Genomic DNA, 60948 nt, shown 5'->3' on the forward strand with positions numbered 1-60948 from the left:
CCTCATCCCTTTCACTCTCCCTAACCATAAGGATGTACATTCTGTTGGCTCCATGCTTGGGGGTTGAGGTGCTTGGGCTGTCTGCATCATCTGATGCTTTGTCGTGCTGCACCGGGGTAGATGAGGTGACATGTGGAGGGTTTGCTTGGATCTCCCTGGGGGGACGGGGAGCTGCTCTACCTCAATTGCCTCATGCATTACTTTGAACCACCTCCAGCTCTATCAACTATGGCCTCTCCCTGGTCTGTTCCGGTAGGAGGGTTTTTCAAATCCTACCATCAGGGTCAATAACCAAAAAATGTCAATATGATATTGTTTGAGCATTTTTCAAGTTAGCGTGCATAACATTTTAAACGTAACTTACTGTGGAAATCTTATTTGGGTTCAGTATTGTATTCATTGAACCAAAAATATTGGAGAACAAAAGCTATGAGTTATTACGATTACACTGATTTCCATGACCCATCCAATGTTTACTACCTTGTACTTCTTTAAATTCTCCCACTTCTTTGAGGCCTGGCCACATGTCAGCTTTCCTTCCAGCCCCATCCTCTGAACAATTGTTCTGTAAATAATTACAAAGCATTTTTACATGAAGTAATCATACATTAACATAAATATGACAGCTCAAATATTATATTTTAGGGAACTTTTGGGGCAGGGAAGCGAACCCGGGTCCCTGGTATGCAAAGCAAACACCCATTTCCTTACACACCAGCTTGTTGACCAATATTTCATACATTTGCTATAGTGCTACTACTAATCCAGAACTTATTACTTAGTATGTTTCATTTTCATTTGTTGTGGTTAGTATGGACTTCCATCCTCTTCCCCCACTTACTCCCAGCCCATCTTTGCAGCATTCCGTTTCCCTGTAAACAACTCCTCATTTTCTGTTCAAAGAGTAATGAGAGTTTTGGTGTCCTCGTCTGACCATTTTGAACACAGTGTCACGAACGTTGTCGGGGAAATGACCGGACCAAAGTGCAGCGTGGTGAGCATACATTTCTTTTTTATTTTAAATGTAGCCAACAAAACCAAGAAACAACAAAAACGAATGTGAAGCTGACTAGGGCTATACAGGCCACTAACACAGACAACTACCCACAACTAAGGTGGAAAAACAGGCTGCCTAAGTATGATTCCCAATCAGAGACAACGATAGACAGCTGTCCCTGATTGAGAACCATACCCGGCCAAAACATAGAAACAGAAAACATAGAACTAAAGAAACTAGAATGCCCACCCTAGTCACACCCTGGCCTAACCAAAATAGAGAATAAACGCCTCTCTATGGCAAGGGCGTGACACACAGAACGTTGGGATGGTGTTCTTCGGCTTGCAAGCCTCCCCCTTATTCCTCCAAACATAACAATGGTCATTATTTCCAAACAGTTCTATTTTTGTTTCAGACCAGAGGACATTTCTCCAAAAAGTACGATCAAACGGGGATGATTTCTGTATTTTGAGAGCTAAAGGGAAGCTGATAGAAACGTATTAAGCACCACCTGGACCACCATTGAACATTCAGTAAATCCTGCCCACCACGAAATCATTAAACTTCCCCACATAAAACTTCTAATTATTTCAAGAATGCAAAAGTTTTCAGATGAACATATGGCTTAAGATTAACTCAAACAAAGAAAGCCAATGATTTTTGGGAGGTATATCATTGCACAACCTGCACATTGATTGAATCCATATGCCATTGAATTTACAGATTGTGTACACTTGTAGCTGTTGAGGGCCATTGGACAATTTGACATGTGTGGTGACCACTGTTATTGGAGACTCCTGTGTGGCATCTCGTGTTTTTTTATATTTTTATATTTTTACTTGTGGTTCTTTATGCTGGAAGTAACAGTGTTTAACTAAAGTAAATGTGCATTAGTTCTGGTAAGACCTGAACATTGTAATACTAGATGCAATGTTTCAGATTGTTCCTTTGCAGTATTACTTTAGTGCCTTGTTGCAAACAGGATGTATGTTTTGGAAAATTTGTATTCTGTACAAGCTTCCTTATTTTCACTCTGTCTATTAGGTTAGTATTATGGAGTAACTGCGACGTTGTTGATCCATCCTTACAAAGCATGTAGAGGTCTGTAATTTTTATCGTAGGTACACTTCAACTGTGAGAGACGGAATCTAAAACAAAAATCCAGAAAATCACATTGTATGATTTTTAAGTAATTACTTTGCATTTTATTGCATGACATAACTATTTGATACATCAGAAAAGCAGAACTTAATATTTGGTACAGAAACCTTTGTTTGCAATTACAGAGATCATACGTTTTCTGTAGTTCTTGACCAGGTTTGCACACACTGCAGCAGGGATTTTGGCCCACTCCTCCATACAGACCTTCTCCAGATCCTTCAGGTTTCGGGGCTGTCGCTGGGCAATACGGACTTTCAGCTCCCTCCAAAGATGATCTATTGGGTTCAGGTCTGGAGACTGGCTAGTCCACTCCAGGACCTTGAGATGCTTCTTACGGAGCCACTCCTTAGTTGCCCTGGCTGTGTGTTTCGGGTCGTTGTCATGCTGGAAGACCCAGCCACGACCCATCTTCAATGCTCTTACTGAGGGAAGGAGGTTGTTGGCCAAGATCTCGCGATACATGGCCCCATCCATCCTCCCCTCAATACGGTGCAGTCGTCCTGTCCCCTTTGCAGAAAAGCATCCCCAAAGAATGATGTTTCCAACTCCATGCTTCACGGTTGGGATGGTGTTCTCGGGGTTGTACTCATCCTTCTTCTTCCTCCAAACACGGCGAGTGGCGTTTAGACTAAAAAGCTCTATTTTTGTCTCATCAGACCACATGACCTTCTCCCATTCCTCCTCTAGATCATCCAGATGGTCATTGGCAAACTTCAGACGGGCCTGGACATGCGCTGGCTTGAGCAGGGGGACCTTGCGTGTGCTGCAGGATTTTAATCCATGACGGCATAGTGTGTTACTAATGGTTTTCTTTGAGACTGTCCCCGCTCTCTTCAGGTCATTGACCAGGTCCTGCCGTGTAGTTCTGGGCTGATCCCTCACCTTCCTCATGATCATAGATGCCCCACGAGGTGAGATCTTGCATGGAGCCCCAGACCGAGGGTGATTGACCGTCATCTTGAACTTCTTCCATTTTCTAATAATTGCGCCAACAGTTTTTGCCTTCTCACCAAGCTGCGTGCCTATTGTCCTGTAGCCCATCACAGCCTTGTGCAGGTCTACAATTTTATCCCTGATGTCCTTACACAGCTCTCTGGTCTTGGCCATTGTGGAGAGGTTGGAGTCTGATTGAGTGTGTGGACAGGTGTCTTTTATACAGGTAACGAGTTCAAACAGGTGCAGTTAATACAGGTAATGAGTGAGGAACAGGAGGGCTTCTTTTTTTTTCTTTTTTAAAAATATTTTATTTTACCCCCTTTTCACCCCAATTTTCGTGGTATCTAATTGCTAGTAATCACTATCTTGTTTCATCGCTACAACTCCCGTACGGGCTCGGGAGAGACGAAGGTCAAAAGCCATGCGTCCTCCGAAACACAACCCAACCAAGCCGGACTGCTTCTTAACACAGCGCGCCTCCAACCCGGAAGCTAGCCGCACCAATGTGTCGGAGGAAACACCGTGCACCTGGCTCCCTTGGTTAGCGCCCACTGCGCCCAGCCCGCCACAGGAGTCGCTGGTGCGCGATGAGACAAGGATATCCCTACCGGCCAAACCCTCCCTAACCTGGACGACGCTAGGCCAATTGTGCGTCGCCCCACGGACCTCCCGGTCGCGGCCGGCTGCGACAGAGCCTGGGTGTGAACCCAGAGTCTCTGGTGGCGCAGCTAGCGCTGCGATGCAGTGCCCTAGACCACTGCGCTACCCGGGAGGCCCAGGAGGGCTTCTTAAAGAAAAACTAACAGGTCTGTGAGAGCCGGAATTCTTACTGGTTGGTAGGTGATCAAATACTTATGTCATGCAATAAAATGCAAATTAATTACTTAAAAATCATACAATGTGATTTTCTGGATTTTTCTGGATTCCGTCTCTCACAGTTGAAGTGTACCTATGATAAAAAAATTACAGACCTCTACACGCTTTGTAAGTAGGAAAACCTGCAAAATCGGCAGTGTATCAAATACTTGTTCTCCCCACTGTAGGTGCCCTCCTTTGCAAGGCATTGGAAAAAATCCCTGGTCTTTGTGGTTGAATCTGTGTTTGAAATTCTCTGCTCGACTAAGGGACCTTACAGATAATTGTATGTGTGGGGTACAAAGATGAGGTAGTCATTCAAAAATCATGTTAAACATTATTATTGCACACAGAGTCCATGCAACTTATTATGTGACTTGGTAAGCAAATTTTTACTCCTGAACTTATTTAGGCTTGCCATAACAAAGGGGTTAAATACTTAGTGACTCAAGATATTTCAGCTTTTAATTTTTGTATAATTTGTTTAAAAAAAAATTATAATAATAATTCCACTTTGACATTATGGGTTATTGTGTGTAGGTCAGTGTCTTAAAATCTCAATTTAATCCATTTAATATCAAGCTGTAACAAAACAAAATGTGTAAGAAAGTCAAGAGTTGTGAATACTTTCTGAAAGAACTGTATATGGTGTGTATATAAAGTCTAGTGGGTCAGTGCAAGATGGGGTCAGTGCAGATAGTTTGGGTACCATTAATTGACTATTTTGTAGTCTGGCTATTTAGCAGTCTGACGGCTTGAGGGTAGAAGCTGTTGGTACAACAGTCGATGATCCAGTATCGTTTGCCGGACGGTAGCTAAGTGAACAGTACATTTTTCGGGCCTTTCGCTGACACCGCCTGATATAGAGGTCCTGGATGGCAGGGAGCTCGGCCCCAGTGATATACTGGGCTTTAACACTTTGCAGTCAAGGGCGGTGCATTTGCCATACCAAGTGGTGATGAAGCTAGTCAAGTTGCTCTCGATGGTGCAGCTGTAGAACTTTTAGAGGATACTTTTAGAGGGGACTAAGCAGAGGGGATTAAGCACACAAGTAGGTATAACAGCAGTTTGGATCCACCTCTGGAACTTCAAACTGGTTTTTGAAGGGCTGCTCTTTGTTCACTAAATTAAGTTGGAAGCATTGTTATCTGTCAATGACATACAGTACCGTATATACACATATGAGAACTGGGAAATGTCACTGAAGTGGGGGGAATGTCAGTAGTTGAATTCTAGTGATGGTAAGACATAATGTAGACATGTTGGGTCAATCGCAACCAACATTGAGCACCAACTCAACATGAGGTGATCTCTTGTTAAATCATCAATATGCGCTACGATCACCCGCACAGATGATTGATTGCAACCACTGTTGGCCACCATGTTAACACTCCCTAAAGCTGATGTCAATGTTAACTTTAAGTCCTGGTTGCAGACAACATTTTTAAAAACAATTTAGTCCCCTGGCGGGTGTTATCTTCAGTATCAATTAAACCTAATATTTGAGCAGACTAAGCACAGATGTAGATATTTGACAATCATTCCGTACAACTGAAATTAGGTAGTTCCTCGTTTACCAGAAATAATCTACTGTGGCAATTTACTCTCCACATTTTCTTGATGTAAAGCTTGTGTTGGTATACTTACTTTTCATTTCCAATGTATTTAATCCATTAATGAGCAACTACTGAGTATTTTCTAAACCTCCCGCTTTGGGCTGGTTGTGTCAATATGTAGTTTATACTGTACATGCCTAATCTATGAGCAGAATTATTGTCTTACCTCAATTAACCACAAAATCCCTTGTTTGAAAGCAACTGCTTTTCTGGAAACTGTGCTGCTCCATTTTCCCTCCATTTTCTTCCATGTGGAAATTTCCCCAATTTGAGTTCTAGCCAATGAGCTTCAGCCCCTTGCCACTTGAATGACAGCTAGCAAGATGCACACACAGCAGAGTGAGAGAGCGCAATGACATGGTGCACATACAGTATCTGTACATACAGTGCATTCGGAAAGTATTCAGACCCCTTGACTTTTTCCACATTTTGTTACGTTACAGCCTTATTCTAAAACAGATAAAAATTGTTTTCCCCCCTCATCAATCTACACACAATACAGCATAATGTCAAAGCAAAAAATGTCAAAAAATGAAATAATGAAATATTACATTCAGTACTTTGTTGAAGCACCTTTGGCAGTGATTACATCCTCTTTCCCTTGATCCTGACTAGTCTTCCAGTCCCTGCCGTTGAAAAACTTCCCCACAGCATGATGCTGCCACCACCATACTTCACCGTAGGGATGGTGCCAGGTTTCCTCCAAACGTGACGCTTGGCATTCAGGCCAATGTTTCAATCTTGGTTTCATCAGAGCAGAGAATCTTGTTTCTCATGGTCTGAGAGTCCTTTAGGTGCCTTTTGACAAACTCCAAGCGGGCTGTCATGTGCCTTTTACTGAGGAGTGGCTTCCGTCTGGATACTTTACCATAAAGGCCTGATTGGTGGGTTCCAAACTTCTTCCATTTAAGAATGATGGAGGCCACTGTGTTTTTGGGGACCTTTAATGCTGCAGACAATGTTTGGTACTCTTCCCCAGATCTGTGCCTCGACACAAAATGTGGAAAAAGGGAAGGGGTGTGTCACGTTCCTGACCTGTTTTCCTTTGTTTTGTATTCATTTTAGTTGGTCAGGGCGTGAGTTGGGTGGGTTTGTCTATGTTTGTATTTCTATGTGGGGTTTTGTGTTCGGCCTGGTATGATTCTCAATTAGAGACAGGTGTGTATTGTTTGTCTCTAATTGAGAGTCATACAAAGGCAGCCAGGGTTTCACTGGTGTTTTGTGGGTGTTTGTTCCTGTGTCCTCACAGGACAGTTGAAGGTTAGTCACGTTTGTTGTTTTGTAGTTTGTAGTGTCTTGTTTGCTGTTTTTTCATTAAAAGATGGCTTATTTCCCTCAATCCGCATCTTGGTCCTATCCATGCTCCTTCTCGTCTAAGGGGGAGAACAACATTGACTGCCTTTACAGGGTGTGAATACTTTCTGAATTTACTGTATGTGAGGCTACTTTCAGAAATACTGTCTAAAAGGTATACAAAAGTACCGGAGAATCTCTTTAATACAGTATGGTAATTTCTTATCAAAAAGGAAAAATAAAGTATTCCTGAACTGTCTACATCTAAAATTGTTTTCATTAATGTTTTCATTAAATTATATTCTATTCAAGGTATGTCAAATGACAAATTATATTCTAATGTATTATAGACGTCTATAATGTACTGTATTGTACTTTCCTATACTGTACTCTACTCTACTGTACAGTAAACTTGAGTAGAGTATAGTTCAGTACAGTACAGTAGAGTTCATATAGAGTACTGTACTGAACTATAATGTACTGTACTGAACTATACTGTACATTCCTGTACTGTACTGGACCATACTCTACTCGAGTTTCTTACAATTCACTCAGTCTATATACAATAAATATTTTGGATTAATTACCAGCCTTGCTCTTTTCATTGGGGCCGCGAGTAAAGAACCTAGACTCAGCCATCTGGTATCTAACTCATTTGACACAGTAACAACTGAAGATCAATTTCTTGTCAGTTTTTTGTTGCAAGCAAATTTGTTTTAACACGCATGTGCAGGTAATCTCCCGTTGGTCGCATTTTGAAAAATCCAGCGCTAACCTGCAGCTGCGTGTTGGTTGCAATTAACCGGTCAAGATTAGCATGACACCTTTTCCATTAGGGTTTATCAGACAGAGAAAATAATAGCATATTAACTTCTCACCCATGCATCAACTGCCACCTTTTTCACAGCTCATTCAGTGGAAAACAAATCACAAAGGTACTACAGCTACATCTTTCCAGTACGATCACACAACGTAAGGTACGATACAGGGTATGATTACGATATTACCACATTAAAAAGTCCATCTTTCTAAGAAATTGTTATAGATATTGGACATACAGTATAGCTCATACATTACAGAAAATGTTGGTGTAAAATCACTCCAATTACAGTTCTGTGGTGGAGGGATTACAACTTGATCTTAACGTCAGTGTACCTTTGCTCCCATCTATCAGAGAGCAGAACTGTGTCATCTTCCCTCAGATCAGGTACTGCACGGGGCTGGGAGAGAGCTCTCCTCTCGGAGGGCTTATGAATGTCATGCCAAAATGCCAATATATCCCTGCCAAAATGTTCTTTCCCTGCTGCTGAAAGGAGCAAGAGGAACCTTTTAACAGCCATAATATTGCCCCAGGGACATATTTTCATTTTCTGTTGAAGTGTATGTGCACGTGTGTCTGTGTGTGTATGGGCGTGCAAATGCATGCATTTGGGAAAGGGAGTGGGTGTGTTTAGCTACCATAGGTGTGTTTAGCTTCTGTAGGTGTGTGTGTGTGTGTGTGTTTAGTTACCCTAGGTGTGTGTGTTTAGCTTCCCTAGGTGTGTGTGAGTGTGCATCAGTGGAGGCTCCTCAGAGGAGGAAGGGGAGGACCATCCTCAATGAATTTCATAAAAATGGTGTAGCCGGAGGACAGCTAGTTTCAGTCCTCCTCTGGGTACATTGACTTCAATACAAAACCTAGGAGGCTCATGGTTCTCGCTCCCTTCCATAGACTTACACAGTAATTATGACAACTTCCGGAGGACGTCCGCCAACCTATCAGCTCTTGCAGCATGAACTGACATGTTGTCCACCCAATCAAAGGATCAGAGAATTAATCTAGTACTGAAAGCATAACACTGCATTGCATAAAATGTGGTGAACAGCTGACTCAAAAAGAAAAACAATAGTTGAACAGTTTTAAACAAATGTATTTATTTAAACATTATGGAGAAGCAAGAGTGAGAAAGAGAGAGAGATTTAGTTGTATTCTTTTCATTTTCACTTAGCTAGTGAATGCAGCCAGCTAGTTTAGCCTGTTCAAACACCCGGCTCAAACAGAGAGGGATGCTATGTTAGCTAGCTGGCTATCCAACACTGGAACTCTTTCAAGTCAAGATAAGCTTTTGATTGTATTAATTTATTGCCCACGGGGCCCACCAGTGTAACTGCTAAACTGCTTACTGACTGTACACTGCATGATTGCAGCGGGTTTACTAACACGTTAGTTCTAGTAGCTATGTTGACTATGACTTCAGCTAATATGGTGACACTGATGTAGGCTGTGTGTAGCAGTTAGTGGTTATGATATGAAGGTTTGGCTTGGAGAGGTTTTTTGCCTGGTCACAGACAGCTGATGTGTTATGCACTGAAGTCCACAAGCAAAGGGGAACGCAGAAGAAGGAGAAGGAATTTATACAACAAGCAAAATGACCATGTTGTTTGTATGTGGCTGCTATGAAAGTGAACTGTGTTAGCATGTGATCAGGGGTGTATTCATTCCGCCGATTCGGTTGAAAAACCTTTCTTAAACAAAAGCGGAACGGGGATAAACGGAACGGGGATAAACATACCTGAATTTATCCAATAGAAACTCCCGTTTGCATCAGACCTCAGGATAAGACCCAGATGCACACAGTTCGAAAAAACAAAAGTTTATTTCCAAAACAGGGGGCAGGAAAACAACAGGTCAAGGGCAGGAATAGGTCAGTAATCCAGGGCAGAGTCAAGAGGTACAGAATGGCAGCAGGCTCAGGGCAGGCAGAATGGTTAAAAGCCATGAGAACTAGAAAACGGGCACTAACAAGAAACAAGAGTACGGGAAACCGCTAGTAGGCTTGACGCGACAAGACGAACTGGCAACAGACAAACAGAAAACACAGGTATAAAAGCAAAGGGGATAATGGTGAAAGTGGGCAACACCTGGAGGGGGGTGGAGACAAGCACAAGACAGGTGAAACAGATCAGGGTGTTGTACTAATGATTACGCCATGGATCAGCTAGATGCAGGCAAGAGTGTGCAAGGCGGTATTGAATTTGTCACCGTCTGTCACCTTGATTATTCTACTATTCTATATTCTTGATATTCTTGATTATTTTACACTACAATGTAAACTTTCATTCATAGGCTAGGTTGTAGCAACCTCATGATGGGTATAGGGAAAATCTGAGTATCATGTAGTACCCTAAACCTATCAATGTTACATTGAGCTGGGTGAATGGAATATGAATGACAGTCATCCAACATGCTGTAGAAGAAATAAGGCCATGCTCATAAAAAAATAATCATCCTCCCTCATCTTAAACGGCATCGACCGCCACTGGTGTCTGCGTGGATTCAACCAGCCAAACTTGAGAAGTTTGTTTAACAGAGTGTATTGGATTCCCTGGGCTCAGCATTCGGTAAATTATTCAGTGGTGGGACTGTTAGTTTGGAGGATTATTAGCTGACTGTCCATCGTGTGTTGTGACACAGCTCCTTATACCTCACTGCAGAATAATCAGGAATAGCTGTTATTATTAAGCCTACATTCTCACTAACTTGATATTCTTGTTTTTCAGAGTTGTTAAAGCTGGTTAAAAATAGTACCCCCTTAGCCTCTTTCACATACTTAGGTTGTCTCCTAAAATCCCATCTTATCTACTCTTTTTAAGGGAAGCTGTGATTTATTATTGGGCCAGTCAAACAAAGAGATAAAGAGGTGTGCTTAATTCCACCAAATACTCTTCATGAGCCAATGTTGATTTGTTATTGGCCAAATGCAACACAGCTGCATTTCCAAACAGAAACTACTGTTTTAAGCAATGTTTAATTAACATGATGCACCTTTATTCTAAAGGATAAGTCTGTTGGCAGAGGTGGTCCAAAACAAATGGTGGTCCATTTGTGTCCATCCTGTGAATGCAAGGAGCTCTCTACTCCTGGGCTGTAGGAAATGTATTGTGTTGATGTTTTGGCAACTTTCATTATTCGCAGTCATATTATAGTCTCTTAGAGACTCTCTTTTTTGGGTCAATGGTTGGGAAATGTTGCCCTTGAACGTTTGACTGACTTTTGTGTTTTCTGATTTACATATTTTCCCCATGCAGCTTGAATATCACTGAGGGGATGTCTGCTGACTCTCAGATCTTTCTTGGTCTAGTGGATGTGAGTGAAAAGGACAATATGTGGAACTGGTTACAGTCAACTCAATACCGCAACTTTGTCAGCCAATTAGGTAAATAATATTATTACTATGTTGATATTGATTATCAAAACTATGATCATTTTATATAGGATCATTTTTATAATAATTTTTATTACAATATCAATGCTTGTCCAAACTAATCCCTTGGGAGAAATGAAATCCACGTAAATGATTGAGAGTAAAAAAACAAGTCAGGGAAAAGAAAATGTGAGTCATGCAACTCATTTTTGGGGAAAATTGTGAGAGTTTGTATATGCTACAAGGGAATGTTGCCGGTTGAGGGGTAATTCAAAGAAAACTCAGAGACTTCATAAACATTGGCATAGTTAATCATGTGTAAACGCTCTGGTTCAAATCAGACCACATCAGCGGCCAACAAACACCCCGTTGCCCTGCTCTGTATAAAATGAACATGATGTTCACTTGTTGATCGGAAAGGTAAATGACATGGGGTAATGGGTATTATCTGTGCTCCTTTTAAGAATCCCTGACACGTGGTTTACAGAGGGTGTTTGACCACTGTATTCCTCAGGTTATTTAGCACCAGTAATCTGACCTGTGACCTGTTCTGTGTGTTGGGCAGATGAGGGTCTCTGACAGAGGTGGTGGGTGGAAAGAGTGGACTATAATCCTCTTCTCCATTAGCGTCTCTGTCAAAATATACACAACCTGAACAAAAACACAACCGACTAGGAAACTGGGAGGACCTGATGGAAACCATCCATACTCAGGAAAGCTGGTGATCCTGATTGGGGGTAGACAGAGGAGGTTAGAGTTAGAGGCCTACCTGTCAGAGAAGAAACCTCTGGATTACAAATGTTTGGACTATCTCTAACAAGCGGCCTCGTAATTGTCTGTCAAATAAACACGGTAGGGAGTTTTAAGCACAGATAAAGTGATACTCGCAGGGAAGGTAAATGTGCTCAGTCCAATTAGCCAACGGATTTCAGGATTTAAGAAGAAAGAATGTCATGTTCATTGATATATACAACTCACCCACTAAAATGTAACATAAGCAAACAACGACATTGTGAGTGATTTTAAATTGATCCCAAGTGAGGTAACGTACATTTATGTAAGTGCATGCATAGTTTAACCACTCTCACAGTCTATTCAAAGACAGGCTACCCATTATGATAATAAGTTCGTAGCAAAATTGTCCACTGGGCGCAGAAATCAATTCAATGTCGGTTCAACGTAATTTCATTACAATGACGTGGAAGTTCAACCTCCCAATTAGGAAGATGTTAAGACAGGAAGGACAGGTACCAAACCATGTCATTTGATTCTTCTTCGAGCTGGTCAGGTCAAAAATGAGCCACTCCATTGTAAACTGTGCTGACCTCGGACCTGACTTAGCCTCCACTATCATGCTCAGTGTAACCAAAGGCAACAGTGTGTTTGTCTGAAGGGTGTGACCCATACAGACCCCACAGATGGTTAGGGCTCTGCTGTTCAGGGCTCAGGGTGACTGATCGCTGTGTGAAAGCATTCACCGTATTACTGTACTCTAGGGCTGTGACGATACCAGCATCACAATATTTTTTCCATGTCAAAAATGAAAACACGAAGCAGACCAAACTCTTTGGTCCTTTAAAAACCTTCTCTATGTAAAATATTGCGTGCTATAGCTTGGAAAAATAACCACATGTAACTCTGGATGACAACATAATGATGTTTGTTTCCAACATGAAGGCTTTTTTCCTCAAGAAGTTGAATCCATTTCGCAATACTGGTATCGTCCCGGCCCTACTGTGTTCCACGTCGTCATCAACCACTGGCCACTGTGCAACGTTTCTGGAAGCGCTTATCGATCCTCGCCACAACTGAATTTACAATGTACTGGAATGCAATGAATGGGCTGTTAGGCCATGCATGTATGTGTGGCAGTGACGTAGGCAGAAATCCGTTGATGGCACGGCCAGCAAAAATGTAGGTGGGCCCAAATTTGGGCACTGAAATCATCATGAAATGATCATAAAAGCATAGTCTACCCTATACCCTACTGTAATCGATCACACACAACAAACCCTCTAACGTGATTTCGCATTACAAACTAAATAGAATTGTAGGCCTACGTAAATCCATGACTCCTGCAGTTTAACATGCGACTAACTCACATAGACCTACACATAATAAACCAGTGGCGAATTTGCCACAGTTGGTGTTATCTGGCAAATGCCAAACGTCCTGCACGGTGTTGGGCTGTAAGCACAACCCCCACCTGTGGACGTCGGGCCCTCATACCACCCTCATGGAGTCTGTTTCTGACCGTTTGAGCAGACACATGCACATTTGTGGCCTGCTGGAGGTCATTTTGCAGGGCTCTGGCAGTGCTCCTCCTTGCACAAAGGCGGAGGTAGCGGTCCTGCTGCTGGGTTGTTGCCCTCCTACGGCCTCCTCCACGTCTCCTGATGTACTGGCCTGTCTCCTGGTAGCGCCTCCATGCTCTGGACACTACGCTGACAGACACAGCAAACCTTCTTGCCACAGCTCGCATTGATGTGCCATCCTGGATGAGCTGCACTACCTGAGCCACTTGTGTGGGTTGTAGACTCCGTCTCATGCTACCACTAGAGTGAAAGCACCGCCAGCATTCAAAAGTGACCAAAACATCAGCCAGGAAGCATAGGAACTGAGAAGTGGTCTGTGGTCACCACATGCAGAACCACTCCTTTATTGGGGGTGTCTTGCTAATTGCCTATAATTTCCACCTTTTGTCTATTCCATTTGCACAACAGCATGTGAAATGTATTGTCAATCAGTGTTGCTTCCTAAATGGACAGTTTGATTTCACAGAAGTGTGATTGACTTGGAGTTACATTGTGTTGTTTAAGTGTTCCCTTTATTTTTTTGAGCAGTGTATATACCATTGAGTTGAGTTTTTCATTGAGTTTTGCGCTTCCAAACATCTAGCCACAAAATGTATATTTGATAAAAATGTAGTTAAGGTTTGTATTATCTTGTTTTAGAATTTGAATTGATGCTGGTATTGATAGTCTTTGTCATAATGGACCAGTAAGATAACAAAACTTCCACATACAGTGTAAATCAATATTACTGATTCATAATGTCAAATATGACAATATTTCATATTAAGTCAAAATATAAGTATTTGTTGCCTGGAGCTTGCTGACTTCAGTTTTCTCACTTTTTATTGAACACATCAATACACAGTGTAAGTGACAGCCAGGGCTATAGTTATTTGACTCCTGCTTCCTATTCTAATGAGTTTGCAGGAAAAGGGGCTGATGTGCGTTTTCCATTCTATATTGATTTGTTTTCCTTGGCTTGATCTCCTCTACAAGGATTCAAATGAAATGCACCGGTACAGCGAAACGCAGAATGCATATTTTCCATTCGATCAGCATCTGGTCACTTCTTTTATAGTAGTTTCTTCCGCTGAGTCAACCAAATGCTATTCCATAGCCCATCAGGTCATGTAGGTGAATGTGTTAAATGATTTAGCACATTTACAGTAAACGTTTGACGTACTCTACTGTACTTCCCAGGTGGTAAAATGGGATGGCAGAGGATCAGCAAGCTCAGCTCAATGAAACAAGCCTTTTAAATCTACTGAACCCTGTTCCTCGCCGGAAGCCCATATATGGTTAACATCGACCTGGGCTGTCAGGAGGCATCACTCTTACCTCCAGGAGATCATTCCTCTTCCTCAATGGGCCCCGGCTATAAATCCAACACTAGTTGCAGAGCATCAAACACAGGCAGATAAGAGTGAACTGAGTGGGCGGGTACCCCGGACAGGCATAAAACAAACTATTTGTACTCTACTCTGCCACTGCCTTCATGTCCCAGTGAGAGTTGATTATGTGATTGTAAGCTAATTTGTGTTAGATTTAGATGGATTCCAATGTAAGAAAAATATGAATCAATCATTTAAAAAAATGGTGACATGTCACTTTAAGTGAGGGCATGGTGACTCTCGAGGAATAACTGTAATATCAGGACAAGTTAAAAGCATCCAGCTCTGACATAATGGCGTGTAGAAGAAGCACTCACCAACCTAGCTTCCAGGGGAAGGTTTGTAACTCTCACTTCCTATCACAGTATACTTGACATGGCCACCAAAGGACAGAACTCTTAACTCCCTTACATAAGCTACCAGGCTGCCCAAAGAGGTCAGTTCGTTCTTCTCAAGTCATCAAATGTTGAAAAAGCTTTAATATCAGTGTGGGGAAATGCAGTACAGCCCCCCCCCCATCCCATATAGTATATTTCAGGAGGTGTCTTACTGACAGTGACAAGACAGTAGCGCATCATGGTACTATATCTTTCCATTTTACAGAGAGACCGACAGTTGATTCTATTAATAATGTGCCGTCACATTGACCTCTACTTGGCAGGCACAGAGGTGGCGTCAGGCAATGGGGAAACAGCAATAGCAGGAGACATTAGACATTAAATATGGAAAGGACCTTCAGGAGTCAGAGCTGCTGTACTTAAAGTCCATTTAACTGGCTCAAACTTAACCCCTTTGAGACAGGCATGCTATTTGGAATATCAAACAGAGCAAAGTATCACACGTTTGTGATCGCTCACTGGCAAAATAATACAATGCAAAAAAGTTGGATTAAGATTTTAATAGAGATTGATTTATGGGTGTCACGACTTCTGCCGAAGTCGTTGCCTCTCCTTGTTCGGGCGGTGCTCGCCGGTCGATTAACTCACTGCTAAAGGGGGGCCCGGTGCCCTTGCAGTGGTCGGCTGAGGCGAACAGGGCTTTTGGACACCTGAAGACTCTGTTTACCTCGGTGCCTGTGTTGGCTCATCCGGATCCCTCTTTGCCATTCATAGTGGAGGTGGAAGCATCCGAAGCTGGGGTAGGAGCAGTGCTCTCTCAGCGTTCGGGTGTGCCACTGAAGCTTCTCCCCTGTGCTTTCTTTTCGAAGAAGCTCAGCCCGGCGGAGTGAAACTATGATGTGGGGGACCGGGAGCTGTTAGCTGTCGTAAAAGCCTTGAAGGCGTGGAGGCATTAGCTTGAGGGGGCTAAACACCCTTTTCTCATCTGAACTGACCACCGCAATCTGGAGTACATCTGGCAGGCGAAGAGACTGAATCCTCGCCAGGCAAGGTGGGCCATGTTTTTCACTCGTTTTGTGTTTACTCTTACTTACAGACCAGGCTCCCAGAACGTCAAGGCAGACGCATTGTCTCGGCTGTATGACACAGAGGAGCGGTCCATGGATCATACTCCCAGCTTTGTGTTTGGTGGCGCCAGTGGGAGCTGGACGCGGACATTGAGCGGGCGTCACGTGCAGAGCCCTCTCCTCCTGAGTGTCCAGCTAGTCGTCTGTACGTTCCGTCTGCTGTCCGCGACCGATTGATCTATTGGGCTCACACGTCATCCTGGGATAAGTCGGACGATGCGCTGTCTTGATAGGAGGTACTGGTGGCCCACTTTAGCTAAGGACGTGAGGATTTATGTTTCCTCCTGCTCGGTGTGCGCCCAGTGCAAGGCTCCGAGACACCTGCCCAATCCAACAAGCTTCAACCTTTACCCATTCTTCAACGGCCGTGGTCGCACCTGTCGTTGGATTTTTTGACTGATCTTCCACCTTCACAGGGTTACACCACGATCCTGGTCGTTGTGGATCGGTTTTCGAAGTCCTGTCGTCTCCTCCCTTTGCCCGGTCTCCCTATGGCCTTACAAACTGCAGAGGCCCTGTTTACACACGTTTTCCGGCACTATGGGGTGCCTGAGAATATAGTGTCTGATCGGGGTCCCCAGTTCACATCAAGGGTCTGGAAGGCGTTCATGGAACGTCTGGGGATCTCAGTTAGTCTTACCTCAGGTTTTCACCCCGAGAGTAATGGGCAGGTGGAAAGCGTTAAACCAGGATGTGGGCAGGTTTCTGCGGTCCTATTGCCAGCCGGGGGAGTGGGCGAAGTTCGTGCCCTGGGCAGAGATGGCCCAGAACTCGCTACGTCACTCCTCCACTAACCTTACTCCTTTTCAATGTGTATTAGGATATCAGCCGGTTCTGGATCCTTGGCATCAGAGTCAGACCGAGGCTCCTGCGGTGGACAATTGGTTTTGGCGCGCCGAGGAAACCTGGGAGGCAGCCCACGTCCACCTTCAGCGCGCCAGAAAATTTTCTGGCGCAGACCGGCGCCGCAGTGAGTCCCCGGTGTTCGCACCAGTTGACAGGGTCTGGCTCTCGACCCGAAACCTGCCCCTCCGCCTGCTCTGCCGGAAGCTGGGTCCGCGGTTTGTGGGGCCGTTTAAAGTCCTGAGGAGAGTGAACGAGGTATGTTATATGTTACAACTGCCCACTAATTACCGTATTAACCCCTCGTTCCATGTGTCTCTCCTCAGGCCGATGGTGGCTGGCCCGCTCCAGGAGGCTGAAGTGCGTGAAGTTCCTCGGCCTCCTCTAGACATCGAGGGGGTCCCGGCGTACTCTGTTCGATCCATTTTGGATTCGAGACGTCGGGCGAGGGGCCTTCAGTACCTCGTGGACTGGGAGGGGTACGGGCCGGAGGAGAGATGCTGGGTTCCGGTGGAGGACGTTTTAGATCCTTCCATGTTAAAAGAATTCCACCACCTCCATCCGGATCACCCTGCACCTCGCCCTCCGGGTCTTCCCCGAGGCCGGTGTCGACGCACTGCTGGGGCTGCGCGTCAGGGGGGTGGGGTACTGTCACGACTTCTGCCGAAGTCGTTGCCTCTCCTTGTTCGGGCGGTGCTCGGCGGTCGACGTCACTGGTCTTCTAGCCATCATCGATCCATTTTTCATTTTTCCATTGGTTTTGTCTTGTCTTCCCACACACCTGTTTTCAATCCCATCCATTAGCTCTTGTGTATTTAACCCTCTGTTTCCCCTCATGTCTTTGTCAGAGATTGTTTTATGTCAGTATTGTTTCTTGCTGTATAGGTGCGCGACGGGTCCTCGTACCCATGTTTATTTTTATGTATGTACATTTTCGTGTTTGGAGCATGTTAAGTGGACATATATTAAAAGACTCCATTTACACTCCGTTTGACTCTCCTGCGCCTGACTTCCCTGCCACCTATACACACGACTCTGACAATGGGGGCTTTTCTTTGAGTTTATGTATACTGTAACTTTCTCAAAAATTCCTGTGAGTTCACTCACTTTTAAGATGTGCTTATTAAAATCTTAGTCTTAATCTCTAAAGCCCTGTATATACCTGGTTCTAACATGCGTCAGTAGTCCTGATCTTGTCCACATTCTGATTGTGCCAACATTTGTCGACAGGTGTAGACAATCAAAAGACGCATTGTGATTAGATATTCCTGACTTCCTCCGGAGGTAGTCGAAGACGTATCTTGTACGAATATCCTTGAAATGTAAATGATCCTGACAACAAAAGCATATACATTTGGCCAATATCACAGTTGTCCTGCCCTCTCCAAAAAAACACACTGGCCAGTTGAGGTATAATTATGGACAACGATACCTCTACAATTACTCCAGAATTAAGATCATGGTCTTCATTACAAATGAAGTGCCAGTAGACACACAAATAACCTTCTCGCCCAAAAATGCTAACCTCCCCCTGTTATCGTAATGGTGAGAGGTTAGCATGTCTAGGGGTATGATATGTGTGTCTAACTTTCTCATTCATTATTCACGATTAATTCAGAACTATCTGTAATCAAAGTAGCCTCCACATTAATGTAGAAGTGTTTAGAAACATATTCTATTCTTATTTACAATAAAAGTGATACATTATTTACCATTCATTTATATTGGGCACAAAAGTATCTGAAACACAACCAAAACAAACAGCAAATGTAAAATATGAACATTATTAAAAAGACAACGTACGTAAACATCCAGGTGTAAAGATCAAACCTGTCCAGACCTGTTTGAAAAAATGTGTTACGCCATTCGCAGATGCTCTACTCTGTTTTACTGTGTACTTCAGGGCTTAAGTGTCATTTTTATTTATACTGTGTGTTAATTGTATTTTGCGCACACATACTCTGATAATTTGTGAGGTGACTTTTTGGGGGATGGGAGAGATTCTCCAAATATTTATGTGTACGGCTGTGGACAGGTCAAGGTTATCAGGACAGTAGCCTATTATGCCAAGTCGTTGGATGACAAAAGTAGGCTGTAATGATGAGAGTATTAAACTATTCACTATAAAAGTGTTCTGTTTTCTGTCGATTTGTACAGCTTGTGTAGGGAGGGAGGGACCAGGAAATCTGGTCACAATATGGACGCAGTGGGCAGCTAGAGATACATTTTATTACCATGTGTAGACGCAACAAATCTCGATCAGATAGTGAGCAGATAATCTTGATCAGATGAAGACAACCACACGTTAATGCAAGGTGTAACCATGGCTTAAAAGCCTGTCTTCTGTATTCGCTTGATATATAAGAAAGGCTTATGAAGCAGCATTTACTAAATTATCCCTGGAGTTTTAGATTGATACTTGAATCAGTGTAGAGATGGAGCCCATCTCAGACTCCCTGTGTTATCTGAAAAGCCTGTTGAAATCTGCCCCTATGCTCCATGCCATATTAGCTTGAATACTGGGGAGCAGCTTAGACTACTAGTAAAAATATGCACTCAACAGCCTTTAATTAATATAATTTTTCTAAGGTGGTCTTAAAATGTGTATTTATGTATTGGCTCTGTCTGCACTTGCATTTACTGGAATTTGTGTCTCTTTTTCTTTGGAGTCTCTCACGTTGCTGTAAGCGTGACATGAATTAATGCTATTGCTTCATGACAGACTGAAAGTGCCATTCATTTGAAGGCTATGCCATCCTAACCATGTCAAGGTTTGAATGGGAATTTAAAGAGGAAAAAAGGACATACTGTACTTACAATGACCTTCTCCGAATCTCTTTACATACTAATAGGCTTATCATTTTGGAACATGACTCCCCTAAATGAAGCTGAAAAAAACATGACAAGTTAAACCATTAAGCCGCAGAGTTGGCTGGAAGTCGTTGCTATTCGTGTGAAACCTGGGTTGTCACACTCTTGCTTGGCACGCAGACATGTGATGCTATATGGACCTCCATTCATCACGATGTGACCTTTTCATTTAGAATACCTGTCAGGCACAAGCCTGCACTTCCTCTAGTACATCAACTATGTCAGGACCTCCATGGAACTCTTCCCTCTCCTACCCAGCCAAACCAGGTCAACATCATCCATTCACACACCCTCCATGGGTCACAAGTTCAGTCTGAACCATGAACATATCTGGGATTCGTTACTCTCCAATGTCTTTCATTCTGCTAATAAGGGATTCATGTTAGAACACTCACCAATCAGCTTTGCTCTGGTAGGTATGAGCCTTATAACTTTCCATTGCATAGCATAAGGTTCTGTTCCCAAATTCATCCTGATGTCTTAATCCTACAGAGTTCAATTTAGGACTGATAGGATTGGACCTGGTTAAGAATGTGTCTTCTCATTAGAGTTTGTTGAGGTTCAGTAGGTCTCTGGTCCACAGGAGTTTCTAGGATTTCAAGACATTTGGAGCTGAGCCTAAAAAATAAGGCAAAAAAAAAAGGAAATTCAACAGCCAAATGCATTCATGCACTTTGAGATGAACATTGAGAGATTAGATATTTTTCAAGTAACTTGCACCTTCCCACCTGCCACAGCAGACACTGCCAGTACTTAATTACAGTAGCTACTGTGGGTCTCTCTACCTGGAACACTCTCCTCTACTCTGGAACACATACATCTACAGTGTATTGCCAAAACCTTCATACCACTCAAAAACTTCAAAACATTGGCTCATTGGACAGGTCAGTCTAACTGATGAAATAATCCCACAGTACTCAAACACCCTCTCTCTTACACACACACTGTGCAGTAATTAGAATCCACAGAGCAGCTGCAAGTGATAGTCTTCTGTGTGCTCACCCCTCTGGCTCTCTCCATCGCTTTCTCTGTTGTCTGTTGCTGTCTCTCGTCTGCCCTCTTCTGTTCCTGTCTCTTATTCTTCTATGATGCTGTCTCTTATTCTTCTATGATGCTGTCTCTTATTCTTCTATGATGCTGTCTCTTATTCTTCTATGATGCTGTCTCTTATTCTTCTATGATGCTGTCTCTTATTCTTCTATGTTGCTGTCTCTTTTGTCTTCCCTCCTCTCTCGTCCTGGTTGTAAAAAGTGTAAAAGTAAACAATTGTTTTAATAGTAATTTCACAGGCTTTTTCTCCTCACCTGAAAATTCTTTGTAAATCATGTCTGTATTTCACTTGTAATAATTTCGGCAAATAAATAAAAGTAATTAGAATATATAAAGCAGCTTGAAGTGATATAGTCTACTGTGTGCTCAGCACACCTCTTATCTCTCCATCTCTTCTGTCACTTTCTCTGTAAGTGACAGAGCTGTCTCAGTTTTGTGTTTGTTACTGTCTCCTTTGCCTAACCTCTTCTGTTATAGCCTGTACTGTTCTTCTGGTATCTCTCTCCATCATAGCAACAAAAGAGTAGGTCATCTCTGTGTCTTGTCTGGTGTCGCTCTCCATCATCTCTTTAGTTTTGCAATTCAAAATGGTCAAGTGGTTACTGGGGCAGCTTAACTTGCTGCCTTGTAGTTAGTGTCCAACCTGAGATTGAAAGGTTGGAAATTTGATCCCTGGCAGTCACACGAAGACTGTAAAAATGGGACGCGGTGTGTCTCTGCTTGGCACTCAGCATTAAGGATATAGATTTGGGGTGAGGCCCTGGGATAGACTAGCTTCCTGTCCAGGGGGTGTACATCAAGTTGCCTCACGCTACAGAAACAGGAGATAGCCGGAACAGCTCATTGGAGCCTCACACATGGCACGGCTTGTGCAAGACTACTTACTTACTTTTTTTTTCTTTTTTTTACTTGTTTGGGCCTGTGTCTTGGTCACCTGAATCATCATCTTCCCTACCAGTTGCCCCTGGCTGCTGATGTTCTAAGTACTCCGCTGGCCTGCTGTTCAATCAAATTTCAATCAAATGTATTTATAAAGCCCTTCTTACATCAGCTGATGTCACAAAGTGCTGTACAGGAACCCAGCCTAAAACCCCAAAACAATGCAGGAGTAGAGGTGTTCTCATCTGTCATTCGCCTTGGCTCATCTGCAAGGTAGCAAGGTAGCGAGCGGTACATTAGTTTGTTTTAAAGGACAACTGCACTTCCTGATTTGGCCTCATTTTAGATTGAGTCCATTAAGAAATGCTAGCGGCCATGACTGAATTCAAACGTGAGTTGGTTTCGGGGCTTGGTTTGATTTGAGTATATTGTGTGTGTGTGTGTTCGCAGGTGGGAAGAGTTAGTGAAATTAATTTGACAATTAGCTTGGTGTGCGACCTGACTTTCACTTTGGATATCTTCAGCGCTAGTTAGGGACTGTCAACAAATTATACAATGTTGTCGTGACTTGACTTTAACATTAATCTGAAGACTGCTATTTATCTAATTACCTAAATATGTTAAATTATTACCCGATTAAATTAATCATGTAACAATTAACTCATTAGGATCTGGGGCACCACGAGAGCAGTTCTTTAAAGAGTTTACCATCTCCCGAATTAAACTCAAAAGGTCTTTACCTATCACATCTATAAACCGTCAACTTATTAGTCATAACCTCGTATCATATTACCATTCTGAATAGTTGTAACCTCCTTGCATGTGCAAAAACCTGAGTCTTACTTATGATTCAGTACTACACAAATTGGTATAATTATTTATTTACTAGCAAATTAAATGGTAACACTGGATAAAAATACACACTTAATACGTTAAAAACAGGTCCCTAGCGTAATGACAATAAAGTGGCTGCTTCTTACAAAAGAGATGGAGAGAGAGGGGGCAGAGACACTTAACATTGGTACTTTCAGAAACTACTCTCACTTACAGTAACCATATACTTTGCACACGAACCGACGCCCGCTTTGAATGTATTTATGTGAAATGCCTTGGTTTGCCGGATCTCTCTCGTGGACAGCGCCGCCTTGGAAAGTGAGTTGGGCCTTTTCACGGCACGCTTGTAGGCTCTGATTGTCCAAAAAGGTTCCAACAAGTCTTCTACTGTTGTTCTTCACTGTAGTTGTCCGGTATCTGGTGACTTGTCGCGTAGTCCTAAACAGATCTACAGAGTTTATTTTCCTTCCATTAGCTCTTGAAGTTGCCTCTTTCTAGATGCCTCTTTCTAGATATGCTAGCCAACCGTATCGATGGTTTGAGCAGAGTAACAGAACGGTCCTACTCAAATTCGCTTTCGAAGATACTTTACTTAGGACAGCTAATCAGCCGTACCAGTGATTGTTCGGGAGGTAAGTTTATCGTCTCTACCTTGTGTTGAGATTCACAGTTCAAACCAGTTTAAACGTGTAGCTACTGCTTGACCCTTTTCTGGTCTAGTAGGTGAATTTCTCTACTCATCATTTATACATTTTGTTCAAAAGGGGCATTCTGTCTCTGACCTCACTCAGGGTGTGACTTGTCACTGTGCAAAGTTTATGTAAAACCATTATCTCTTATAGCTTCTCAAATCACATCCCTCTCTTAACTTCTTGAGAATACAGGGGGTGCTATTTCGCATTAGCATAATTGCCTCTACAGACTAAACTGCCTCTTATTCAATTATTGCTGTTACTATATGCATATAACCATATAGCATTGGATAGAAAACAAGCTATGGTTTCTAAAACCGTTCCAATTGAGTCTCTGAGTCAAACACAGGTCATTTCACAGCACTTTCCCTGAGCCTGAAAAAGATTGCAAGATGTGTATGCTCGCTTCAAAGCTCTGCCTATATATGGTCACGCCACCTATGACCCGAATGACACTTCCTACTTCTTCCTATGGGTGTTTGGAAGACGTCAGAGGAGAAATTTTTTGTTTATCTTGTACTGACGTGAAATAAGACTTATTTCTTTAGCGTGACCGACAACTTCCGGTTTCTGAGATGCGCGTTTTCAGAGGTGGCATTGTCTTTTGTTATGCTGACGTTACGGATGAAAACTAGCTCCGTGTCGAAGTTTGTTTGCTACATGTGACCATATCACCGTAATGTATGTTTTTTCAATATAGTTTAATCAGATTATTAGAATTTTTTCGGGAGTTTTGCCGTGTTCCGTTCTTTGAGTTTTTTAACTTTGGGAATTGACCGTGCCAGTCGACCAGTACCAGGCTAAATGAAGAGGGGAGGTTGCCATTGTGAATGGATTGAACGACTCATCAGGACTAAGGACACCTTGATCAACATTCTGATGAAAGACCAGCAATAGTAAGACCCAATTTACGATGTTATTTCATATATCTGTCGTGCATGTGAACTGGTCGGGCGCGTCCAGCCGGTTCTGGCTGGCCTGGTTATGCTAATTAGCGATACATTTTGTTTTCGCTATAAAACATTTAAAAAATCTGAAATATTGTTTGGATTCACCAGATGTTGGGCTTTCAATGTCTGTACGCTGTGTATTTTTTCTGAAATGTTTTAAGACAAGTAATTAGTTATATAACGTTGGTCTCTGTAATTGTTCTAGCTGCATCAGCACTATATCAGATTGCAGCTGCAATGTAGAACTGTGATTTATACCTGAAAAATGCACATTTAAAAAAAAAAAACTATGCTATACCATAAATATGTTATCAGACTGTCATCTTATAAATTTGTTTGTTGGTTTGTGGCTATCAATATCTTAGTTTAGCCGAATTGGTGATAGCACCTGATGGAGTAAGAAACTGTTGGAGTAAGAAAATGGTGTCTTTTGCTAACGTGTTTAGCTAATAGATTTACATATTTTGTCTTCCCTGTAAAACATTTAAAAAATCTGAAATGGTGGTTTTATTCACAAGATCTGTGTCTTTCATTGGGTGTCTTGGACTTGTGATTTAATGATATTTAGATGCTACTATTTAATTGTGACGCTATGCTAGCGATGCTAATCAGTGTGTGGGGGGGGGGGGTGCTCCCGGATCCGGGTTAGGTACTCTGTAGAGGTTAACAAAAATACCTTGATCATTTTTCATATTACTTGCACAACGCATAGTATGGAAAGTTTGTACTGTAGTGGGTATACTTTCCAAGTTACACAATTTCCTTCATAACATTTTTAATGACATCACAAAATAACAAACAAAATTACATTTGTGTTCTATAGATCGCCTCTGACCATTCCATGTTAGAAAATTTGTTACAGTATTTGCTTATGAACGTGCATGTTTTGGAGAAAAAAAAAATCTGTACAAGCTTCCTTCTTTTCATTCTGTCAATTAGTTTAGTATTGTGGAGTAACTACAATGTCATTGATCCATCCTCAGTTTTCTTCTAGCACAGCCATTACACTCTGTAACTGTTTTAAAGTTACCATTGGCCTCATGGTGAAATCCCTGAGCGGTTTTGTCACACCCTGGCCTCTGTTATATTGATTTTCTTTATTAGTTTAGTTAGGTCAGGGTGTGACATGGGGAATGTTTGTGTGTTTTGTCTAGTTTAGGGTGTTTGTATTGTATATGGGGTTTTGTTGAGTGTATGGGGTTGGGCTTAGTATAGTTGTCTAGGCAAGTCTATGGTTGCCTGAATGGTTCTCAATCAGAGACAGCTGTCATTCATTGTCTCTGATTGGGAGCCATATTTTAGGCAGCCATAGACAGTAGGCTTTTGTGGGTAATTGTCTATGTTGAACGTTAGTAGCTTGTGTGTGCGCACTTTCGTTTATAGCTTCATGGTCGTTTATTGTTTTGTTAGTTTTGTAAGAGTGTTTCGTTTTCGTGTTACGTCTTCGTCTAATAAAAGGAAGATGTATTTCTCTCACGCTGCGCCTTGGTCCACTCATTCACCACAAGTCGACCGTGACAGAATTACCCACCAAACAAGGACCAAGCAGCGTGATTCAAGGCAGCAGCAGCAAACGCAGGATTACAGGAATTTGGAGGAAATTCTGGACAGCGGAGGAGCCTGGGCACAACCGGGAGAATATCGCCGCCCCAAAGCTGAGCTGGAGGCAGCGAAAACAGAGAGGCGCCGGTATGAGGAGCTAGCACGGCAGAGCGGCTGGCAACCCCAAAAATTTCTTGGGGGGGGGCTCTCGGGGAGTGTAGCTGGGTCAAGTAGGAGACTTGATCCAGCTCCCCGTGCTTACTGTGAGGAGCCGAAGATGGAACCAGAGCCAGTCGAGGTGGAATTGGAGGAGAGGCCAGGGTGTGACAGGTTTCCTTCCTCTCCGGCAACTGAGTTAGGAAGGACGCCTGTATCTTTGTAGTGACTGGGAATATTGATACACCATCCAAAGTGTAATTAATAACTTCACCATGCTCAAAGGGATAGTCAATATCTGCTTTTTTATATTTTTACCCATCTACCACTAGGATCCCTTCTTTACAAGGCATTGGAAAACCTCCCTGGTCTTTGTGGTTGAATCTGTGTTTGAATTGAACTGCTCAACTGAGGGACCTTACAGATAGGGATTTTTGTCAGCTGGTGATTATTATTCAAATAACTGCCGGTGTCACGCCCTGAACTTAGAGATCCTTTTTATTTCTCTATTTTGGTTTGGTCAGGGCGTGAGTTGGGGTGGGTATTCTATGTTCTATGTTTTTTAGTTCTATGTTTTGGCCGGGTAGAGTTCTCAATCAGGGACAGCTGTCTATCGTTGTCTCTGAGAACCATACTTAGGCTGCCCTTTTCCCACCTGTGTTTGTGGGAAGTTGTCTTTGTTTGTAGGGCACATAGCCTTTAGCTTCACGGTTTGTTTTTGTAGTGTTTATTGTTTTGTTCGGCGTCTTTTTCCCTAATAAAAGAAAATGTACGCTAACCACGCTGCACCTTGGTCCTCTCCTTTCAACAGCCATGACAGCCGGTCTCATGGTAATTGACAGTTCGTTAACTTAAACATGTTTACCATCTCCGGCTTCCACGCATAGCCAACTGGATGCAGACCTTTGGAACGTCTACATTTTAAAATGTCTTAAATCCATTTAATATAGCCTACACCATCACAATCAATCCATTATTTATTTTAGGCATGTCTAAAGAAACATGATATGAAGAAAATGTAGCCTATTTCAGAAGAAAAGAATAGCATATGCTGAGTCGTCCTTTTGTTAGTCCCTGATCTGGCTATGCCATATGGCTGTGGGCTACACATAATTAATTTAGCAGGCAAGATTTTGCTTATAATTCTGTGCCATTATTTTATAGGAAGAACAATACAATTGAACACGGCTGAATAAACTAGAAAGGATATTTTTTCCCCAAATGATTGAGGGAGTGCGCACAAGCGGCTATTCTGTGTTGAGTGGTTAACAAAGAAACAGGTCCTCCTGCAGTGTATGTGTCACGACTTCCCCTGAAGGTGGCTCCTCTCCCTGTTCGGGCGGTGCTCGGCGGTTGTAGTTGCCAGCCTACTAGCTGCCACCGATCCATTTTTCTTTTTCGTTTGTGTCTGTCTGCTTTGTTTACACCTGTGTCCTATTAGTTCATTTCCGTGGGTTTATTAACCTCCGCTGCCTGCTATGCTTTGTGCGGGATTATTTGCTGTTTGCTCTGTTAGGGGTGCGTGTGCGCCACAGGGTTTTTTTTTTCACGGTCGTTGTACCGTTTGGACTGTAATTAGGAGTAGAGGTTTCTCCTCCGTGTGTTACGTTATTTTCCCTGTGTGTGGCGACTTTGTTGGGTGTGTTTCCCCACCTGTTGTTGTTGTGTTGGGACTTTCAAATTAACATTGTGCTACTGGGACTTCCTTGCTCTCCTGCTCCTGACTCCTCTTCTTAGGAGGCACTTAACAATATGCTTAGAGTTATTTATGCAACTTTAGTTGTGATACAAACGTTAGGCTATATGTTTCGATTTCTAATACATTCTAAGGCTGCATGATGTGATGAATTATGATTTGAAAAAAGTTGCATGAAAGGGAAGCGCTCTACTCTCTTTCTTGAGCAGGCTGCACACACTTCATCAGTCTCTCATTCACAATTTGACAAGCACTTAATAATATTATAATGCAATATTCTCAATTTAATCTGGTCTTTCCATATACTAAATAATATGTGGGAAACTAGTTTGGTCATTATCATGCACCTGTCGGAACAGGGGCAGGGCATAAAAAGAGATGTCATCCATATGTACTTGAATAGCAAATGGTTTTCCCTCTGTTCATTTTCATGCCAGCCAAGTAGGCTACTCTAGTTGTAAAGCGAAGCAATGTGCTTAATATTAGGCAAGTTGCTAAATAAATATAGTAGGCCTAGCCTATAGAAAGCTGATGGCCTCTATTAAAAAGAGGATGATCTCATCAAGACTCACGCAATCATAAAGTGTTTAATATGATTTTCGATGCATTTACATTGATGTAAGAGTGATTAGAGGAACAATAGAGCGCGGAGTACCAGCCATTAGCAAGTTTGGTAGGCTACTAATGACCATCAGAGGCATTGGAGCGCAGTTTTGGAGAAGTGTAGTTACCGTGACTAAATGGTCACATGGAATATGACTGTGGTCATGACCCCTTGACTGCCAGTGTGGCAGTAATAATGTCACTGTAACAGCCTTACTTACAGATAATTGTATGTGTGGGGTACAGAGATGAGGTAGTCATTCAAAAAACATGTTAAACATTATTATTGCACAGAGTGAGTCCATGCAACTTACTATGTGACTTGTTAAGCACCATTTTACTTCAGAACTTATTTAAGCTTGCAACAACAAATGGGTTGAATACTTATTGACTCAAGACTCATTTTTTAATAAAATTTGTAAAAATATCTAAAACCATAATTCCACTTTGACATTATAGGGTATTGTGTGTAAACCAGTGACAAAATCAAAATGTAATCCAGTGACACAAAATGTGTGGGGGTTGGATGGAAGCATGTTGGGCTGGGGGAATGGGATGGGAGTTGGGGGTATAAGCCCACCTCTTTGTTTCTCTTTTCTTTACCAATTTTATTATTACAAAGTCCTGTGTGTTCAATATGATGATTTCTCTGTATATATATATTATTATTTTTTTGGGGGGGGGGGGGGGGGGGGCCTGTGGATACATGTTGGAAAACTATGTAAATTGGCATAAATACTGTTCCGGTAACCATTTCCAATGTGACGTACACTGAGCAGCTGCACCCCCGAATTGATGATTACCTGTGTGGTGCCAAATGTGGGTATGTGGGCAGGATTGACGCAAACCCAACCTTCATTTATGTTGTGATGCAGCCATGACCACAAGTCTCACAAAGCTCGGTTTTGGGCATGACTGATTCTATTACCAAATGTATCCTATTTTCACTTTGTAGTCAATTTTAACAGTAGAATAAGGAGACCCCAGCTCCACTAACAGCTTGTTTGCTTAGCTAGCTACATGCATAGGCTATCCTTAGGTATTTGAAGATACATAATTAATTTTGTTTACTGATCAAGAAAAGCATGCAGTTACTTGTTGTATAACTCTGATGATAGAGCTAAATGTGTTATAATCAGAAATTTGTTATTCCGACTATGCTCTTTAAGAGGTGATGATATTAAAACCAAATAGTTATAACATTTATTTAACAATCCCTTGAAAATGGAACATAGTTGTCAATGGTTTTAGCGGAGCTGGAGGTTTCCTTGCCTTCCAGCAGTCAAATCAAACGCTCTGCACCATATTGTTACGTTTTATTGATAATGACCTATATGGAAATAACAGACATGAGCCAAGCATGTTTACCTGTGGAATAGGTTATAAGACCTCTATACTTCATTTCATATTCTGCCACCACAACATTGCCCATTTTAAACAAGGTTAATATCAAGTTGTAGTAAAGTTCAGCTTCAGTCCACAGGGTGGCAATATGTCACTGTCAGAAGATTTGTGCTTTGGTCATTAAAACGTTCATCTTTTCGGTCTCAGATAGCTTGCCAGCCAGTAGCTACCGAGGTGACTAGCCAGCCAAGCTAGCTACAAAAACAAAACCCACTCACTGGAAATAAAACACTTTTCCTAATATCATAACTTATATTAACATCCTTGCTTGCCCATTCACTAAGTATACTGTTAAATAACTGACAAGCAATAGCTTAATAAGGATACTGAGCACTAACGCTCAGAGAGAGAGAGAGATATGGGAGAGAGATGAGAGAATTAGAGGGAGCATACATAAGAAGACACAGGACCATCAAAAGGCCCAGAGCTAGACCAAAACCATCCGGGACTGAAGCCCCAGAAGCCCAGGCCTAATGACACCACTGCTCTGGTCCTAGCAGTTTTCCACTGGCCAGGTTTATTAGATGTCCAAATGTGGTCTGAGGGTGTTGTGTGAAGCACTCTCTTTCAGTCACGGCTTAATGGTTAATGACAACCCCCATCTCTCAGACGAACAGATATGAAATCTGAGCAACTTCCGTCTCTCCCCCTTTTTTTGCCTACCTGATTGAGAGGGGCATGTGATTTGGGATCGTAACGAGGTCAACGACCGTCCTACTGTACCAATAGACGGGTGGATTATTGCTCTACTCACCTCTGCCTATAGCAACTCTGAGCACTACTGATGGACGACCTGCTTGCAGCAAATTTGGGCCAAGTCTTGGTCTGTCTGTCTCACACACACATACTACCTCCATAATGTCTAAGATTAAAGCATAGCCCAATGTTCTTAGCCAAATAGCCAAATACTTACAGTAATTGCCTGTAAATACAGTTTGGTGGGAGGCTCCTTTACTTGCAGGTTACATCAATAAAAGTTGAACACCATGAAGGCCTTCTTCAAAATGCCAATAGCAAGGTGCAAGGCTTTAGTTTTCCCTCAACGCTTGGGAAATGGCTGCCAAACATGTGATGTGTAATTGAGCATTCTGAAAGGGCTTGATCCCCTTTATAGCCCCTCTGCTGCCCTCCCCCCACCACACCGTCCCACAGCCAGAGCCAGACCACCCGACTGAATGCTTAGCCTGATTCAGCTACTGAGGGATAACCTGCCTTTAAAACAATGCAGATCAACAGGCAAGATACTTCACATCACTGTAAATAATTAGACTACACAAATATGTTAACCTTGAAGCCGGGGCCTCCCGAGTGGCGCAGCGGTCTAAGGCACTGCGTCGCAGTGCTCGAGGCATCACTACAGACCCGGGTTCGATCCCAGACTGTGTCATAGCCGGCCGTGACCGGGAGACCCATGAGGCGCCGAACAATTGGCCTAGTGTCGTCCGGGTTAGGGGAGGGTTTGGCCAGCCGGGATTCCCTTGTCCCATTGCACTCTAGCGACACCTTGTGGTGGGCTAGGAGCCTGCAAGCTGACCTCATTCACCAGCTGGAAGGCATTTCCGCTGACACATTGGTGCGGCTGGCTTCCGGGTTAAGCGAGCAGTGTGGCATGGCAGGGTCATATTTTGGAGGACACATGGCTCTCGACTTGCGCCTCTCCCGAGTCCATAGGGGAGTTGCAGCGATGTGACAAGACTTAGCCAATTGGATATCACAAAATTAGGGAGAAAAGTACCAAAAAAAACTTGAAGCCATGAATTGTTTACACGTATGATTGCATTGTGTTAATGAAAATGTTTGTGTTAATGGAGATAGAACAGATTGATTACAGGGATCCTTTCCAGGGACTGTCACAGGAAGTTGACTTCCAAGCATTGATGGAGAGAAAGGTCCAGCATAAGACTAAGCTACTAACTGATCAAGTGTACCAGGTAGGTGAAGCGGCAAGGATTCCACTACATTGCTTACACCATCCCAGCCAAGTCAGATCAGTAATTACTCAAGAGCAGTGGGAAAACATCAGAAGCATGTCAAAGTATTCTAACAGAACTTAGGTATGATGAGGGGATGTAGGGTGGCCCTATTGAGTGGTGAGGGTCTACCACTGAGTCACAGCTGACTCAGACTGGGAATGGCATGATGTGGAAGGTCACATTCCATCCTGACACACACAACTCTGTCAATCCTGATTGGATTCTCTCAAAATAACTGTATGTGATTTACCAATGCTCCACCTCAAAATCCTGTCCAATTAATAAATCAGGTGAGCCTTTTGAAAGAAACATAAAATTTTTCCAGAGGCCAAACATCCTTCATTCAATTAAATGAAAGCAGAGTGGGATAGAAAGTAAAATGTCTATTACTACTGTTAAAACCATGTAAATAATTAGTGTCATCTAATACCCTTCTAGTATAATTGCTATACATTGTAAAACCAAGGTTGTAGAACATAAGGGACACAGATCACAGGAGGTTGGCACCTTAATGGGGGAGGACAGGCTCATGGTAATAACTGGAGCGGAATCAATGGAATGGTATCAAATACATAAAATATGGTTTCCATGTGTTTGATGTCATTCCATTATTATGAGCTGTCCTCCCCTCAGCAGCCTCCACTGACACAGATGTACTTTGTTTAGACAACCTTCACTAATAGAATCAGAGACCGGCTTGTAGCCCTACATCCACACTGAATCTATATCACCTAATATATCTCTTGGTATTTCTTTCACACATTGTGAGAATTAAGACCGCCGTGGACGTTGACCTAGAGCCAAGATATCCAGATGCAAAATAACAACCCTGATGAGGTCTATATTTGAGGTGTCCAGAGTGGGTGCCTTGCCCCATCCAGAGTTATGAGTGGAAAAAAATAAAAACAATTCTCATACATTTTAGGCATCACATTTCCCTAAGACATTATTTTGCACCGATGTTGGCAACCAGTGTAGGAATGAGTTAAAAATGAATTTTCTCAACCAGTTATTCACCAATTTAGCAGTGTACAAAAGCAATAAATGTTTTACAAGAGCCCCACAATACCCATAAAACCTAGTGGTCAAACAGTGCCAATTGTTTTTTCCAATATTAATTTTTCCCATGGGGAATTTTAAAAACACTTAAAATAAGGGCTGTGTTTCGTGTAGGCTTACCTGGTGTGATGTTCTGATAACCATGTAAATCTCTCGGACACGGTGACTTTGATCAATATATTCGGCTCCATTTACTCTGATTCGAAAATGATAATTAGCATCAAAGTAGACATCACGCAATACTATAAATCCCCGCATGTCATCTCTAGCTGACACCTTTGCGAACAGGTTGTGTCAATTTAAACCTTGCACAATTCACAGAATTGTCAAAACTTTTCTAACATTAGATAGAGATTCTTACCTTTGCCTTGATTTGAAAGTCTTGTCCAGCTCATCATGGCATTTGTAGTTCTTTATGATAGTCACATTAGCAGCTAATTAGCGTTTCATTTTTGGCCGGTAAATACAAGTCACCTTGTCCTAGAGAGATTTACATGTTTATCAAAACATCAAGCAAGGGTAAGCCAACATGAAACACAGCCCTTATTTTAAAGTGTTTCTAAAATCTGTTTGCTTGGGAGACTAATGCCTTCTGATGTCATTCTCAGATTAACTGTGATCTAAATGACTGATTAAGAGGCCATTGCAAATTGGAGTTGATTGGCTAACATCCCAGCCAATTTGCACCAATGCCTCCACCTTGTGGCAAAAGCAAGGAGGTGCAGGATACAGACTAAGACTACACTATTTTACACAAGTTTATTCAAGTAATATTCAATATACAATATACATGTCGATATATAGTCTCCCCCTCAGGCTGTTTACATCCTCGGTGGTCCCGCTAATCTCCAGCCCTCCATCTTGCCCACCTTGGTGAACATGGCCAGTGTCCCCAGCCCAATACATGCCGTCGTGCCCGTCATTGCACTGTGAGCTGTAGATCAAAGAGACACAAAATACATGTTATTTGTGGAAAAGATATGGAGAGGCCGGATATTATCTTTGTTGCCCCTCGGTATCTCGAGCAAACATCTAGCGATGAGAAGAAGTTCACTGCCCTACAAAGAGCTTAGAGATTAAAAGATGACAGCAATAAGATGGTACCTATGTAGAGCCAATTGCTTTTACAACCAGTCATCTTAGAAATGCATAGGGAAGTTAACAAGCGCTGAAGGGAAATTACTGCTTTTTGGAATGAAATGTTGGAAGAAAATGCTTTGAAACAGGATGTTCCACCCAAACGTTCCCAATGAGAATACTCATTTTCCTTGTTTTGAAATATTTGCTCCCGTTTGTTTCTACTGAATGCAACCCAGATCTTCAGCATACTGTGTAATATATAGCATACTCACTACGAGCTCCAAGAAAGACTCCTGATGCACAGCCTCCGATGAAGTAGTTCACAGGGTCATCAGGAGCATCCCGGGCCTGTGCAGCTAGACAAGTGGTCATTCCAAAAATCGCCCCCAATGCAGCTGTTAAGGAAGGAAAGACAAAAAAAAAATGACTTACACTGGCATAAACCTAGCCTGGTTCTCACCTCTTTTCAATAACCCCTTATAGTTATCATCCAATATTATGCAAATTAGACTGATAGGAAAATGTTCTAACTTTATCCATAAATTTGATTGGAAACCAAACATTGCGCCAAATCAAATTTTATTGGTCACACAAAATTTGTTTGATTTTGCCCAATGTTTTGATTGGAAACCTAACATGGGCATTCTGACATAATACATTTCATTGTAAACATAAACATTGGGCACGGGATGAACAGAGGATTCCCGTTTGTTGCATTTTTACCACCACCACCTCAAATATATAAATAATTGAGCTAGGCTACTGGTTCAAAATCTATATAAGGAATAGAGAGAGGAATGAAGAGAGAGAGGCCATTGGAGATGCCAGCGGAGATGTATGAATTGTGCAAGGTAACAGCAAAGATTGAGGTCAGGGCTTTGTGATGGCCACTCCAATACCTTGACTTTGTTGTCCTTAAGCCATTTTGCCACAACTTTGGAAGTATGCTTGGGGTCATTGTCCAGTTGGAAGAACCATTTGCGACCAAGCTTTAACTTCCTGACTGATGTCTTGAGATGTTGCTTCAATATATCCACAAAACCTTTCACTCCTCATGATGCCATCTATTGTGTGAAGTGCACCAGTCTGTCCTTCAGCAAAGCACCCCCACAACATGATGCTGCCACCCCCGTGCTTCACGGTTGGGATGGTGTTCTTCGGCTTGCAAGCGTCCCCCTTTTTCCTCCAAACAAAACAATGGTCATTATGGCCAAACAGTTCTATTTTTGTTTCATCACACCAGACCATTTCTCCAAAAAGTACGATCTTTGTTCCCATGTGCAGTTGCAAATAGTAGTCTGGCTTTTTTATGGTAGTTTTGGAGCAGTGGCTTCTTCCTTGCTGAGCAGCCTTTCAGGTTATGTCGATATAGGACTCATTTTACTGTGAATATAGATACTTTTGTACCTGTTTCCTCCAGCATCTTCACAAGGTCCTTTGCTGCTGTTCTGGGACTGATTTGCACGTTTTGCACCAAAGTACGTTTATCTCTAGGAGACAGAACACGTCTCCTTCCTGAGCGGTATGACGGCTGTGTGGTCCCATGGTGTTTATACTTGCGTACTATTGTTTGTAGAGATGAACGTGATACCTTTAGGAGTTTGGAAATTGCTCCCAAGGATGAACCAGACTTGTGGAGGTCTACCATTTTTATTTGGAGGTCTTGGCTGAATTTCTTTTGATTTTCTCATGATGTCAAGCAAAGAGGCACTGAGTTTGAAGGTATGCCTTGAAATACATCCACAGGTACACCTCCAATTGACTCAAATTATGTCAATTAGTCTATCAGAAGCTTCTAACGCCATGACATCATTTTCTAGAATTTTCCAAGCTGTTTAAAAGGCACAGTCAACTTCTGACCCACTGGAATTGTGATACAGTGAATTATAAGTGAAATAATCTGTCTGTAAACAATTGTTGGAACAATTACTTGTGTTATGCACAAAGTAGATGTCCTAACCGACTTGCCAAAACTATAGTTTGTTAACAAGACATTTGTGGAGTGGTTGAAAAACACGTTTTAATGACTCCAACCAAAGTGTATGTAAACTTCCGACTTCAACCGTAGGTATGCACGCCAGCTTTGACATCGGTTTTGCACATAAGCGTTAAACTAGACATCGGCCATTTTTAGCTAATATCGGCCGATTCCAATATGCTTACCGATATATCGTGCATCCCTAATATTTTGCATTACTCATCTTATAATTATATACTGTATTCTATCCTACTGTATCTTTTAGTCTATGCCACTGACATTGCTCATCCAAATATTTATAATTCCTTTACTTTAGATGTGTGCATTGTTGTGAAAGTGTTAGATATTACTGCACTGTTGGAGCTAGAAACACAAGCATTTCGCTACACCCGCAATAGCATCTGCTAAACATGTATGTGACAAATAAAATTTGATGATTTTGATTTGAGTCCTCTCTAGCCACTTTGAACAATATGACACTGCCTTCTCACAAGAGAATGACTGCAGCAGGTAATAACGGTATTGTTTATTGATATTCTTAAAATGTTATAATTGTACGCACCACCCATGTTCCAAAACATTTAATGGAAAAATTGCATGTGGTTTCCAACTACCAAATCAGCAACTGCGCCGTAAATCTGGCTGCATATTGAACATTGAGATTACCAAAAGGCCAGTCTCTTTGGCAAATGACAGGAGTGGCAAGGAGTGGAAAGTTAGCTAAAAAGATTGGTACCCAGACCAGCATAAACCCACCTTAACTGTATGTTGTTTACAAGTCCATATAACAAACATCTGATCAAAGAAACATGTTTCTTATCACCACTGAAACACTAAGATCAAACAGCACACTTTCACCATCACTCACACAAGGAAACTATAGAGACTCAGGTGCAATATTAGGTGAAATGCAGCATTTTGACCTGGGCCGATATCTACAAATCCTCTACTAGTAGGATCAGTTTTGCAATCACAATGTATAAGATTACATGGATGGGGGGGGACCTGGGCCCATATTCACAGTGTCTCAGAGTAGGAGTGCTGATATAGGATCAGTGTTGCCTTTTAGGTCATAGCCTGAACACTATTGGCTACTGATCTAGGATGGGTAGCTGCATATTCAGATTTCAGGTGTAATCATGATATCTTCATGGCAGTAAGCAAGGCTATTATTACTACTGCTGTGTATGAGACTAGAGACACATACCCATGGTTACTGTGCCATTTGTGGCCCTCTGAACAGCTTGGATTGCAGAATCAGGCTGGAATGCCACAATGTGATAGGCTGAACCCACCAACCCTGTGTGTAAAAAAAAAAAATAGGATGTTAGACTACTGTGTACAGAGTTGACTAGCTAACTACTTACTTACTTGTCAAGTATTTAGCTACAAGAATGTTAGCTATGATTAGTTTGTTAGCTAACTGGTAAACCTCGTTCAAATTCCAATGTTTAATGTCCTAGTTAGCTGTACTGTCTTACAGCAGATGCTGGCTAAACAACTGCCTAATCTAACAACGTTAACTGACGTTCCATTAGTTAAAAACAACACATTAACGTTACTTGCTAGTATGTTAGCAGAGCTAGCATGGCATTGGCAGCTAACTATGTTATGGCTAGTTAGCGTTACCGCTCTTTACCAACAGTTAACTAGCTAACTTCCATAATGTTTCCCTTTGGGTACGACTTACCTAGAGCTGTGCCTAATTTGGTGGTGATCCATGTTTTCTCGACACAATCCTTACCCTCTTGCAGATCCCAATAACCCATCTTGGATTTCACATGAAGGACACAGTGGTGAAACATCGCGAGATTAAAAAAATATGAAGACGAGAATTGGTATTGTAAAACTTTATTATAATCAAACAAACATTCTATAAATAGTACTTTGTCGACAAATTGGATTTTTATACGTTTAATATACAATTACTTTTAAATGTGTTATTAGCTACGTAATGAATAAAACACCATCTATTTCTAAATGGTCTGTAATGCTGTCAACACTAGCGACGGCTGAGGCAGCAGGAAGGATGGAGGATCACGTGATTACGTCAGATGTGAGAAAGAGAGCGCGCTTGTTTGAAATGGAGAAGCGTCGCGGAAGCTATTGATAAAGAAGAACAGCAAGACGAACCACCTGCTTTACAAGTGGGATGTACTGTTGAGCGCTACATCCTGGGGGGTTCGTGCTGATTGTACGGAGATTGTGACAGCCGGTTGAATGGCGTCCCTTGACAAGGCGAGAACAATATGCATCAAGAGAAGTGGAGTATTATCATAAGGAGGAATGGAGGGGAAAAGAGAGGCAGAGGAGGTATAAGAGGAAGAGGGTGAGCTCGAGTCGGTTAAAAATGGCAGAAAAAAGGGAGACGGTTTGTTCAATAAGAATGGTAGAAAGTGTAAGCAGAGTGAGATGAAGACAGGAGGAGAAATGGAAGTGAATTAGGGCAAAGTATCAGAGGTGGTAGATATGGTGAAGTTATCGGAGCCTGAGGCGTGCACTGGGGGTCAGGATAAAGATGACTGTGACAGTAGGGAAGTTTTTAGAAAAACTGGACCCTTGCCTTTTGGCTGATCCGTTTGAGGTTTCAGGGTAGGTGAAAACAGAGTTGGGTGCTGTGGAATCGGTGAGCTGAAAGAACTTCATTAGACTCTGTAAACTGGAAACCACATATCCTGAGGCTGCATTTATTTTAGCTGGGGAGTTTAACAAAGCTAATCTGAAAACAAGGCTCCCAAAATTTTATCAGCATATCGAATGCGCAACCCGGGCTGGCAGCATTCTGGATCATTGCTACTCTAACTTCCGCGACGCATACAAAGCCCTCCCTCGCCCTCCTTTCAGCAAATCTGACTACAACTCCATTTTGTTGCTCCCAGCCTATATGTAACAGTATAACTTTAAACCGTCCCCTCGCCCCGACCGGGGACGAACCAGGGACCCTCTGCACACATCAACAACAGTCACCCACAAAGCGTCGTTACCCATCGCTCCACAAAAGCCGCGGCCCTTGCAGAGCAAGGGGCAACACTACATCTAGGTTTCAGAGCAAGTGACGTAACTGATTGAAACGCTACTCGCGCGTACCCGCTAACTAGCTAGCCATTTCACATCCGTTACACTCACCCCCCTTTCTGCAGCAACCAGTGATCCGGGTCAACAGTATCAATGTAATAGTTTAACTTTGAACCGTCCCCTTGCCCCGACATGGGCGCGAACCAGGGACCCTTTGCACACATCAACAACGGTCGCCCACGAAGCATCGTTACCCATCGCTCCACAAAGGCCGCGGCCCTTGCAGAGCAAGGGGCAACACTACATCTAGGTTTCAGAGCAAGTGACGTAACTGATTGAAACGCTACTAGCGCGTACCCGCTAACTAGCTAGCCATTTCACATCCGTTACATATAGACAGAAACTAAAACAGGAAATGCCCATGCTCAGGTCTGCTCAACGCTGGTCCGACCAATCTCATTCCACGCTTCGAGATTGCTTCGATCACGTGAACTGGGATATGTTCCAGATAGCCTCAGACAACAACATTGATGTATACGCTGATTCGGTGAGCGAGTTTATTAGCAAGTGCATCGGTGATGTTGTACCCACGGTGACTATTAAAACTTTCCCCAACCAGAAACCGTGGATTGATGGCAGCATTTGTGCAAAACTTAAAAGCGCGAACCACTGCTTTTAATCATGGCAAGGCTGTAGAAATTTGGCTTGTCAGAGGGTAGTGAGGTCTGCACAACGCATCACCGGGGGCAAACTACCTGCCGTCCAGGACACCTACACCACCCGATGTCACAGGAAGGCCAAAAAGATCATCAAGGACAACAACCACCCGAGCCACTGCCTGTTCACCCCACTATCATCCAGAAGGCGGGATCAGTACAGGTGCATCAAAACTGGGACCGAGAGACCGAAAAACAGCTTCTATCTTAAGGCCATCAGACTGTTAAACAGCCATCACTAACATTGAGTGGCTGCTGCCAACATACTGACTCCAATCTCTAGCCACTCTATAATAAAAAATTGGATGTAATAAATGTATCACTAGTCACTTTATACAATGCCACTTTATATAATATTTACATACCCTACATTACTCATCTCATATGTATATACTGTATTCTATACCATCTACTGCATCTTGCCTATGCCACACGGCCATCGCTCATCCATATATTTATATGTACATATTCTTATTCATTCCTTTACACTTGTTGTGAAATTGTTAGATTACCTGTTAGATATTACTGCATGGTCAGAACTAGAAGCACAAGCAATTCGCTACGCTCGCATTAACATCTGCTAACCATGTGTATGTGACCAATAAAATTTGATTTGATTTGAAGCGGTCTTGTGTTAATTGTTTGTGTTTCTGCTGGTCAGAGGGAGCAGGCGCTCCGTGTTAAACGAATGGGGGTGTAACGGATGTGAAATGGCTAGCTAGTTAGCGGGTACGCGCTAATAGCGGTTCAATCAGTTACGTCACTTGCTCTGAAACCTAGAAGTAGTGTTGCCCCTTGCTCTGCAAGGGCCGTGGCCTTTGTGGAGCGATGGGTAATGATGCTTCGTGGGCGACCGTTGTTGATGTGTGCAGAAGGTCCCTGGTTCGTGCCCGTGTCGGGGTGAGGGGACAGTCTAAAGTTATACTGTTACAGGGGCAAGAGATGTGAATTGTTTTGTTCTTAAGGAAAGGGTGCCATTAAAAGGAGTGATTACTGGGGTAGTGGTAAATGTTAAAGCTGACTAACTGAAGGGGAAGATTCCTGGTGTTTGTGATGTTTGTCGTTGTGTGCGACGCATACAGGGTGGTGTGAGTGGAGAAACAGATGAGTCATTGTCTGTTCTTTTGAATTTTGATGTTGTCTTTAACCGACAAAGTGATGTTAGGATATATAAGTTATCCTGTACAAGCTTTTGTGCCGACTACATTACATTATTACAGGTATCAAGCTTATGGCAATGTGGCAGCAGTGTGTAGGAGGGAGGTTCCTAGGTGTGAGAAGTGTACAGAAGGGCATGAGACAAAGGAATGTGTAGCATTGGGGAAAGTAGTGGTGTTAATTGTAGGGGTGCCCATGGGGCTGGGATCAGAAATGTCCTGTGCGAGAGAGGCAGGTTGAGGTTTCCAGGGTTAGAGTAGAGCAGAAGTTGTCATATGCTGAGGCAGTGAAGAAAGTAGAGGAAGATGGGTCAAGGGGGAGGGATCCTGAGAGGAGTGGTGTAAGTAGTATATCTGTACCAGTACAGAGGGATGAACCAACAAGTGATATATGTTTCAGTAAGATTGGATTTTTGGCATTTATAGTAATGGTTCTCAACTGTACTGCAGGGATGGAACGTAAGTCGCAAAAAATTGAGGTTGTGGTAGCATCTGCAGAGAGGTATTTGGGTGTGAGAGACTTGACATCAGAAGAGTTACAGGATGTGTTATGTTGTGGTGGCCCATCCTTTCAGGACTAAATAAATGTAAATAGTGGAGCATGGTATTTATTAATAGTTTGTGTGAGTGTAGTGTTAGATGGTCGGGTATTTGTTGTATTCTTTTTTTGTTGATATAAAAATATATATTTAATTGTATTTTTTAAGCAAAGTGTAAGGGAGTTATACTCCAGTCTAGTAGGTGGCGGTAATGCAACATTTATTGGATGCCAACTGCCGTTAAACCTCATCGAAGAAAGAAGGACGGAGGGGGAGGTGTGTAACATGCAACAGGTAGAATATGGGGAAGAAGATGTGGCGCTGGTCGTTTGAAGATGCTGAAATGGCGGAAGCGGATGTTCTGTTTGAATCAGATGGCGTGTCGAGTGGAGGCGAGAGTGAGAAGAATTGGAAAGGAAATAAGATAATGAAAGTGGTAGTGGAAACTAGTAAATCCAAACCAAATTCTGATTATTTTTTGGTTGGAATAAGGGTTTTCGATTGGGGGATCTGGGAGATCTGTTTGAAGTCTCTTAAAATCATGGATGTGTTGAATGAGGTGGCGTCGATGAGAATAACAAAAAGGTGGCCTTATTTAGTTTTTTTGTGTGTTGGAACAGAAGGAGTGTGCTCTGTGCCTCAAGAAGATGGTGAGTTGAAATGTGTCGTGTGTGGATCTTCAAAGCAGGGCGCCTATCAAGGGTGTTATCTCTGGGGTTGCGCTAGAAGTAAATGTGCAAAGGATATTTGTATAGAGTTGTATCAAGTGGTTGGTGCACAATGACTGCCCCGCATGATAGATGGAGTGCAGAAGCCCATTCCATCCATTCTCTTCCTTCTCACGTGTATGCCCAAACCCATACAGTGTGAGAAATGTAAATTATTTGGTCATGTCAGGTGTATGTAGATGGGAGGAGTATTATATGCTCCTCCAGGCACTTGTCCTCTCCCGTCTGGACTACTGCAACTCACTGTTGGCTAAGCTTCTCGTTTGTTTCACAAAACCCCGGCAACTTATCCAGAACGCAGTAGCCCGCCTGGTTTTCAACCTTCCCAAATTCTCTCATGTCACCCCGCTTTTCCCCACATTCCACTGGCTTCCAGTTGAAGCTCGTATCCACTACAAGGCCATGATGCTTATCTACGGAACAGCAAGAGGAACTGTCCCTCCCTACCTTCAGGCTATGCTCAGAACCTACACCCCAACCCGAGCACTCCGTTCTGCTACCTCAGGTCTCTTGGCCCTCCCACCCCTACGGGAGGGCAGCTCCCACTCAGCCCAGTACAAGCTCTTCTCTGTCCTGGCACCCCAAATGTGGAACCAGCAACCCCCTGAAGCTAGGGCAGCAGAGTCCCTGCCCACCTTCCGAAAACATCTGAAACCCTACCTCTTCAAACAGTATCTTAAATAATCCTCCTCATCACCCCCCCCCCCCAAAAAAATAAAATAAAAAATAAAACAGCATTTGCACTTGACCCCCCCCCGTCTAGCTCTAACTTTCCTGATAGCTACGTTATTGAGGAAAAATGTACTTTCTATGCCTGTGATATGTGGTTGTCCCACCTAGCTATCTTAAGATGAATGCATTAACTGTAAGTCGCTTTGGATAAGAGCGTATGCTAAATGATAAAAATTTCAAATGTAAAAATATGCCAGCTGAGCTTAAATGCTGCAATTGTGGTTGCGAACATGCACCCGTTTCGGAAGTGTGCTGTTAAGGTGAAGGAGACAAAGGTGGCAAGAATAATCCAGAGGTGTTGAGAACAGTGGAAGGAAGGTGTGAAGTTGAAGAAGTAATGGTTGTAGGAGTAGAGGCAGAAAATTATATTCATTGTCAACAGAGGGATCCTGACATGTTGCATGTTAAGAAGGTGGGCATTGTAGCATTTATTTACTCTGGTTATCAACTGCACAGTGCAAACGGAGAGGAAATATGAGAAAATAGGCATCATTGTGAGTGTGGTTTTAGCGTTTTAATGGGGGCTCAAGGATTTTTCTGCAGAGGCATTACAGGGAATCCTATCAATGAATGCTCTGTCCTTACAGGTACCTGAGCCTGTGTAGGGATGTGACTGCGATGGCTGTTAGATTTTTTGTTGTTGTTGTATTTTTTTTTTCAATACCCCGTACAGTAGATGGCGACAATACACCAAGATGTGTAGTCTGCCATAAAACTTAAAAGAAGAAGAAAAAATAACTAGTGACCCTTTCCGGGGCGAAGTTTAAGCCACAGGTTACAAAACTGTTGCGAAGTTCATTGAAATTATCCAGACTTTTATATCAAAACAGTGCAGACAACGAACTATTAGATTGCACGAGTCATGTTGTTCGTAATTATTACATAGAATTATATGTATTGTTACGTTTCTCATGGGTTTCAGATATTAGATATATCGTAGGATGTCGTATCGGTACTGTAGCTGGTTAACTAGTTAGCTTGCTGTTTTGGTTTCTAGCATAGCATCATCAAGCAGTTTTTTCTGGACACGGAACAATGTTTTTTGGTGCAATTGTACAGTTGTTTACAGAACTAGGAGGACCTATACCAAACGCTGAAGAAAGTGCAGCCATGGCAGGAAGAGTAAACACCAGCCCTCCGGTGAAATGCTTGTTCACGAGCAATGAGTCAATAGTCACGATCAGTCTTCTACGGTGAGCTAGTGTAAATTTACTTTTAGGTCGTGTCATATTCCTCATGTGACATGTCCTCGCCGTCACCGGTACAAATTCGGGAGGCGAACGCACACCTGGCCGCGGTGCACAGGCGGGTAGCAGAACTGGAGCAGCGGCTCGAGGCAGCAGAGAACACCGTGAGGGAGCAAGCGGAGAGTCTCATCAGGAAGGACGAGCAAATGAGGGCTGCTACCCAGGAGATCACCGAGGCCAAGAATAAGTAAGTGATGGAGGTGTTGTCTCTTCAGGCATTGCCAAAGCTCCCCTTTCATTTACCAACTATTGTTGTTTCATATTTGGATTGTGTGGCCGAGACTGCAGAAAGATTTGCTGATAGTTTATCATCGAATCATCGATTTCCCTTTTTATCTAACTTTTCTCTAGAGAGATTTACTACCTCCACGAGAAGCTGTGCAAGTCAGAGGACACCATCCAGAGGTTTCAGAACATGGTCAAGGAGAAGGATGCTATGATAGGCCAGTTGCAACATCGCTGCCAGCTCCTGGACAACATCTGTAAGAGCAGGCCTTTACTAGACAGTATGCTGTTCCATATGGCTGAGGCAGAAAGACTTGGGCCAGTGGTGGGGATGGGTGAAACCACTGTCAAAACATCCCTCACAGACGGGGAGTCAAACTGCAGTCCCAATCGCATCTCTAACCACAAAGACTTCTCTCTCAGTGAGGATGACCAGGAGCTAGATGAGATAGTGTTTGGAACAACTGTATAGTACAAGGCCCCTGAGAAGAGTTAGGTTAGTGAAGAGGTTCTAGAAGAGGGTGGTAGAGGCATGAGTCATTTCAAAACATCTGCATGTTGTTATTGAATTTAAAAAAAATCTCAAATAGAACATTTGTGCTCTAAGTAGTTCTTTATACTCTGCAGATAACTTACAAGTTAATATGATGTCACATGGGGGAACTGCTTAACACGTTATGAAGCCTTTGGTTTAACCAAATAAAGGGAAACTAATCTGCCTTGATTCCACATCTTAACCAGACAATAACCAGGTGTCCATTTGACATCAGTTTCTGTTGTTTTAACTGCTGTATTTTTGTACTGTAATATTTGGAAATGGTGTAAACATTACCTCATGTTCAGCTCAAAGTGTTCAAACGTCAAAAAGTGTTGAGAAGGTCAGAGTTCAGAAAGTACATCTGTCGCACATGCAAGGCTAGGTTCTACTGCATCCCATGCATTTGACTATATAGTATACACGTTTCAGTCATTCTGCACTGTGACAATTAAATTTAAAGTGCTTGAGGTTATTTTCGGGGAGTGTACTTACTCTACACGTATCCCATGTAAGCATGACATTTTAATGGTTAATCTAAGACATACATTAGCCTCTTGTTGGCGTCAATATTTGCTTCAGAGAAGCAAAGTCTATGCAACAATTAAGTTTGCGTCACTCTTACAGTACACTCACTCTTGCATTATAGAAGATGCTACATAGATGTGACATTCCAGTAGGGTCAAAAGCAAGGGAAATCATGCCTAAAGCAGGGGAAATCATGCCTAAAGCAGGGGAAATCATGCCTTGTGCTCTCATAATAATAGTGTACTGTTTTGCTTAGTCATTATATATTGTGTTGGCTTAAATCATCAGGTGGCTAAAAGTATTGTGTTATGTCTGCTGTGTCTTTCAGTACAACTGCATGATTGTGCAGCTTAAACTGTTCTTGTGATCATTGTACCTGTGCTTTAACACGGGAACGGTTTTGCCTCTGAACTGCCAAACGTGTGTTGCTCTGTTCATTTAAGAAAATATTTTCTGAGAAGTGGTATTTTGATTCAATGAGGGATTTTTTTTTTTAGCAACAGACCAGTCTGTCTGCTACATTAATAAATTATTTATTTATACAATATTTACTTCATTTATTTGGAAAAAGACAAAGTTAATAGCTTGGCAGTGTCATTAGCTACTTTTCCTACTTCAGGGATAATGTGACTGAAAAACAATACTTAAATCTTTGTAAAACATTCCCCGTGCCTGTGTCTTCACTAGAGGGGTATGGTGCTTGACACAAAGGCTATGGTGGCAATGTTATTTTGACAACGCTATCCCTATGGAGATGCATACGTTAGAAGTTATGCGAGGAAAGTTTCGATAACTGCTCAAGACACCTATAGGCAGGAATGCAACCCAATTGTTTTTACCCCAGAATATTCATGTACTGAGATTTCATTGTATATTCTGGGAAGGATTTTAGAAAAGTTCATAGTGGGCATATCAAGGGAAAGAAGAACAACATTTAACACTATTGAACGTACATAGTAATCTTTATTAATTTCAATATAAAACATTTTCATAGCAGGAGTGACCAATGTGACTTTTCCCCTCCCATTCATTTAGATAAACATTGAGACAATAAAAAGTAATTTTGCACAATATATGGTTTGTTATTTAAGATTCCAATCACTCTGCTTTGGGCAATAGTGATAATTTTGGCCAGGCTTTATCATTGCTGCAGTACCAGCTTCCACCTGCCAATGCAGTTGTAGAAGCCTTAAGCACAATCAGGGCCAAGTGGCTGGCGCAGCACCTCCACCATGCCCAGTGGCCTCTTAAGCAGGCCAGGCAAGAAGGGCCCACCTCTGTCAGGAAAGAAGGAATGGGCAGCAGTCTTCCGGCGGTGGACCCTGGAGCTCCCCATTAATCCCACACTATCCTGGGAATAGTCCCCAGAGCACGTGCTCCTGACAAAGGTCCTGTTGCCACTGGTCAAGGAACACTGGAACAGCCAGCGGGGAGAGGGTGTGGCTACTGGGGACCAGTTTTGTGAGGCAGGAGGGGGCTCCCCACAGGGCTACTCACTGGGTTCCTGTAATGATCTGAGCGGAAGGAAGACACCCGGGGGAAGGCCAGGTGGCTGCCGTACAGAGCCTGAATCCGGGTGACTGCTGTTGGTGCTTTACTCAAAATGCCGCTTACAATCTGCTGCCTAGTGAACAGGCTACACCTGAACAAGAAAAGAAAACAGTAAATAATGACCTAACTGGCCCTAGCCAGAATAGATTTTGACCCAATGCTTGCTTACAACTGCCTAGGCTTTGCTTACAGTAGCACTGGAGTCAGACACGCTTGACACTACGGAGCCGGTGCAAAATATGGCTCGGGAAACCTTACCTCAATCCCTGGATGAGAAATGCGTGATACGTATCGTCCCATTATCCCAATTGTTACACCTAGAAGATTGAATGACTGCTACTCTGCATAATGAACAAACATTGTGTCACTCAAATCTATGTGTTGGAATATAACACACCCATGTGTCTCAAACTTTTAGATGGGCCAAAACACATTTCAGACATATTATATTTATGTTTTTATTTAAATAAGTGAATCAAGATAAAATGATCACGCTTCGTGTAGACTACAATTTTGTATGGACTGAACTGTCCAGGGAACTAAAAACTACATTCCCTACGTTGGAATCACAATTACAGGAAGTCACGTGGTTGAACAATATCGTTTCAAGGGCAATTTTTCCTAAGTGTTTACATTAGCTAACACGTGTAATTACTAGCTACAGTGTAATTTCTTAAAGATAATATTATAGCAATTAGATATGGACGGATTTGGTTCCGATTTTTCATCAGGTGCTGGGTCCGGTAAAATGGATACCGGGACAATCATGGAGCAAGTAAAGGTACAGATTGCGGTGGCTAATGCGCAAGAGCTCTTGCAGGTAACGTTTAATTGTTTTGAGCTAGCAAGCTAGCTAGGTAGTAGAAATATTAACATTGTTTGTATCCAGGTATATAGCTAACTAATGCAAAAGCAACAGTTAGTTAGCTAGCTAGTTGGCTCAATAGACCATATCCAAACTGGGCATATCCAGCTAATGATTGTAATTGCCGACCTTCAACTTGCTATCTTCTTAAACTCCCTGTCAGAGGTCGTTGAGCCTGAACTATGAGGTGAGAATTACTTTCTAGCTCACTGTGGTTTAAACTTTTTTCATTTTTCTTTGTTCTAGAGAATGACAGACAAATGTTTCAAGAAATGCATAGGCAAACCTGGAGGCACGTTGGACAACTCTGAACAGGTATGCCAGTGTATTTTATTTGCAGATTGGTGGGATGGTATATGTATATGAAGTGTAATTTCAAACCTCAGATAAGGTGCATTTTTGAAAATGCTAATATTATGCTGTGGGACTGGGTAATGCTCACTGATATATTTGTCTGTTTATTGCAGAAATGCATCGCTATGTGCATGGATCGATATATGGATGCATGGAATACTGTGTCCCGTGCCTACAACTCCAGACTACAGAGGGAAAGAGCTCGTATATGAACATCGTCCTATTCTGCCAGCCACACCTTTGCAAAGCCAAAACATATGTCAGGGAAGGTGTTAGTGGCTGAGGCTGCAAGAGCGTATGTGGCATGATGACACAAACTTCTGTGAGAACACCTAACGGACAGGTTTGGAGACCCTGTGAATGGCAGCAATAATGATAGTGGACATTTTCCTTTCACTAAAAGGATATTTTAACAAATGGATATCTTCTATTGTTTTTTATTATTATTATTAAGTGTCATGAATTAATAATGTTAAAAAGGAAATATTATCTGCAATTATAATGTAAAACTCTCTGTAACTGTCCCCTAAAAGTTCAGTGTCAGGTACCTATTCTTCAGTTGGCTACTGGCTGTGAGTGTGGGTGAAACACCAGTTCCCTGATGGGATTAGGCAAGGCTTCTTTTACCACCTTGCTAAACCTGGTTTCTTCCCTGTGGAAGAACTGAGGAACAATTTTTTGTTTGTTTTCATAATTGTGAACCAGGCACTCGGACCAGCTAAACAATCCTATATCATAATGCGTGTCGAGAACAAAACAGTATTGTCAGACTTGCGTTCCAGTTGTCACTATCTGCCGTGGTGCAGACTTTGTATTGAACCTGTTTTGACTTTGTATTGAACCTGTTTTGAACCTGGCTGGCTTTGTTTGTCAGATTACTGGGAACAGCTCTCCTTCATTCATCCCTTTGATTTGTGTAAGGAAGTAAAAATAAATGGCCTGTGAGTGCTTAAAGATGGGTGCTGCTGCTCAGAAGTGTGTTTATGACTGACTGGAAAGGCCTTTTTTACTTGTGAGACGTAAATAAATAAATTCAGATCAAGCATTTGTGCTCTGTTTCTTTATTTTCTTATTTTTAATACTTATTCCTTGCATATTTCATATACATTCTCCCATGCTGGGGAAACAGTCGTTGGTTCATATTTCATATACATTCTCCCATGCTGGGGGAAACAGTGTCGTTGGTTCATATTTCATATACATTCTCCCATGCTGGGGGAAACAGTGTCGTTGGTTCATATTTCATATACATTCTCCCATGCTGGGGGAAACAGTGTCGTTGGTTCATATTTCATATACATTCTCCCATGCTGGGGGAAACAGTGTCGTTGGTTCATATTTCATATACATTCTCCCATGCTGGGGGAAACAGTGTCGTTGGTTCATATTTCATATACATTCTCCCATGCTGGGGGAAACAGTGTCGTTGGTTCATATTTCATATACATTCTCCCATGCTGGGGAAACAGTCGTTGGTTCATATTTCATATACATTCTCCCATGCTGGGGAAACAGTGTCGTTGGTTCATATTTCTTGTAGCACCTGAACTGCTTCCAGAAGTGTAGATCTAGCTACACTACATAAAGATGCTTTCATGCAAGGCTCAGTTCCTGAGCATCTGCTATAAAAATGTATCTTTTCCAACTTTTAGATGGTTGGCCCACAGAATTTACATTAAAAAGCTGGTTGGACACATGAAAAATGACAGTAATGTAAATAAACATTTTGAACCCACAGAAATCTTTGTCGAATACGATAAAATAAATACACAACTTCTACATGTTTATATGCATATTTTAGTAAAATGTCCACAGACCCCCATTTTACTAGTCCAAAAGTTCACCTGGATCTCCTGATATCTCCAGGTAGTTTCATGATGTTGATGGTGGAGTGCATACATCATCCTTGACCAGTAGCGCACAAGAAATACCAGTGGTGGCTGCAAAGTAGAAAACCCATTGTGTCCTCAAGTATTGTATGATGTCTCAATTCCTCCTTTTTTCCATAGCCTCAAAAGGGCAGATAGTTAGATATCCATTCCCTGATGGCAGTGACCCGCATGTAGACTCCTGGGAAACCAGTCCATCCACAGCCATGTACCCACCTGGTCACCCCGGCAACAAACCACTGGCCAGAGGGTTCACAACGCATGAGGGGGCCACCAAAATCTCCCTGAATCTCCCAAAATGTGCATTGGTCCTGGGAAGGTCGATAAGAGCATAAGAACAAAAAGAAGTCACCTGATTTTAAATGTTTGTCACCATACAGACTGTAAATGTACATTTGGGAACAGTAGCTAGGTTTCCATCGAATTGATGCGTAAAAACAAAATCTGCATAAGAACGATGTGTGCATTTTCCTACCAGAGGTGTATTCCCATCAAACATACTCGTTGCAGATTTAAAAAACTGTGATGACTGCACTTTTTTCGTTGTTGTTGCAGTTAAGTTATCATGTACTGAAAAAAAAACTAGTTAAATGGGTTTCCGTCACATTTTCAACTCTTATGGATGTTTTTGTTACAAAAACTGTTGCGATTAATGGCAAACTTGACCAATCTGGTTTTGGCGCATGCTTTCTAGACAACAGTTAGCTGATAAAGTGGACAGGGGGTTAATGATGAGATATGGATAAGATCATTTTATTTAATAATTAGCAGCCAAGCACCACTCATCATGTCACCGGCATTCAAATAATAGCAACAACCATTTCCAGTAGTCATCTGTCATACAGCTTTCACCGATCCTGTCATTTCAGTACAGTGTAGATGAATTGGAGATGCAGCCCCTGATAGTTTGTTGTAGGAGAGGTGGCAGAGCTGCTGCTACCAGCTAGCCCTCCTGCTGCTGTAAGAAGGGGCTTTAGGAATGGTCTCCAAGCCATCCTGTGGGCAAATGAGCACCACAGAGGTCCCTCTGCACACTGCTAAGCCCAGTTGTCTCTGTCAGCTTGAATTGGTCATCAGACTGGGGAGGGAGAAGAAAAGTATAAGTCAGCCACTCTCTTGGAGGAAAATGTAAGTTCAACAGCATGCATTTCCCATAAACTGGTATTTTGTTAGTAGTTCTCGTCAGGGTGCTGAGGGATGTGTTTCATTAGTAAAAATAACATCCCTCAGCACCCTGACAAGGACTATTGTCAGAGGAGTTTGTATCCCTTACCACACATGCATTCAATTGTTCCATCCATCACCAGGTACAACAGATGATCGAAACCTTTCAGGACACCACTGGCTGTGAAAATTGTTAGTGAATAAAATGTGTTTGCAATTGAGGTGCATTGACTGTCAACATGAATGACCAGTCCTAGTTCAAAATAGCTGCTTAGTTGTTAGCTAGACAATTAGGCTACCTTCTCGTCCTCCCTGAAATGTCACTCAGACTGGTTTGTAAATATATTTTGACACGTCAAATATACTTTCTTTATCCTGCAGAGGAAATAAATAATGAATCAATGTGTCATGTGGGGATTGGAAAAATGCTAGCTCTCGTCCAGGGCGTTACGTACGGCTTACGACTTAACTTCAACACCCTGCGTCTTTCCATTCTTCCCTCAATAGAGGATTTTAATGTTGTTTAGTCACTGGCTTCAGTATACTTTCGTTACGCACCAACGTAAAGGTGTTGCAGGAGTGACAAACTTGTATCTATATGGGCAAGCTGTCATCATGGCCGTAACTAGGCTGCATATGGCATTGAAGTCCAGACCTCGGTAATCCTTTCTAATTTGAAAAAATTAATAAAACAAATATATATTTTGTACACAAAAGAAAGTCAATTACGGGTCAACGTCTAAATATTTCTTCCAGCGTTGATCAAAGCTCAGACAGATCTAACTGAGTTCTGGGCGGCAGGTAGTGGTTAGAGCGTTGGACTAGTAACCGAAAGGTTGCTGGATCGAATCCCCGAGCTGACATGGTAAAAATCTGTCGTTCTGCCCCTGAACAAGGCAGTTAACCCACTGTTAACCGGGAGGCCATCAATAAGAATTTGTTCTTAACTGACTTGTGTAAGAAATTGTATTAGATATTGGTAACTTGTTTTAACAACTTCTCAACATTAGCTATAGTTGACACAACATACACACCCCCCCTTTCTCTTGGACATATGCACGACACCCACAACTCCCCTCCCCCCTGACAATCATACAGACACACCCAACCCGTGGTTGGACCTCAGGACAAAGAACTCTCAGGAACCAATGGAACGTGGACACCAGGCCTGATCAGGACTACCCAAGACCCAGATCGACCAATCGGAAGGCCGGACTCGCAGATCTACCTACTTTGCTTGTTGTCTATATAGTACTGTACAATTCTGGAAACTGGTCTCTTTTCCGGACGATTCACTAGGAGTCAGACAGAAAGAGCCTTGCTGCAAGATTTTACTAAGATATCTTTACATGTGATTAAACGGCCTTATTATAAAATTATCCACCTCGTCCTATTGTCTCCTCTTGTTCTCCTGTCAACAGTAAACGTTTTACTAACAAACTTGGAAGCAGAGGATGGTCAAAACATATTTGTATTCGGCCCAATAGAAAATTCATCGGACAGGAGACGAGAGGGAGAAAGATTCCAGAGGAGAGGTGACCTTTGAGGGAGAATCGCGATTCAACCCACACAGGAAACTGATCAAAGAGCTCGAAACTAAAGAGCTCTCTCCACACAGATTCACAAGGTCCAACGGGGAAGCAGAAGGGAGATCTGGCACACGGAAGGTAAAAATTGGTGACTGGGTGGGGTTAATGTCCACAAGAGAAAGTGGCTAGAACCCAGGTGGACTGGACAGTACGAAGTGAGGGAGGTTACTTCACACTCAGTCCAGGTCAAAGGTAAATCAGGCGCACCTTGGCACCACCTCACACATTGCACTCCAGCCCCAATCCCTTCTAGAACACTGACAGAAGTCAGAGCTGATTTAAACAGCTTAAATTCGATTCCAAATGAAGACATTCCTGACTCAGGTGATGCGGAATCAAACTCCGCCTCCCCTGATAAAGGAACCTCGCCCAGTTAGAGGGATATTTCTCCCTCCCTGGGCAAGGCTTGGGATATCTGGCCCCTTATTTGACATTTGGGGTGTCCCTGGGCACTTTCACATGGTTAATAGAATAACTATAACCGGATCCCCATGGATGTATGTCACGGACACTCTAGTCTAACTAGATAATAATAGATTAAAAAAATAATAATAATAAAAATAAAAAAAATTAAAAAATTAAAATTTGGAAAACAATAGTTAAAATAAGGAACTAATATTGCTCAAATTGAGAAGGTTGAATAAGAGTGGGTGGAGAGCTGTGCAGAGAATGGACAGAAGATGGCAGTATTGCAGCACCCAATGGTCTCCCAGCCGACTGGTTGAATGCTGGTGACATAATTTTGTTTTTTGGAGTAAACATTAAGGTTAAGGGTTTCCGTGTACCCAGAGATAAGATATCTTAAAAGAATACACTCATATGGGAATAGGAGTTTTACTTTCTGAGTTTTATTTAGGCAAGGGACTTTGAGAAGATAAAGGGTTCTTTTGGTATGTTTAGATATGGAACACGAATGTAGGTGTAACATTTTGACCTGTTTTCTGTTTCCATTGCATTTTCCGGCGACTTGATCACTCGCGGGGAAATGTGGTGAGAATAATGAGATTGTGTCATTTGGGATACTAGTTTTGAGGTAAATTGATTATAATAGAGTTTATAACTCTTGACCATAAGGTAAGCATTTGTATTGGCCATTAGAAGATAGAGATAGGTTAATTAAGGTTATGTTAGGACTTTAAAGATTGACACTATAAGACCTGTTGTTATTTTTAAATCCATGCAGATAAAGTCAAAACAGTGAGACACTTAGTTAATATTGTAAAGGAACACATAGAAAAAGGCAGACAGATGGGTCTACCCCGCACTGTTGAGACCTTGAAGGTTTGAGAGCAGAGTGGGGAGGGTGGACCAGGAAATGAGCAAGGTGGGCTGTGAAATAAGATAGGAGGGAAATGGGTTAACATATATAAGCAGCACAGATACATTTCAAAGTAGATAGGTCACTTGACAGAGAATTGGAAAAGAATAGATATGGATGTGCGCCCAGGGGAGAATTGGATATGCGGGGAATAGAAGGGACGTTCCTATAATATGATGTACTAGGTTATTATTTAGAGTAGGTAAGGTTGATACCTGGCCAGAGCCAGGTATCAAACGAAGGAGGGTACATTGTGGACTGGGAAAGGATGGGGCCCATTGGATAATAAACTTATTTAAAATTAAACATTTATAGCTAAAAAATTAGGCATAGAAGTTAAATATATAATCAGAAAGAACAAATGAGGAACTGTTTGCTAACCAAACCTGTACGTCCAAGAGTTTATACATTGCAGGTGAATTAAGGGAGAAGGTGAATCACTCGACCTGGGGGCATATCGCACTTGGAGGGTGAGACACACTGACACTGCCGAATGATCACAGAGTTAAGGAGAAGAACCGTTGCTAAATAGAGCTCGGGGATCAACTCCTTAATGAAGATTTCCCTGCCCCCGACCTTTCCTCACTGTGTTCGTTCATAGAAGTGAAAGTGTTGCTTGATCTCTGGCTGATGATGTGTTCTCTGGGAGAGGGTGGGGTTTTACAGGACTGCTTGTAGTCCTGAGCTGTTTGATCAGGATACGATGGGGATGTTACCATCGCGGTGCTGCCAGAACCACCACCAGTTCCAACGGACCAGGGTTCAGCCGGTCTCCTCCACCACTTCAAGACCAAGTCCCACGCCATCACCTAAGCTCTCCAATCTGGTACAGATAATAAATATAAAAGACATCTCAGATAGTGAACATTTGGGGACTGAAACTGGTTATGAGGAAAGGGAGAATATGTGGTTGGCCTACAAAACACTTAATAGAAAGGACTGTGTCGTATGTGGACATGCCAGACCTATTCTGGCTGCTCACCCATTTGTCCTAAGTAATGGGGAAGGTTGGATGTGCATATTGGAAAAGTTCAAGCCAAATTCAACCCTGTGTAAGACTCTGAGTCTTGTGTTCCCAGTGGTCCCTCCCCAGAAGGTACCGTGGGGAGTTAAGGCATATGGGGGACATAACAGCTGTATCACTGGTACAGGTAGAGGTATAGACTATGGAAGGCTCCCTGCTACTACCTGCATCACTAATACCACTATTAACTAGAGGTGTTGCTGATGTATGGTGGATGTGTGGACCTGCCAGGCGGTTGACCCCATTTTTGAAAGGAAATTGTCGTTGCTCATGTGCTTTGGCCAGTCTGATACCACCATTGCCTATTATTATAGCTAATCAACTTCTGGGAGCTACACAGGACACAGAGGCTTGGGACCAACCCAGGAGACGGCAGAAACGTGACGCTCCTTGGTCCGAGGGTACAGATAACATGCACACCAACCTGTTGGGGGTCCCAATAGGGGTCCCCCACGAATTCCAGACATTAACCAGGAATGATGGCCTGTGGCATCTGATGCCCATCATTGGCCCAGCTATTGTTGATGCTAAAACAAAAGGTCTGGATCAATTATATCTACTATAATTAATGATGATTTGTCAAACACACCCACACAGGACTTACAGGGATGGCTGAACAATTGGATGCTACCTCACAAACCAGTAGAAACAATAGACTAACACTGGACATAAGTCTGGCCAACAAGGGAGGTGTAACAGTGTTGCACGTTTGTTCCTAACAATACTAGTCCGGATGGGAGCATTTCAAAAGCTCTGAGTGGGTTGGCAAGGTTATCAGTGGAGATGAAGGGTCTTGCAGGTGTGGAGGAGAGTGGACTGTTCCCCTGGCTGGGTGGTTGTTTTGGTAAGTACACTGCAATGATGATTACTGGATTTCTGACACTAGTTGTTGTTTTTCATTTCTGTGTTGCCTGTATCATACCTTGTTTGAAGAAGTTTGTTACAGATGTGTAAGGGGCCTCTAGTATGATGCCGTTGCTTGATGCTCCAGTTGGAGAGGCTGATACGAAAACGAGCTTCCGCAGGAGAGTGGGCTGACAGAGGAGGACCCTTGGTTTGCTGTAGTTGATGTTGAATGAATAAAAAGTGATGTTTGTCCTCCCTGTTGTGAAGGTTTGAAGTTCCCGGGTGGCGACGAGCCCACCTGGTACAGGTTGCATAGAGGGATGGACCTGAGGGTTTAACATATTCTCGTTTTTTGGTTTACTAATGTGTGGTTGACCACTCCAGGGGTAGTTATTGGAGTGGTCTCCTTTTTGGTCCTTGCTCATTTAGGACCCAACTTACATTGATGCAATTGGTGTCCCCAGGGGGGTACCAGATAAGTATAAACTGGTTGACCAAGTGGCCGCAGGTTTTGAATCATCATTTTGTTGGTGGTGTACAGTTAATAAAAATGTGGACAGAATTAACTACATTCATTTTAATGTCCAGAAACTGGGCAATTGGACTCAACAAGGCTTCGAGGCGGTCCATGGACAATTGGCAGCTACGTCCCTGATGGCATTTCAAAATAGAATAGCGGTTGATATGTTATTGGCTGAACGGGGGGGGGGTCTGTGCAATGTTTGGTGAACAGTGTTGTACTTTCATTCCCAATAACACAGCTACGGATGGGAGTCTGACTGTAGCATTGGAGGGACTTCGTACCCTTAATGGTAAGATGAAACAGCATTCTGGAGTGGACACTACTATGTGGGACTCATGGATGGATGCTTTTGGTAAATATAAGACGCTGGTTTCCTCCATCCTAGTATCAATTTCTGTTTTTGCGGCCATTCTTGTACTTTGTGGATGCTGTTGCATTCCATGTGCGCGCACGCTTGCTAGCCGTGTTATAACTGCCGCCATAGACCCTAATCAGAAAAGGGCCCAAATGTTCCCATTGCTTGAGGATGGGGAAGCTGGACCTGTCTATATATTTGAGGACTATGATACTTTTATGTCACGTCTCTTGTGAGACGTGAAGAGAGGGAATTAAAAATTTGTCTTCTGACAAATTTTATCCCTTAGCTTTGTCTTTTTATACTTTTATGTCACGTCTCTTGTGAGACGTGAAGAGAGGGAATTAAAAATTTGTCTTCTGACAAATTTTATCCCTTAGCTTTGTCTTTTTATACTTTTATGTCACGTCTCTTGTGAGACGTGAAGAGAGGGAATTAAAAATTTGTCTTCTGACAAATTTTATCCCTTAGCTTTGTCTTTTTATACTTTTATGTCACGTCTCTTGTGAGACGTGAAGAGAGGGAATTAAAAATTTGTCTTCTGACAAATTTTATCCCTTAGCTTTGTCTTTTTATACTTTTATGTCACGTCTCTTGTGAGACGTGAAGAGAGGGAATAAAAAATTTGTCTTCTGACAAATTTTATCCTTTAGTTTTGTCTTTTTATATACTTTTATGTCACGTCTCTTGTGAGACGTGAAGAGGGGGATTTGTAAGAAATTGTATTAGATATTGGTAACTTGTTTTAACAACTTCTCAACATTAGCTATAGTTGACACAACATACACACCCCCTCTTTCTCTTGGACATATGCACGACACCCACAACTCCCCTCCCCCATGACAATCACACAGACACACCCAACCCATGGTTGGACCTCAGGACAAAGAACTCTCAGGAACCAATGGAACGTGGACACCAGGCCTGATCAGGACTACCCAAGACCCAGATCGACCAATCGGAAGGCCGGACTCGCAGATCTACCTACTTTGCTTGTTGTCTATATAGTACTGTACAATTCTGGAAACTGGTCTCTTTTCCGGACGATTCACTAGGAGTCAGACAGAAAGAGCCTTGCTGCAAGATTTTACTAAGATATCTTTACATGTGATTAAACGGCCTTATTATAAAATTATCCACCTCGTCCTATTGTCTCCTCTTGTTCTCCTGTCAACAGTAAACGTTTTACTAACACTTGCCTAGTTAAATAAAGGTAACTTTTTTTTTTATATCATGCCTGCCTCTTTGCGAACGAATGGCAGATTCATGAACAGTGAAAGTTCTCCTGCGTCCCTGAAATTTGCCTTCCAGAATTTGAACTTTTTCAGCACATTCACCAGTCTCAAACGGCTAACTCCACCCTCTAGCGGTACAGGCAGAGGGCCGATGTGAAACGAACTACCACAGCTCGCGGTCTGCTCAAGTAGGCAACTAGAAACGCTGCTGACAGAGATGCCGGACAAAAGGGTATTTTACAACCATCCCGTGACGCCTGCCGTGTGCACAGACATCCCCCAAACAAACAAAAACTGACTGTCGGAGAATGAGTCCACAACTAGTAAATAGTCGCTTATAGTTACATTGCCTTCAGAAAGTATTCACACCCCTTGATGTTTTCCACATTTTGTTGTGTTACAGCCTGAATTTAAAATGGATTAAATTGCAATTTTTTTAAATCACTGGCCTACACACAATATGTGCTTCTGCAGTGGAGGAGATCTTCATGGGCTATACTCAGCCTTGTCTCAGGGTAGTAAGTTGGTGGTCTGTTGATATCACTCTAGTGGTGTGGGGGCTGTGCTTTGGCAAAGTGGGTGGGGTTATATCCTGCCTGGTTGGCCCTGTCTGGGGATATTGTCGTATGGGGCCACAGTGTCACCCGACCCACCCCTGTCTCAGTCTCCAGTATCTATGCTGCAATAGTCTATGTGCTGGAGGGCTAGGGTCTGTCTGTTATATCTGGTGTAATTCTCCTGTCTTATCTGGTGTCTTGTGTGAATTTAAATATGCTCCCTCTAATTATCTCTCTCCCTCATCTCCCAGAGGACCTGAGCCCTAGGATCATGCCTCGGGACTACCTGGCCTGATGACTCCTGGCTGTCCCCAGTCCTCCTGGTTGTGCTCCTGCTCCAGTTTCAACTGCTCTGCCTGTGGCTAGGGAACCCTGACCTGTTCACCAGACATGCTACCTTGTCCCAGACCTGCTGTTTTCAACTCTCTCTCTGTCTCTCTCTGCTGTCTCGACCTCTGAATGCTTAGCTATGAAAAGCCAACTGACATTTACTCCTGAGGTACTGACCTGTTGCACCCTCTACAACCACTGATTATTATTTGACCCTGCTGGTCAACTATTAACGTTTGAACATCTTGAAGAATAATCTGGCTTTAAATGGCCATGTACTCTTATAATCTCCACCCGGCACAGCCAGAAGAGGACTGGCCACCCCTCAGAGCCTGTTTTCCATAGAGGTTTCTTCCTAGGTTCCTGCCTTTCTAGGGAGTTTTTCCTAGCCACCGTGCTTCTACATCTGCATGGCTTGCTGTTTGGGGATTTAGGTAGGCTGGGTTTATGTATAGCACTTTGTGACATCAGCTGATTTTAAAAAGGGCTTTATAAATACATTTGATTGATTGATTGAATACCCCATAATTTCGAAGTGGAATGATGTTTATCTAAACTTTTCAAAATTAATAAAAAATGAAAAGCTAAAATGTCTTGAGTCAATAAGTATTCAACCCCTTTGTTATGGCAAGCCTAAATAAGTTCAGGAGTAAAAATTTGCTTAACAAGTCACATAATAAGTTGCATGAACTCTCTCTGTGTGCATTAATAGTGATTAACATGATTTTTGAATGACTACCTCTTCTCTGTACCCCACACATACAATTATCTGTAAGGTTACTCACTCAACAGTGAATTTCAACCACAGACTCAACCACAAAGACCAGAGAGGTTTTCCTGTACAGTATGTCAGTCAGTCAGGTGGCTGGCTGCCGGCAAGACTTCTGTTGCAGTAACGTTAAAGGGCTCTGGCTAGTATTACTTAGCCAGCTAGAAGGATGAAGTAAGAAGCTAATGTTAAACGGAGCCTACCTCTGCAGGAGCAAAATATATGCTACTAAGTTCTTATAATAACTTTGCTTTACAGAGAGTAGGCTACTGAGACAGACAGTGATGTGGCGCTCAGTGGTGAGGCTGAGGCAGGCTGCACTGCATGCAGAAGGAAGCAGAGGAGACAGAGATAGAAAGGAAGCAAGCAGAGAGAGAGTTTAGTACAGTGGTTCCCAAACTTGAGGTCGGGCCCCATGTTGGATCTCTTGAGAAAATCTGTACTAATCTTATCAAACAAGTTAGGAACTTACAAAAAATGAGATATACTCCAATATGAACATCTCCATATCACATGGACTATCTTCCCTATAGGCCTACATTAAATTGGCATCAAAATATAGTTCTAAAAATGTCATAGGTTTTTGTTCCGTTCAAAAATGTGTAGCTAATATGCTATGTGTTTGTAGATTGACTGTGGTGGATGAACCTACAGCAGCCAATGTGATAATGGCTGGGGTCATTTTTGAAATAGTTTTTGTTGTTCTCCAAATAGCATTTAAAGTGTCTCATTGTACAGAAAATCACTCCCACCTCTTCCGGACCTCAATAAAACTCAAACACTGTTCAAACCCTGGCTGTGATTTGTAGAATAAACAAAATAAATGACTTTTGAGCACTTCAGTTAGCATCAGACTAGCTGTCGCCCATGCGCATGGACCAGAGATAGCCTGCAGCTTGCGCATAGCAGAGCAAATTTCATCAGCACTCAACGTCTTTACTTTGGTGAGTAACGAAAGTATATTAAAGCCAGTCACAAAATGTAAAGATGTAGGGAAGATTCTCATTTGGGCAAAATGAAATTCCCTAAAAACACACCACTTCAATACAGCTACAACTGGAAGTTACTTTTTCGTAGCAGGTTAGAATAATTCACATAATAGGTTAGGAGAAAGATTAAGGTTAGGAAAAGGGTTAGGGTTAGTGAAAATGTTCTCCTAACCTGCTACGAGACGTCACTTCTGATTGTAGTTATATCGAAGTGGTGTGTTTTTTGGGAGTCCCAAAAAAAACAGCAAGTGGGGTGTCTCGCTTCCTCTTTCTTCTCTGACAAACTCACCGCCATTTTTGCTCTTCCGGAAGTTCAATAACAGTTGACCTTTGACCTGGGGTGTATTCTGTTGCAAAGCGTTTCGT

The 60948-nt window shown here is 42.5% G+C and overlaps 3 protein-coding genes across 3 annotated transcripts; 2 read left to right on the forward strand and 1 right to left on the reverse strand.

The window, feature by feature from the left end:
• Positions 1 to 33489: 33489 nt before the first annotated feature.
• LOC129810839 (NADH dehydrogenase [ubiquinone] 1 alpha subcomplex subunit 11-like) lies at positions 33490 to 37624 on the reverse strand. The gene is made up of 4 exons (XM_055861775.1): positions 37493 to 37624; positions 37010 to 37102; positions 34097 to 34219; positions 33490 to 33678 (listed from the first exon to the last, which is right to left on the reverse strand). Exons 1-4 carry the CDS (start codon positions 37605 to 37607, stop codon positions 33566 to 33568), a joined length of 444 nt encoding a protein of 147 aa, XP_055717750.1. The 5' UTR covers positions 37608 to 37624; the 3' UTR covers positions 33490 to 33565.
• Positions 37625 to 43314: 5690 nt separating this feature from the next.
• On the forward strand, positions 43315 to 46297 carry LOC129810840 (vimentin-type intermediate filament-associated coiled-coil protein-like). The gene is made up of 2 exons (XM_055861776.1): positions 43315 to 44123; positions 44288 to 46297. The coding sequence occupies exons 1-2, from the start codon at positions 43933 to 43935 to the stop codon at positions 44631 to 44633; spliced, it is 537 nt and encodes a 178-aa protein (XP_055717751.1). The 5' UTR covers positions 43315 to 43932; the 3' UTR covers positions 44634 to 46297.
• A 1035-nt stretch (positions 46298 to 47332) lies between these two features.
• LOC129810841 (mitochondrial import inner membrane translocase subunit Tim13) lies at positions 47333 to 49036 on the forward strand. The gene is made up of 3 exons (XM_055861777.1): positions 47333 to 47595; positions 47887 to 47955; positions 48108 to 49036. The coding sequence occupies exons 1-3, from the start codon at positions 47476 to 47478 to the stop codon at positions 48204 to 48206; spliced, it is 288 nt and encodes a 95-aa protein (XP_055717752.1). The 5' UTR covers positions 47333 to 47475; the 3' UTR covers positions 48207 to 49036.
• The last annotated feature ends 11912 nt before the right edge of the window (positions 49037 to 60948 follow it).

This window comes from Salvelinus fontinalis, chromosome 14 (genome assembly GCF_029448725.1).
Source record: "Salvelinus fontinalis isolate EN_2023a chromosome 14, ASM2944872v1, whole genome shotgun sequence".
Classification (NCBI taxonomy): Eukaryota; Metazoa; Chordata; class Actinopteri; order Salmoniformes; family Salmonidae; genus Salvelinus; species Salvelinus fontinalis.

Bases quoted from the DNA above. Each gene is read 5' to 3' on its own strand.
- LOC129810840 (XM_055861776.1), top strand. From the start codon at position 43,933: ATGTCCTCGCCGTCACCGGTACAAATTCGGGAGGCGAACGCACACCTG. The intron at 44,124-44,287 runs GTAAGTGATGGA...ACTTTTCTCTAG, and splicing joins ATCACCGAGGCCAAGAATAA to AGAGATTTACTACCTCCACG.
- LOC129810839 (XM_055861775.1), bottom strand. From the start codon at position 37,607: ATGTTTCACCACTGTGTCCTTCATGTGAAATCCAAGATGGGTTATTGG. The intron at 37,103-37,492 runs GTAAGTCGTACC...TTTTACACACAG, and splicing joins CAAATTAGGCACAGCTCTAG to GGTTGGTGGGTTCAGCCTAT. The intron at 34,220-37,009 runs GTATGTGTCTCT...CTTCCTTAACAG, and splicing joins AAATGGCACAGTAACCATGG to CTGCATTGGGGGCGATTTTT.
- LOC129810841 (XM_055861777.1), top strand. From the start codon at position 47,476: ATGGACGGATTTGGTTCCGATTTTTCATCAGGTGCTGGGTCCGGTAAA. The intron at 47,596-47,886 runs GTAACGTTTAAT...TCTTTGTTCTAG, and splicing joins ATGCGCAAGAGCTCTTGCAG to AGAATGACAGACAAATGTTT. The intron at 47,956-48,107 runs GTATGCCAGTGT...TGTTTATTGCAG, and splicing joins CGTTGGACAACTCTGAACAG to AAATGCATCGCTATGTGCAT.